Source organism: Cryptomeria japonica, chromosome 10, assembly GCF_030272615.1.
Source record: "Cryptomeria japonica chromosome 10, Sugi_1.0, whole genome shotgun sequence".
NCBI lineage: Eukaryota > Viridiplantae > Streptophyta > Pinopsida > Cupressales > Cupressaceae > Cryptomeria > Cryptomeria japonica.
The window spans coordinates 349757065-349829153 of record NC_081414.1 but is presented as its reverse complement, the minus strand read 5'-3'; the positions used below and the strand labels follow the sequence as shown (position 1 = coordinate 349829153).

At 35.1% G+C, this 72089-nt stretch overlaps 2 protein-coding genes across 2 annotated transcripts; both read right to left on the bottom strand.

Moving 5' to 3' along the window:
- Positions 1-62381: 62381 nt before the first annotated feature.
- Positions 62382-63518, bottom strand: LOC131049738 (receptor-like protein kinase 5). The gene is made up of 2 exons (XM_057983801.2): positions 63156-63518; positions 62382-63046 (listed from the first exon to the last, which is right to left on the bottom strand). Exons 1-2 carry the CDS (start codon positions 63445-63447, stop codon positions 62628-62630), a joined length of 711 nt encoding a protein of 236 aa, XP_057839784.2. The 5' UTR covers positions 63448-63518; the 3' UTR covers positions 62382-62627.
- A 24-nt stretch (positions 63519-63542) lies between these two features.
- On the bottom strand, positions 63543-69081 carry LOC131858976 (receptor-like protein kinase HSL1). The gene is made up of 3 exons (XM_059212479.1): positions 68919-69081; positions 64768-65575; positions 63543-64719 (listed from the first exon to the last, which is right to left on the bottom strand). The coding sequence occupies exons 1-3, from the start codon at positions 69079-69081 to the stop codon at positions 63543-63545; spliced, it is 2148 nt and encodes a 715-aa protein (XP_059068462.1).
- Between the last annotated feature and the right edge of the window lie 3008 nt (positions 69082-72089).

The window sequence follows — 72089 nt, the reverse complement described above, 5'->3', positions numbered from 1 at the left end:
TGTCTTTTGTGTTTGTGAGGTGATAGATATATGCTCTCACTTTCAATAAGTGATCAAAAAGCCAAAACCATCTCTTTTATGCTTTATTTCAGTTTCATGCATTAACACCTTTAGAAGGCCTACCCTCCCGAGTTTCCCTTAGGGTGCCATTAAGGCTAGTGAGAGGGGAATGACCTAAGTGGGAAATGACTTTATCACCAAGTGTTCCAACCCACTATAATCAAATGTGGAGGCTTATTAAAATCCCCTCCAATGGTTTTGCTCAGTAATTAGTCTTCCCCTAATATCTTTAAGATACATAAAGCATTTGTTCTAAAGGTTGGGAAGCCTCCCGAGGGAGTTTATCACTGAAGACCGAATGGAAGCCTGATTAAAAACTATAGAAGTAGAAGCTTTGAGCCAAGTCAATTACCAAACATTGGCAATATCATAGTGGAAGGGTGGGGAAGAATCCACCCCCAAGATCACTCACCATATATCTCCCAAGATAACTACCCAACTGTGAAGCAATTCACTTTGAGTTAATTTCTAGCAAAAGGCAAAAAAATAGGCACCCCCTAGGGGGTGACAAGGTTGTTTGAGCTAACGAAGTATCGAGACTAGTGGGCTATGATATTGTCAATGACCCTTGAATAAAGAGTCTGCCCAATCTATCTTTTTGCAATCCAAACTAGTGAAAACATCGGGGATTTGAAAACATCTTCAAAAGAATATACACTATTTGTTTAGCATAGACAATGTTGTTATCACTTCTATCTGCTGTGTTTTCAAGTCATTTTTCAAAAAATCATCCATCAAGTCATAAAATTCATTTCTCAACATCTCAGTGAAAACATAAAAACAAATTTGTCAAGACAGTTAGCACGTAGGAACAACATCCTAGCGCATCTCAACCATCCAATAGTGCACTCTAACCAATAGTTAGAACTTTCATCACTCACATTAGCACATGATCAGTATCATACTAGTAAAAACACAGATAGTGCTTGTCAACATCACTATAGCGCATAGGAGCATTAGCCTAGTGCATCTGAAGTATATTATAGCGCATTTATACCAGACATTAGCACCTTAGAAGGACATATTAGCACATAACTGATTCAACAATTGTGTTATCAAACAATATAAAATAGCACATTTGAGAGGCAGCATAGCGCATTGGAACCATTTTGTAGTGCTTTGAGAGGATCCTTTAGTGCATTAGGTCTCTATTCTAGCGCATGGTCAAAATTATATACTTTATAACCCTTGTAGGAAGAGAAGGCTAGAAACATTCTAATTGCTTCTAGTCTAGCTACCGGTGTAAATGTTTCTTCAAAGTGAATCCTCTCTACCTGAGAGTATCCTTTGCACACTAGTCTAGCTTTATGCCTAACAATTTTACCTTCTTCATTCATCTTATTCCGGTAGACACATTTTGTGTCAATGATGTTCTTGTCTTCTTGTCTAGGGACTTATTCCCAAGTATTGTTCTTTTCAAAAAAATTTATGTTCTTCAATAATTTTGGAGTAAATATTTTAATTGTGCATTTATCTTTTAGATATTTTAACTAATAAAATATTTAATAATCATAAAAATGCTTAGGTGCATACTTGAATAACTATAATAGTATGATATGATAAATAAAATTAGTGGGTTAAATAATAGTTAACATAAATTTGCTCTAGCAACAAATTAAGATAATGAAGAACAAACTAAGTAAGCAAAATTAATTTGAATTCCATACCTTAGGTGGTTTAACATATGGAAAAATAGGATGTGAAATCTTTTGTAACAACCATCCACGGTGAATAATTTCATCAACATCAGGGCCACATCCTTCCATTTTTTGGGGAGGTCTTCCCTATGGTTGATATAGGTCCCATTTGTCGGGTAGCTCTTCCAAGTTTAAATATAGGTGGGTGAACCCACAATAGTGGGTTACACTTTTTCAGACAAAATAAATTGACTCTTTTGTCCAAAAATCAATTTTAGCTTTTTTCTATCGAAACCTCTTTTCAATCGAATGTAAAAATCACATTTGATTGAAACCTACTTTTGATCGAACCCAAAAAAATATAAAATACAAAATTTTCATTACGGGGTTTAATAGAAGGGGGTTTCAATCAAACCCCCTTTGATAGGACATATGCTCTATCGAAAGTGCTTGGTTTTGGAGTCCCCCCAAATGTGTCATGGTTTTTGTGGATTTTCAACCTTTGAAGCTCAAATTGGGGGCTCAAATAGATGAATTTTAACAAACCCAAATGCTCGATAGTATTACTGATTTAATTCATACTGACTTATGTGGTTTGGCAAGAACAAGAAGTCTACAAGGAGATAGATATTTTATGCTAATCATTGATGATTATTCTAGAATGTGTTGGGTTACCTTTCTCAAGGAGAAATCAAAAGATTTTGAGAAATTCAAATTATTCAAGGAACTTGTAGAGAATGAAACCGACAAGAAAATCAAATGTTTAAGATCAGATCAACGAGGTGAATTTACATCTAAGGAGTTCAATACATTTTGTGAAGTTAATGGAATTAGAAGACAACTATCAGCACTCTAGACACCTCAACAAAATGGAGTTGTGGAAAGGAAGAATATAACTATTCTGGATGCAGCTAGAAGCATGATATCAGAAGCAAATCTACCTCATGTATATTGGAGAGAAGCAGTGAATACAATGGTTTACACTTTTAAGAGAGTTCACATCAAAGGTGAAATTGTTAAGACACCCTATTAATTATGGTTTGGTGATATTCCTACTCTTAAGTACTTTAGAATATTTGGAAGCAAATGTTACATTAGGAGAGATGAGTATATTGGCAAATTTGATCCTAGAAATGATGAAGGAATATTTCTTGGGTATTCATCTAAAAGTAAAGCATATAGATGTTTTAATAAGAGATTGTAAAACATCATTGAGAGTGTAAATGTGAAGATTTATGAACAATTTAGAAGAGATTCAAGGTCTATGGAATCTGAACCGGTAGTTGAGATAATCACAAATGAGCCTATATAGAATGCACCGGTATAGAATGTTGATCCAATCACACCGGCATCATCAGAGAATTCCACAGTGACTAAAGAATAGCAGCAAGTGAACACACCCAAGTATGTTAGATTGAATCGCTCTGAAAGTCAACTAATTGGGAATAAGTATCAAGGAGTTATGACTAGAGGAAGACTGGCAAATGAAGAGGTATGTTTAATTTATCAAATTAAACTAGCATCAGTTAATAAGGCATGTGAAGGTAAACATTGGATTAAGGCTATGGAAGATTAATTAAAATAAATTGAAAAGAACAATACATGGAAACTGGTTCCCCGGCCTAAAAATAAAAATATAATTGGAACTAAATGGGTATTCATAATAAGCTTAATGAAGATGGTAAGGTAATTAGAAATAAAGCAAGATTAGTGTGTAAGGGATATTCACAGAAAGAAGGAATTGATTACAATGAAAGCTTTGCACCAGTAGTTAAAATTGAGGTAGTCACATTATTTCTTGCATTTATAGCACACAAGAACTATAAAGTTTGTCAAATGGATGTTAAATGTGCATTTCTAAATGGTGATCTTGAATTGGAAGTTTACATTGAACAACCTAGTGGATTTTTATTGACAAATGATAAGGATATGGTTTGCAGGTTAAGGAAAGCTTTATATGGATTGAAGCAAGCTCCTAGATCTTGGTATGCTAGATTGGACAAATATCTTTTGAAGCTTGGTTACACTAAAGGTAATGTTGACAACAACTTATATTTCAAGGTGACTAATGAAGACATTCTAGTTATTGAAGTTTTTGTTGATGATATAATTTTTGGAGGAGAAGATGGATTGTGTAAAGACTTTTCTAACAAAATGCAGGAAGAATTTGAAATGTCTATGATTGGGGAGATAAAATTATTTTTAGGATTGCAGATTTCACAAATTGATAAAGGTATATTATTATGTCAATCAAAGTACTTGAAGGAATTACTGAAGAAATTTGGTATGGAAAACTCTAAACGGGTAAGTACTCCTATGACAACAACTGATAAACTATCATTGAAGGATGATTCAGCCCTTGTTAATCCAACAAGATATAAATCTATGATTGGAGGTTTACTATATTTGACACAAACAAGACCTGATATTATGAATGTAGTATGTATTGTTTCAAGATTTCAGAGTAATCCTAGAGAAAATCATGAATCGGCAATGAAAAAGATTTTCTGGTTTTACAAGGCACAACAAATCTTGGTTTATGGTATCCTAAAGATGAAAATTTTGATTTATGTGCATACATCGATGCTAACTGGGCAGGAGATGTAGATGATAGAAAGAGCACCACCAGTGGGGCATTCTTTCTTGGTAGCAGATTGATTTCATGGTTGAGCAAAAAATAGAGTTCTACATCACTATCAACAACAAAATCAGAATATGTTACATCAACAACTAATTGTACTCAAGTATTATGGATTAAGAAAATGTTGAAGGGCATAAAGGTAAAATGCAAAGAACCTATAATCATCTATTGTGATAATTCAACAGCAATTGATATATCTAAGAATCTGGTATTTCACTCTAAAACTAAACATGTTTCTATTAAATACAATTTTCTGAAAGAGAATGTTGAAGCAAAAGAAGTGAAATTGGTTTATTTGAATATTAAAGAGTAGATTGCAGACATTTTTACTAAGCCTTTGCCTAAGGAAACCTTTGAATATCTCAGAGAATAGCTTGGGGTTATACCCTCATTGGTAGAGACTTAGATAGTTGATTCTTGGCATCAAACCAACATAATTTACAGAGAAACCTTTTTTTTGGCTTTGATGGAGGAGAGCTACTTCTCAGGGGGAGTAGTTGAATAAGTTGGTTCTATGAACTGGTTGTATCTGGTATTTACATTACTTTGGCATTTGATGTCAAAGGAGGAGAGATATCTATGGAAAAACACATTATCCTTTGGGGAGAGATCATTCATTGGGGGAGAGATTTTTTACTCTCTGCATTTGTATTTTAATTTCTGGTATTGATCTACTCTGGAGATTGTTGGTTTTTGGTTTATTGGCATTTCTTCTTTGGCACTTATATGATTTTTCCATCTTGTGTTGCCATCAATGCAAGAGGGGGATATTATTGGTATTATGGATATGTTGCTTGGTTTTGTCATTGATGTCAACACTTATCCTTCTAGAGATCTTTGATTATGTTCACCAGCAAGTTCGGTGACCTATGCATAGTCACTGGTATTTGGTTCACCGATAGGTTATATTGTTCATTGATACTAAGGATAACTTGTTATCATCTGGAGATCACTTGGTTATGTCGAAGACATGGTTTGGACACTTGGTTTTGGAGATTTGACTATTGGTCTAATCGGGTTGACATATTTGTTGTTACCAAAAAATTGGTCTAGGTTATGGACCAGCATGCATTATCTATTTCAGATCAACATGATACATTATGGAGATGGTTTAATCAATTAATATTATTGTTGAGCTGACATGATGCATCGCATCTTGACTTGTTGTAATTGATTTTTATTGTAATATTCTTGGTGAGTTGACCTACACATTTGGTCTTAGGTTTTGGTATATATGTAAGATCTCAATTGTGAGATTAACATGGTATGGGTATGGTATGTAAGAAGGTATTGTAAGGTTATATGCAAATATAAGTAGAGCTACTCACACAGACATCATTTGAAGATTCAAGGAAGGTTTTAAGAAGACAATTAGAGCTTAATTGGTACTGAATCCAACATAGAAGATGCCACTTTGAGCAGTGCATTATCATTGGATTTAATCATCCATTTTGTAGTCAGTGTGACTCCCATTATGTGATTGAGCAGTGAGCTCTAGGCAGCTAGCCTTTCTGCATGTGTAGACTCCATTTGTAAACACATACTATCTATAGTAGTATCATCTGATTGTGGGTAAGGTTTCCCACTATGGTTTTTCCCCTTACAAGGTTTCCATGTATAAATCTTTGTGTTATGTGTTTTGGATATTGTTTCTCTTTATGTTTCATACATTAAGTTTCACTAGTATTAATATTAACTATTAATCTGCTTACCGACATCAAGTTTGGTTTATCGATATTAAGTATCAAGTTTCGTTAAGTTGTATTTGGGATGAAATTATTAGACAACTGATTCAACCCCCGCCCCCCTCTCAATTGCCTCCGGGTCCTAACAGAATCATTTTGAGTCATCCACGGAGAGAATATGTTTTTGGAGAGGACTCATACAATAACCAGGGAAGCTATTAGGGTTGTAACAGGTTATTTCTCAACTGGTGAAATTCCTATGCTAGAAAGAATTTCAAAGGATGATGTCTTCAAATTAACCGGTTCTACATCTGATAAGTGTGCTTTTTCTATCAACAATATTAGAGATGCTACAGTGAAACTAGAAACAATGGTGATAGGCTACTGGGTATTTTACTCTAGTAGACTTAACAGTGTTCCATCTACAACAACTCACAAAAGTTCAAATAAGAAGGACAACACACAAAAGTTCAAATATGGTCAGCTATTAGTCAGGTTATTTTTGTATTTTCAAAACTTCCTACCGGGTATTGGAGATATTGAATGGTCCAAAGACCTACCGGTCAATGCACAAATCAAGAACAACATTAAAGCTATGAAGAATACTTTTTAAGTTGTCGTGAATAAGTATTTTAATGAATTTCTTAAAAAGATATTTAAATCTCTTTGTTCAATACTCTTTTAGATAAATGGGAAGAAGCTATTCAATTTGAAAAGAATATTATTGATGAAATATTTGTACAATATTTTCCCAATTTATCATTGGATGGAATTAGTGCTTTGGTTGAGCAATACAAACTATATTTTGATTTTAAAATGAGAAGATTGAATCTTCTTAATGCAAAAAGGTCAGATATTGAGTCTAAAACACATCAACTAGCCTATGTAATCAAAAAGAGGGAAGAAGTTGTCCACTCTAGCAATAAGGATGATACTACAGATGATGTTCCTCGACCAGAAATGGATGAAGAGGAGATTGTTCAAGCTGACATTGTCTAGATCCAATCAAGAAGAAGGATGATTCCATTATTCTTTTTGATGAAGATGATCAAAATATAGTAGACCTATCTGGAGACATCATTGCACCAGATATGGAGCCTCCTACAATCATTGAAGTATAGGTTATATTATTTGAACATCTGGAGAAACCCCAATCTCCATCGGTCATTGAAAACACTCAAAAGGAGTCTACTGAGAAAGTTGTCACTCAATTACCTAGAGAAATAATAGAGATGAACATAGAGAGAGCTATCATTAAAAGTGTACCCCCTGAACAAGTGAAGTAGAAACTACTTGAAGATGATGATGATGATTCTTTAAATATTTTTGGACCCATTGACATGACCACCTTGAGTGCATAAGAAATGATGAAGATTGCTAATGTTATGCAATCTCAAGCACACAAGAAGAGACTGAAAGAGAAAAGGATTGAAACAAAGACAATCCAAAATGCAGTAGAAAGTTTGTCTAGTTTACTACCGGAAATAGTTGTTGCACATCTTCCTACACCCATTAGAAGACTTGGTTAGTTAGTTACAGATGCATCTGATAAAATCAAGTCACTTGAAGATGCTACTCAAATGACCATTGATAATAGCCACAAGAATAAATATGGAGATAAACTGGCAAAGAACATTGGAAGTGTGAAAATGGCTTTATCTAATAATGGAAGTTTGTTGAAGAAAGCTATTGAATTTGGAGGAAAGTGTCTTGCCTCTACCTCCGGTGTTTCTTTCTTTTACTATGACATTTCTAAGAGTCAAATTGAAACCAAGCAAGAAATGGAAAGGATATGCAAGGCATATGTTCCACTCCAGAACTCCATTCATGTGTTTAACCGGTCTGTAGATGATTTGCATGACAGACTGAACAAGAATGATAATGAGAAGGCTAAGAGACTCCGATCTCTAAAAGAGATCAAGAGTCATCTCACCTCACAAATCAACACTCTTTAGAGAGCCTACTCCAATGTAGAAGCTATTCTTGCTACTCCTAAAACTTGCATGCTAGACTCAATGGAAGAATTCCATTCCCAGTTGATGTCTACATTTGAGTATACTGCTAACATACTAGAATCATGGGAAAATGCTTTATCCCAGATGAAGCAGAGTTTCATTGATATTTTTATGAGACTAGCTAATGCATGAAATTTTTAAAAAAAATTATAATATATGTTGAACACTTTGATACAAATTTTCTATATATATGTATATATTTTACTTTATCATTTTGGCATTGTTGTCAAAGGGGGAGTAATAATACGTATGTGTGTTTTTGAAAATTTTGTATTTATGCATGCATTGAGGAGTATTGCATTAAAGGGGAGTATGAGTACATGCATAAATATGTTGTGTATGCACACTTAGCGGCATTGTATTACTCTAAAAAAATTCTACGTATTGCCATCAATGCCAAAGGGGGAGATTGTTGGATTGATGATTATTGTATTGTATTAATCACTTCTTGTCATTGATGAAACACTCTCACACACACATATGACTACATTGAATATCGGTATAGCTTCAATTGGTTTACACTGTCAACCGGTATGTTTAAAGGTTTATCTCTAACCGGTACTCTGTGTCAACCGATATGTGCTTAAGAGATAACCTGTGGCTACAATAAGTCAACATCAAAATAAAGATGAAGATGAAGATGGAGATGGAGCGGAAGATTCGAGGACAATGGATCACATGTTTTGTTCCAACTGGTATTGACTATTCTAACCGGTATCTATTTTTGTGATGAGTTACTAGCACCATTTTCTTGGCGGTCATTTTTGTGATGAGTTATGATTACTTGTCTAGATACACTGCACCTAGGAAATTGTGTTTTGATTTCCTTAGGCTGACATAAGATTTGAATGTCTATATTAAGACATCTTAGTGAATCATTTAAAACTTATAGTGATAGAGAGGAAATTATGCGAATACTGATATGCAAAAAGAGTGAAAGATTTTATTGAAGAGGGATAAGTGTTAAGATGAAGAGTAGTGTTGAATGTAATTAGAATGATCTATCAAGAAAATATTGTGCTACTCTGAAGAGATCAAACCATTCTTGTTTTTTTCTAATCATTGCAACAAAATCAAATCCCCTAACTAGGTAAGCTCTAACAAGCTTCATTGTATAAATCCTCTAACGAGGTGATCCATTAGTTTGGATTCTCAAATCCTCTAGCGAGGTTACTCCTAACAGGGTAGTACTCTTAATAGGGTATAAGCTTCTAATCAAGTTTGGGATCTCTAACAAGACTCACTCCTAGAAGAGCACTTTGTAAGGCCTTAACCGGTCAATTATCTATTACTACAGATAGTTAACTTGTGAGTTCCATCTCACCGTTGTTTTTACCTATTTGAGTTTTCCATGTATAAACACTTGTGTTATGGTGGGTGTTTTACTTATTGTGGATGTTGTTATATCATTTTGGATAGCATGTATTTTTTTTAAATGCTTGATTAATTTCATCTACCAGTTAGTGTTTTATGTTTTATTTGGTGTCACTGATTCACCCCCCCCTCTTAGTGCTTTTCAATTCCATCACTAACAACTCCACATAGCTTGGATCCCAAGACTTCTATCTCATTCCAATATTTCTCAATTAGTCCCATGACCCTATCCTCTTTCAACCACATCAATTCAAACTTAACAAGACACCTTCTAGGTCTCGATTCCTCTGAAATAGATAACTGAATGGGATAATGGTCAGAGCCTGAGATAGGGAGGATTTCTGCAGATAGGGAATGAGGGAAGACAGTCAGGCTACCTCTAAGAAAAAACCTATCTATTTTTTATGCTATGAAACTAAAGCCTAACCTTCTATTATTTCAAGTGTAAGCATCCCCCATCATCTTAATCTCCATAAGGTTGGTTCTATGGACCCATTCACAAAAAACAATTTCTGATTGTGAGACTATTCTATTCCCACCCATTTGTCCTTTGGGTTCAAAATAACATTGAAATCACCCTCAATGATACAAATCTGGTTGGGGATTGCCTTCAGAAATAGCTCAAGTTCATTCTAGATCCTTCTTTTATCCTTATTTTGTATTAGGCCATAAATGTTTATAAGAAGGAAACAGAGGTTGTTTTTTATACCTATTACCCAACCACTCATCCAATGTGTCTAGCTACTAACTACTTCAAAGGAAACCACTCTAGGATCCCATATTACGGCTAACCCCCCTGAAGCTTTATTGGCCAGGTGGTCAACCATCCCCCTGAAACCAAGTTTTTTCTTCAAGATCTCAATATCAACTGAATTAAGTTTAGTTTCGTGAATCATTATTATTTGAAAGTTAGTAGTTGTAATGCCACATTTTATGATCCGTTTCTTGTTAGGGGCATTCATGCCCCTAACATTCCATGAAAGGAGCTTAATGGCTCCTTAGGAAGGTACTTCCCCTTCCCTGCATCAAACATAGAGGTTAATTTTACCTAGCCTTCTGCAAACCCATCCAAATTTCTCAATTTTGATAGAGATCTCTTGCCCCTTCTTTCATTTTTCTTAGCATAGTCTAGGGTATCCTTACCACATTCATTCTGATCAATCCCAATAATTTCCTCCTTGAGCTCTCTATCCTCCTCTTCTTTGTTGCTCGACCCCACCAATAGCTCATCATCCTTGCTCATCTCCTCTCCCTCATCCCCTAGCTCCATGATCCCTGCAATTAGGACCTATTTCTGAAGGATTAGTTCATCTTCATCAAAAATTTCCTCTATAAACCTATCCATGAGATGGTTTATGACATAATTGCAAGCTTGGTTAAGTAATGACTCCTTCTTATCCTCTTTTGTATTGCATCTTTCTAATGGAGGCATCCTATAATTTTTGTCTAGCAACTTAGGATGGATAATTGTCAGTTGTACTGCACAAGCCTCCTCTCTAGTATTATTGTTCTTCCCAACAACCTTCAAGTGATTCAAAGGGGAGGGCTCATGAGTCTCACTTACCTTCCCTATGGTCTCTAACCCTGTACCGAAACCAATCAGATTCTCATCCTTGTTTCCACACAGCATATGAATATTTCCACCCTTTGAGACTATATGAGATGAAGGTGGAAACATATTATCATGAGGGAGATTCATCAGATGAGGTGATACAATCCCTAGCTTAGAAATATTACCATCAGAAGTTTTGACCATGTTGTTACTTGATAAGTTCTTAAATTCTGGAGGGGAAGTAAGGGGAGGAGATATGGAAGGTTGTTTATCCAACACAAATTTTCCCTCTTCAATCTTAGGCGGGGGGTTCTAGATGATGAAATTCTTAGTGAGCATAGATGGATCCCTAGCATCCCCAGAGCCACTCAGTACATTGTTCACATTGGCTATATTCAAGTGCTCTCTGATACAGGATTTAGGGGTAGTATTTTTCATTTTCAAAAGTGAGGAGGGTGATTATCTTAAGGCAATGTGTTCCGACATCGAGCCGTCATAAAGTTCAGGTTCTAGATGATATTTATATTTGGCTATTGTGAAGACAATTGGTTTAAGCATGGATGTTTTGGGATCTAGATTGATAAGCATTTTAAGATCTAAGGATTGAAAACATTCCCTTTCAAGGCCCACAAAACCTCCAATGTAGTCACCAATTTTAAACAGAATTTAGCTATGCATAAGTTCTACCGAGATGTATTTAAATCTAACCCATTTCAAGTTTTTTTGAAACTTGTGCATGCTAGGGTAGAAATTAGCTTGCCAATCTATGAAATTAAAATGAAATCTTTGATAAAATACATATTCCCTAGTTAACAATTCCAATTTTAATGATTCTCTTCTACAATCAATATAAACAAAGTCATTAGGGAGAATTGTGATAGTTACCTCACCCTCCTAGGACTTTTCCATCCATTGAGAAATGGAATCAATAGGTTTCCCTTTCCCACGCCATTTGGCAAACAAATCATACCTTTTGCAGTGGTCCCTCCAACCTTTGGAAAAAATTTCTTTAGAGACTTGCAAAAAATCATCCCCCAGTCTAGGGTTTACAGTCTTAGATCTATTTGGTCGCTCTCATGATATGGGCATGGAAAATTTTGATGATTTCTTTGTCGGGTTAGGAATTGTGTTTAGGATCCCATGATTTCTAAAGATATTACTTGATCTGAATTGGGCATTTCTTCTAGAAAGAACAGGTTTACCCTGTGGAGTGGAAAAACCTCGCCCTCTAGTAGTACCAACCTTTGATCGAATTTGAGGCAGACGACGATGGGAAGAGGAGGCACCAGAGGTATTGTTTCGACTATCCCCCATGAAGGGGCACAAATTGGCACTTGAAGCAAATCGTGGTTTGAATGAGGATTTGGGGGAAATACAAACCATGTCTCCAATATTTTCATGGATGAAATTATGAGGGATATTTCCATGACCCCCCTTGGTTCAAGCATGTTCGGCCCTATGGGATTTCCTTCTTAAAACATATTGTTGTTCCTTAGAATTTTGCCCAATGTTTTCATATTCTGGATGTAGAATCCGAAGTCGTCATTCCATCCCAGGACAAACCAAAGTAGGGTGGGATATGTGGTCTTCACTTATGGTAGAGGGAGGATGATGGGCCAGAATCTCAAATCTATTCTTAGGAAACCCATGGGCATGAAAACATGAGAGAGGGATCTCCACTCTACTTTTCTTTACTGCATGATTTGACATCTTGCAAGCCATCTTTTTTTTTTTTGCCTTTATATTTTCCAAGTTAAGTGGAAAATTGTATACATGACTCTTTGAAAATTTAAAGTATTAATTTGATTTTTCAATAAATTAATATTTCTCTTACCTGCAGTGCCATAAAATTGTGATCCCTACACTTTTAACCACATTTGGGGTCCTCACCTTGGTGACAACATCTCCTTCCTTAACTGGGACCTACTTCTGCATTTGTAACCCTTCTCCCTTCCTCCTTTATGTCTTATGGCTGCTATGTATCCTATCTGGGGTCCAAAATAGGGTAGGACAAGGGAATGGTACCCCTGCTCCTCTAGGACAGTGGTGTGGCACCCTTGTCCCCACCTCTTAGGGTGGTCCTATTTGCAGGTTGCTTGATCTCTTATGCACTTCTTGTCTTTGGGTTTTGTTATTCAACTTTGTAGGCCTTCGGTGGTTGAAAGTTAATCCTTGAGGCATGTAAAGGGAACTCAATACCCTCATTTAGGGAAGACAGAAGAGAATGGATGGATAGCGCATAGACGGATAGAGAGCATAAGGAGAAGATACAAGATTTCAAGGTCATCATCAAGCATTCAAGTCTTCTTCATTCATCCATTGGAGCAACATTACAACATTCATTTACAAGTGTGTGTGTGTGTGTTAGGTTTTTGTCATGTTACATGTCATTTCATACAACATTTGTAATTACAGTCAAGAAGCAAAGAAATCATCATCAACAAGTTGCAGATCTACAAGGTATACATCTCCATTGTTTACATTCAAGCATTTATAATTACTTTCTTTCTAAGTTAATTCCTCAACCAGGGTTTGACTGAGGCAAACCCCTATCTACAACCCCTCTTTCTTTTCTTTTTTGTGTGTAGGTTGCAGGTGCGCAATTGTAATTGCAAGTTTGGGCTTCGTTTGCATAGACGAAAGAACCCTTTTCATTTCACGGATTTTGAGGTGGACCTTGTACATTCCTGCCACAGTCCCAACGACTTTTCTCCAAATTCGCAGGGCAAATTTGCATCAGTTTAATTAGCTCATATCAAAAGTTACAACGCGATCCTAAACTAGTAGCCTCATTTCACTCTTTTCTTCTCTCTTTTCCACATAGTCAACAAGTTAACTTTCTCATTTACAAAAGAGGGCAAATTCAACCACTTGCAATCCACTTAGTATTCAGATCCTTGTCTCTCTTGGATTTGGATCAAGTGGATTCAACCCCTCTTTTGAATGTAAAGTTCCTCTCCAACTGAAAATCATCTTGGCTTCCTTTCTCTCTCCTAGGTGGGTAGTCACTAGGATACAGTTTTCCACTTTACAATACCATATCAAGCTTATCCTTGACTACTCAAGAAAACCATCAAACACTAGTTTACCACAAGGCATAATTTTAGCAACATTTTAAAAATTGAAACAATTGATTAGGTTTTTAAATAAGATAATATTTCTCTTACCTACCCTTCTTAAATATTGGATGGCTTTAAAAACCATACAAAAATTACACTCACCTTCTTGAGATACATTGAATTGTTAATTTAACATAGGGCATAAGTTTATTAGAAAAATATAGAAACAACTCTTTGAAAATTGAAACAATTGATTTACTTTTAAAATAAAATAATATTTCTCCTACCTACCATTCTTAATCATTGGACGGAAAAATTAATTAGAAACCATTGATTCGGTTTTTAAACAAAATAATATTTCTCTTACCTACCCTTCTTAACCATTGGATGGCTTAAAAAAAGGCCACACCAAAATTAATCTTACCTACCTAAGATACCATTGAATCATTAATTTAGCTGTTTAGTGGAAATTTATAGAAATGACTCTTTGAAAATTGAAACTATTAATTTACTTTTAAAATAAAATAATATTCCTCTTACCTACCCTTCTTAATCATGGGATGGCTTATTCCAAAAAAATCATGCCAAAATTCTACTAAAAGAGGTAAAAATTTATTCAAACTAGAAGAAATACAAAGCAAGGGCTTTACACAACCCTATCAAGCTCCACTATGTGGTCCAACTTTTGAGAAAAATCTAGAATTAATTTACCCCTATCCACAATGTTCCATTTTTTCACATGATCAAAGGCCCAATTGTCAAAACAATCTGCAAATTCATTCCATTCTCTAGGAATATGAGTGAAAGTAATAGAATCCAAAGAAGCACCCAGATTAAGAATATGTTTAACAACCAAATCTAAATGCCAACTAGCATCTTATAAAGTCTTCCTATTAAATAAATTCACCACCATCTGGGAATCAAACTCACAAATAATCCTTCTCCACCCAAGCTGATAGTCGCACTCCACAACATAGAAAATGGCAAGAGCCTCCATCAAATTGTTAGTATGAAAACTTTATAAACAAAATAAAAATAAACTGAACAGTGCCAGAACAATCCTAACCATCTCCACCAGTACTAGCATGACCAAGGTTCCCTCGAGAAGAACAGTCCATGTTGAGTATCAAAACTCCCTAAGGAGGGGGAGACCCCCTATTTATCTTCTGAAGAGGATGCTGACATATATTTATCATAACTTGGTCTTGTTGAGGGGGAAGATGAAGATGATTGCAACAATCAACATCACAAGGATCCATTGTTTCTGTCAAATCACATTTTGTCGAAATAGTTTCTCCGAAAGAATGAAGAATTTTCCACCACAATCGAGGATCCACCAACATCACATCTTGAAAAATCTGACGGTTTCTCTCCAACCAAATAGTTTAGATAATAAAGGAGTAGACAAGATCCCAAGAAACTTGAAGAAATGAGGTTGAAACAAGCGCCTTGCCCCAACAATCAAAGAACTCACCCAAAGAAGAGACATATGATCAAATCATCCTTAGTAAACCAATCAAAATGGAGGGAACAACGCAAGCAGAGGGGGGAAATTTGAAAACTAGAAATGGAGAGAATAGCGAGGCTGGATCCTCTTGTTCTAATGCCACTGTACCTCAAGGACAAGCAATGGATGATGAGGATGGGAGACCAGATGGGAACCCATGGCAACAGGACCCTCCTCTTGACTGCAAAAAGATGATAGATTCCCCAAAATCGGGTCCCGAGGCTGTGAAAGTTGAATCAGAAAAAGATCAAGGAGGTGCAAGCCCTCAAACATTGGAGTAGTCTTTTTTGAAAGAAATCAACTGGAAAACTGACTGGTAAATCATCATTTCCCTTTATGAAAGACATATCTGATAAAAAAATGGGTAAACTTGCTATTGTGGTTCCAAATTTGTTTATCGATCATAGCATTTCTTTAATGGCTTTCTCTCTGGTGGGGAAGTTTGTTGGACCATGACCCAATATTGAGGATGTTAGGCCTTTTGTTAAGAGAAAATGGAGGATGAAAGGTCAGGTTGATGTTTCTTCCCTATCCAGAGGTTTTTTTGTTTTCTCCTTCTCTTGTGAGGAAGATATGGAAGCAACATTAAGCGGTGGCCCTTGGATGTTTGGTAAATCCTCCTTATCTATGAGAAAATAGTCTCCTAACATGGAACTCAATGAACCCTTCTTTGAATCTGCTCTAGTCTAGGTAAGGCTATCAGGCTTGCCGATGGAATTTTGGGTTGAGGATGTATTCTCAAGAATTGCAAACTCCTTTGGGGAGCTTGTTGCGATAGATCCAATGACTGCAGCTCAAAAAAGACTCGTTATGCGTGCATCTATGTCAATATTTTGTAGAATATGGATCTTCCTAGTTCTATTGATATAAGTTCCAAACTTGGATTATGGGAACAAACAATAGAGTTTGAGTCACTTCTCTTTGTGTTCTTTTCTTGTTAAAAAGATGGTCATTGGGCTAAGGCCTGCCATAGTAACCCTAAAAAACTTGTGACGGTTAACACCCACAAATAGGTTTGGAAAGAAAAGAATAATAATAAGGAAGGTAATAAAGTGGAAGGAAGAAGTGAAAGTCCTGGTAACATACTAGACCTATCAGAAGGAGATAGAAATGACCCTCTTAAGAATCCCCCTTTGAAGGAAGATAAAAAGAATGAAATCAGGGAGTTTTAGATCAAAATAATCAATACTTTTGAGGCTCTACAGACTCAGGAGGAGAAGAATGCTATCAGTGAAGAGAAACTTGAAGATGGTGAGATTGAGAATGTCACTAAATCTCATCATGAGGCCCCTCAAGTTTCAATAATAAAAAGAGATGAACAGTGCCTAAATGAATTTGAAGGACATGAAATTAAACTTGGAAGGAATAACAAGTTTGGATTGCCTAAGGTTAATCTAAATGCATTATTCTAGAATATTGGAGTTGATACACCCACTTCATCCTATAAAAGAGGAGAACTATGGAGTAATATGCAAGACTAGCCTAGACAGGAGCATGAGGAAGAAATAACAGGGAGTGGAAAAAAGAAAAACAAGAAGGCGGGACGCCTTAATGGGGTGAAAACTAGGACCAGGTCCAAGGCTGATATTGGTGAATCCAAATCTCTACCAGGATGTAAAACTATGAAATGGCACAGGGACCAGGAGAGCAAACAAAACATAGTTGATGGAAGGAAGCAAACTATATAGGAGTCCTGCCCCCAGGTTTCCAAATGAAGGTAATATCATGGAACATCAGAGGCCTAAATGGTCTTAATAAACAAGATATATTACGGAATCTCATTCGAGACCAAAAACTGGATATTATCCTTGTTCAGGAAACCAAAATGAGTAAGGAGAAAGTGGAGAATTTAAACTTCTTTAAAAATGGAGGGGTCTGTGGTAGCAGCTAAAATGGGGCATCTGGTGGGGTGGCTATTTTTTGGAACAAGAAAACTATTTTAGGAGAAATGATTGATGAAGATGGTAACATTATATCCATGACAGTTAAAAGCATCTATGAAGGAAAGGAATGTGTGGTTACAAATATCTATGCCCCTAATTCCAAATCTGCTAGGAGCAAATTTGGGGATGAAATCCAGCAAAAAAGAAGATCTTTTCCTAAGAAAGGTTGGGTTGTGATGTGATATTTCAATACTCCTCTACAAGGTATTGATAAATCTGGAGGAACTCAAGCTCAACCAGACAACAGATCTGATTTCATGGACATTATCAATGTCAATGCTCTTATTGATATGGATCTTAATGGAGCTTCCTACACCTAGTCTAACCACAGGGATGGTGAAGACCTCATTCAGGTAAGACTTGATAGATTCCTTGTTACTAATGATTGGATTCTTTCTCATAGATGCTCCTTGTCTGTCATCAATAGAATTGGTTTGGATCATTATCCCATTACCTTTGTTGCTGAGACCTTTAAGAGTAATCAGAGTTTCCCCTTCTGGTTTGAGAAAATATGGATCTCTCACCCCTCTCTTGAAAAATATATTGCCAACTGGTGGAATATTGATGTGAATGGAACTACCATGTATAAAGTTGCTAAAAAACTTAGAAACATCAAAGTCAACATTAAGATATGGAACAAGAAGGTCTTTGGTGATATTTTTGACTTAAAGAAAAAGCTGAAGGAGGAATTAGAATAGATCCAAAACTCTATACAGAAAGATGGCTATAAAAAGTATCCCAAAGTTATGGACGATGATGTTTTAGTCAAACTTCATAACATCATTTCTAGGGAGGAAATCTATTGGAGGCAGAGATCTAGGGCGATTTGGTTGGAGGCTAGGGATAGAAACACTAAATTTTTCCACATGACTTCTTTGAAACATAAAGTTATGAATAGAATTTCCAGATTAATTGCTGAGGACAAAATTAGTCTTAATGAGGATGAAATTAGGGATGAAGATGTTAGTTTCTTCTCTTAGCTCCTCACCAGGAACAAGGATATTGATTATACCCAACAACAAGATTTGGTTGATATCATCCCCAATATCATTAATCCTAATCAGAATAAGGCCCTTTTTGCTATCCCCTCTGCTGGGGAAATTAAAAAAGTTGTCATGTCTTTTCAAGGCGATAAAGCTCCAGGTCCTGATGGCTTCTCTATCCTTTTCTTTCAGGAATTGTGGCATATTGTGAGAGAAGACACGATCAATGCGGTAAAATAATTTTTTGGTTCTAGAAGAATCCTTAAGGAATTCAACTCCACTTTTATTGCCTTAAGTCCTAAGATGGCTGGGGCGGATTCAATGGGAAAATTTAGGCCTATAAGTCTATGTAACTCTTTCTATAAGATCATATCTAAAGTTTTGACTACTAGAATTTTGGTTGTCCTCCCCTTCATCATCTCTAAGGAGCAGAAAGGTTTTGTTCCTGGCAGGTAGATTTTGGACTCTATCATTCTTGTGCATGAGAATATTCACTCCCTCAATGCTGCTAATAAAGAAGGATTTTTGATAAAGTTGGATCTGGTGAAAGCTTATGATAGAGTGGATTGGCAAGTTCTTTTCAGAATCATGGAGGCTTTTGATTTGCTGAGAAGATAATCAAAATTATTAGAGAGTTGATCACCACTCCTATGTTTTCAATTCTCATTAACAGATCTCCTACTAAATTCTTTAAATCGTCAAGGGGGCTCAGACAAGGAGATCCCATATCTCCTATTCTTTTCACCATCTTGGTGGAGAGCATGAGAAGACTGATCCAAAAATTGAAAGTGAATAAAATCATCAAAGGCCTTTAACCTTCCTCTACTAATGTCTTTTGTTCTCACCAACAGTTTGTTGATGATACTATCCTAGTGGGATATTCATCTGTTGGGGAGGTTGCTCCCTTTAAAAGTGCTCTTAATTCTTATTCTTTGTCTACTAGCTAGCAAGTCAATTGGGACAAATTGGCTATATACTTCATGAACACTCTGGTCATAAGACAATAGAGAATTGCTAAAATTATTGGTTGCAAGGTGGAAATGCTCCCATCCACCTACCTGGGTCTCCCCTTGGGTTTAGTTCCCCCAAACTCCTAGAATATGCTTATTGACAAACTCAACAAAATACTTGCTGGATGGAAAGGATCCATTTTATCTTAGGCTGGGAAGTTGCAACTTGTTCAAGCTACTCTCCAAAATCTCCCTGTTTATGCTCTCAGTCTATTTGGTATCCTGACTAAATTTACTAAAGCATTAGAAAGAATCCAGAAGATATTTCTATGGTTAGGGGTTGAAGAAAAAAAGAGAATATCCTTGGTTGCTTGGGACAAAGTGTGTAAACCAAAGAGAAAAGGAGGGCTTGGGATTAAAGCTCTAAAAACTTTTAATAAATCTCTCCTTGCTAAATAAACATGGAGAGCTTATGACATTAAGAAAGATTGGAACTAGATTTGGTTTGATAGATATATTTAGAATCAGCCTCTCCAGGATTTCCTCAACTCTAAAGACATCCCTATTGGGTCCTTCATTTGGAATAGTATTATCAAATCCATAAAAGTGGCCAAAGCTCAAGCTTGATGGGTCCTTGGAAAAGGTGACAAAATAAGGTTGTGGGAGGATCCTTGGATGAACAATGAACCTCTCTTTGATCAAGGCATCAGTCAATTTATTGAGGAATGTAAAAGGAGGTTTGGACCTATGGTGTGTGACTATTGGAAGGAGAACAAATGAGCTAGGCTTGATGTTATATATGCTAGATTTTCCTTGCTCCAACAGGAGCAGCTATCTTTTTCTATTAACGAAGACTATGATGATGTTTTTCTCTAGAAGAATAATCCTAGAGGTGACTTTACGGTTGCTTCTGCCTACAAAAATACTTTCACTTAGACCAGTAACCCCATTTGGGGTAAAGTTTGGAACATAATTCTTATCCCTAAAGTCAATATGTTCCTTTGGCTTGCTACTCACAATAGGATCCTAACTATCGACAATTGGGTCATGCACAAGAGTCTCAAGGAAATTATCTGGCAATGGACATTCCCCACCAATTGTCCTCTTATCAAGAACCTTGGGTCTCTGATCCTCCCCATGACTTGCTAGGGAATTTGGAAAGAGAGAAATAACAAAATATTTAGGGAAGCTAAGTGCACCTCTCAGGTGTTCTTTGAAAAAATTTGCAAGGCTATAAAAGAAAACATAAATACTCCTCACAGTAATAATAAACAATGGCTTTTTAATGATATGAATGAAATTGAAAAAGGCATCCTTACTGAATGGAACTTAATACACAAAAATTGTAGATCTGACAATAAGAATAGGAGAGATAATATTGTTTGGTGATTTCCTAATCATGAATGGATAAAGGTGAATTTCGATGGGGCAGCTAAAGGCAACCCTGGGAAGTTTGGTGGTGGAGTCATCAAAAATGCTCAAGGTGTCTGTATTGCTGCTATTGCTTCTCCTTTTGGGGTCCAAAATAATCACATGGTTGAAGCTCTGACCATGCTAAAAAGCCGCCAGCTTGCTCAGGGATTCAAATTTAAAAAAAGTTGGCTGGAAGGGGACTCCCTAAATATCATCCAAACCCTTAAAGGTACTAGTTTTGTTTCTTGGAATATTACTAACTTAGTTGAAAGTGCTAAAAAATTATTAAATGACTATGTTAGTATTATCATAACTCACACTCTAAGAGAAGGCAATAAGGTTGCAGACCTTTTAGCTAAAGAAGGTGTCAATTTAGAGGTGGAGGTTAAATATATCAGAGAGACCCATTGTAAAAGGGATGTTAGAGAGCAATTATTATTTGATTGCATCAATAGGTCAAGTTAAAATCATGATTATCTTCTGGGGTCCGGATATCAAAGATAGAGTTTGGGGGTAGATGAACTGTCAGTTAATGATTGCTTTTAGGCATCGGTTTTATGATCAAATGTGTGATGGGGATTATAATAATAAATGCTAGTTTTGTGTGGCCATTCACATTAGCTTTAAAACTACAGAAGGGACTCTATTATGTTATTCCAGAATTTTACACAGGAACTTGTGGTTAAACCTACAGATTGTGAGATACACCTTTGGGTACTTCTACTTGCTGTTCAAAATGGGAGGTAACTTAAATAGGAATGAGTCCCCTAGCTACAAAAATTGGAAGAGTGAACAGAAAGTATGGAGGAGGCTTCATAGATATGGTTTCATTGACTATATGGAAAAGCTGCACGGAAGCAGAAATTTGGTGTCACATGGCTTTTCTATGGGCTAGAATAACAACAAAGTCACATTGTTTGGGGAGACATGGAAAATTGATAAGGATCTGGTTGCAGAGGTCACGGGTCTTCAGAAGGAGGGCACTAAATTCTATAGAGACTGAAAGTATGCTGTTGAAGCATTTAAAAACTTCCCAAAGTCAGAGGATGAGAAGGCCAAGCTTGTCAAGAATGACAACATCTCCTACTACCTTCCCCAATAGGTAAAGTCTTTTTGATAGAAAGTTTTAAGGGTTTTGATGGATTTTCTCACTGTTGATGGTAGATTCACTAAAATCTATAACTATCATTTTGCAATTCTTAATCACTTCCTCCATGGGGTTAAGATCTCCCTACCCTTTTACTTAGCTTCTTCTCTGAATGAGAGTTTTGCTGATCAGGCTAAAAACCCTGATTCTTACCCCATAGCCCATCAGGGGCTTATCTTGCTCATTTATGAATACCTGAAGGAAAAAGCTAGGGCTAGCAAGGATGATCACCTAGTTACTAATGCACATATTTTTAAGAGATGTAAAGATTCTGAGTCGGATGAGGATCAACTTAATGCCCCTACCCATAAAAAATGGATAGCTGATATAGATAATGTGGAAATGAAGGTGCATTGTGATTTGGAGGAGGAAAAGGGGAAGGATATTGAGACAAAAATGGAGAGTGAGAAGGATGAGAACGTTGGAGAAGAGGAAGAAGGGAAAAAAGATGTTAATTCTGAAAACCCTTATTCTAACCCTATGGGCTCGAATAGCAGGAATGTGGCTCTGTACTCTATGGAGGAAGACAACCCTAATTTTGTGGGCACTAAGCAGGGTAGGGGTTCAACGAATACTATTTTGAATACTAACCATAATTGCACTTTGCAATCCTTCAACTTCCAGAAATGGGTTATTGACAACATTACTAGCATTAAGAGCAAACAGAGGGACCTGGAAAATAAGATACACAATTTGATTAAGGAAACAAATTTGGGGGAAAAGAATGAGGAGATGGAAACTAGTGAAGATGAGGAGGAAAATGGAGGACTAGTTGGAAAAAGACCTGATAAAAGGGGATTTGAAACATCTGGAGGATGTTATCGAAATTGTAAAAGAATAGGCCAAGGAGGATAAAGATAACATCATCACTCGGGTTGCTTGAACTGAGAAGGCTTTGAAAAGATTCATGAACCACAATCTTGAGGTCTTAAGAGTTTCATCACATAATATGAATGCCTTGGTGGATCACTTAGAGAGGAAAAAATAGGATAAGAACTTGGTAATCATTGAAGATGTATCGACCTCTAGCTCCACTCATCAAATCTCTAGGCGAAGGACTAGGCAGATCACCACTGAGATGGAGACCAAAATGAAAGACATCCAGCTGACATAGGAGAGAAATGATCTGAGAGAAGCTACTAAAGCTATGATGCTTTTGGTTTAGAATGCTGAGGAGTCTATAAAAGTTTTCATTTGATATGTAATGCTAGGTTTTGGATGCCAATTTCTTATTGCCTCCTTATTGTCTTTTTGTCCTAGCTATTGGTTTTTGTGCTAGTCTTTTGCATTTGTTTTGTCTTGTTTCTTTCTTGTTCATCTTTCATATTGTAAGCAGGTTTCGGGTCCCTTAAAACCTATTTTTTCTTAATCAAAAATAGGCCTTGTTCCACACCTCCCACAAAAAATGTCAAATCTCCCTAGAGAAAGAACAATGAAAAAAGAGATGAGAAACACTCTCCTCACTATTACGACACAACACACACATGGAGGGACCCTGAAAACTTGAGTGTCACCAAATATCTACCTACCAAGTTTCCCATATACTGCAAAAACAAAGTACTTTACAAGCAAATCATTGTTAGGCCAAGCCAAAATATCATGATCCACCAAAGCATTACAGGAATGAGTAGCAAGAATCTAAGCGAACTCTTGCCTATCCACCTCAACCCTCCTAGAGGCCATTCAAAAGAGTGCTTCCATCTAAAACTAATAGCCAACCCACAATTCTCAGTAACCTTATAATGCTCAACTATGTCCCAACCTGTAGTAGTGAAAATATCACAAAGGGACTGAAGGTGAGGATATGAAGAAAGAATAGAAGGGTGACCATCCCAAGAACCAAATCATAAAAGAGCTTTTGAAACTAAATGACAGATCCAAAAAAGATAGCTCTTAACCAACTGAGCCCTCCCTTTCAGAGTTTGATAGACCATAGAACCCCTCCCCTCCAATGGAAAGAAAGGAACATCAAAAGAAATAACACGTGGAAGGTACTTGTGGGTGAGAATACTAACCCACAACTGATGTTGATTGGTACATGAACACTAATATAGCTTAGCTACAAGAAATTTCTCATTCAAAATAGCCAAGTTTAATCTAAGACCACCCTCTTTCTTTGTTCTACACACAGTATCTGAATTAACAAGGCTTCACTTAGCATACGACAAGTTCCCACTCCAAAGAAATTGTCATGCGAGAGCATCAAATTCCTTAAAAAACTACAAAGGGGGAGCCTGAACAAAATACATGTAAATAGGAAGAGCCTAAATAATAGATTGAAGGGGAGTCACTCTAATAGTAGAAGATAACTACCAATGAGTCCAATGAGTCACCTTCTTACCCAACTTATCAAGAAAAATCTGTCAGGAAGACCTGGGTTGTCTACCAACAACAAGAGGAACACCCAGGTAAATAAAGGGAAGAGACCCAATCTGAAACCTCAAAATAGTAGAAATATACCTTTGGATAGATGGAGGAGTATTAAAAAAGAAAATAGAAGACTTTTTCTCATTGACCTTCTAACTTGAAGCAATGAGATAGGTATCCAAAGCTTTCCTAGAAGATTCAACTTCCTAAATATGAGCCATTCCCATAAAAGCCATGTCATCCACTAACTGAAGATGAGAAAGCTTTGGAAAATCATTTCCCCAGTGCCAACCATGAAGAAAGCCCTCAAAAACCCAAAACTTAAGAAAATGGCCCAACCCCTCAGCCATAATAATAAGCAGATAGGGAGATAGTGGGTCCCCTTGTTGGAGTCCCCTAGTGGTGCCAAAAGGCTCTAAAGCTTCTCCATTCATAATAATAAAAAAAGATAAAGAATTAACATAACTCATAGTCCAACTCACCCAATGTGGACAAAAACCAAATGCTAAAAGAACCTTCTCAAGAAACCGCCACTTAACTCTGTCATAAGCTTCGGCCATGTCCAACTTAATGAACATAGATGTTTCCTTGGATGTCGTCATAGAATGAATGACTTTAGAGGCCACCACTACCGCATCCAGAATCTGTCTGCCAACTACAAAACCCCCTTGCTCCTAAAAAATGATAACAGGAAGACAATTTTTGAGCCTCTGTGCAATCAATTTAGTAATAATCTTCTACACCACATTACAAAGAGCAATAGGTCAAAAAAATTCAAGCTTATAAACACCTTCCTTTTTAGGAATGAGAACCAAAAAATAGTATTAAAGGCTTGCAACATCTATTTACTATAAAGAGATTCTTGAACAATCGAGCCAACAAATCCAAATTAATAATATCCCAAAATACCTAAACAAATTCAACTGAAAAACCATCAGGACCTAGAGCTTTACCCTTGTTCATCTTGAACACAACCTCTTCCAATTCAAGCAAAGAGACTGGTCGAATGAGAGAATAATTCATCACATTGGTGATCAACAAGGGAATGCAAGCTAGGATCAAATTCTCATCATCATCAATCGGAGGTGAATCTTCATAAAAAAGAAGAGAGTAAAACTAAGAGTAAAAAAGGGGTTTTAAGAATATGCATGAAAAGCTTCCCCTAAGGCGAAAATGCCTTAGTTAACAAATGAGGTTCCAACACCAAAATTGGGTGTGGAGCCCTTCTGAACATTTGAATCTTCCTTCTTAACCCACATATTCTTATGCTACTCTCTGACCTCTTTAACCTTCACTTTTCCCTTTTCATCTGATCTATTCTTGTCTACCCGAGCATTCTTGCTCAAATTTTTATTTTTGCAATATTTTGCTACATATGTGAATGGATTTGTTACATGCATGACAAACAAAATTTCTTTGAATAGGCCTGAAGTTCATCTTATTTGGTTCCATTCTACATTGATTAGAAATGTGTCCATAAATTCTACAAGCATAACACCTCTTATTTTGGAAATTATTCATCACTGTTTAGCACATGTTTGATTTATGACCAAAGTTGTTACATATAAAACATTGGCTTACAAAGGTAGGACCATTATCCATCATCCTATTTATACATTGATTTTCCATATGAGAAAGTTTACCACAAATAAAACTTTTACCATTGAATTTATAGGAATTAGGTTGTCTTACCAGAAGTTTCTTGTTCTTCTGATGATTGATTTATCCATTATCATAGGATTCTCCTTTCTTGTATCCAAGTCCTTGCATGTCTTTCCCATGTCTCTGACTTTCTAGCATCTCATCTAGCCTGGCTGCACTAGCTTTGAATTTTCTTTGTACTCATTAGCGATAGAAAGTTCATCTCTCAGAATTATGATCTTCCTTTCAAATTCTTGTCCATCATTCTTGCATTGCACCAATTCAATTTTCAACTGATCATTCTCATAGTTCAATCTGCAACATTCATTAGATTTATCCTTCAATAACTGAGTCATATTTTCTTCATTCTTCTTTTGGTTTTCAATCTCCTTTGTTAGCTTCATTACAATAGATTCCATCTCATTCTTTAGGGTTTTATTATCTCTAGAAAGATTCTCACATTCATCTATCTTGTCTTGTAGGGCTTGATTGCCAATTCTTTGCTCTTCTTTCTCCTTGACTTTATCCATTAGTTCTTTTCTCTTCTCTCTAGATGTACTCACTTGTTATTTCAAAGATTCAATAAAATCCTCAGCAAAATCCAGACTTCTCCTCTGACTACTCTTCTCTTTCATCACTAGATCAAGATCTTCAAGTTCCACAGTAAGTTTCTTCTGCAAACCAGAGACCATCGATTCAATCTTCTAGATCTTCCTCAAGCTATTTGGCTTCTTCTAAGGAACTAAGCTTTGATACCAATTATTGAAATCAATGAACACTAAGAGGGGGTTGAATTAGTGTTCTGCAATTTATGAAGTTATTTAACTTATTCTTAAACCACTAGATGCATAAGAATGAAAGTAAAGTGCAGAAACATAAACCAATCAACCACAATACCATAACACTAGAATTTTTACATGGAAACTTTAAAAGGGAAAAACCACAGTAGGATTTGAACCCAAAATATTATTATACTTTGATCAGGAGTATGATAATATTACATGAAGGGGAATGTACTTGTATTCAGGCACACTACCTAGAGCTCACTACTGAATTATAAAAGGGCTACAACCCGAAGGAATTATCAATACCTTAAAAATGATTAAAATTAAATACAATAATGAATGAACTAAAGAATAGCATCTACAAATGCCAAATAGCAGTTCCAATTAGGCTTAGTTTGGCTTTGCAACTGTTTTGACTCTCTACTCTATTTTCCTACACTATCATGCATCAGATCACTAAAACCTTCAATCACATTCACCAAACTTCACACATTTTCTCATACTCATATCACTTACCAAAATACTTAGCCAAATTGATCTTATATATCTGCATCAACAAAATAAATCAATTCTCATGTCGGCTCAATCCGTCCACAAAACCACATGCAGATCTAAACAAGATTATAATAGGCTTCCCACAAGTTGGCCCAATCTCCTCAAACATGAAACCAATCACCAAAATCATCCCAAATATTTTGCATCGCACATTACACAAAAATAGATCTATTCTACCTGAATTACCAGATACCTAACCTTTAATCTCGCTCATGAATCAACATCATATATCAGGATTATGAAATAATCTCCCTCGAACCTCGAATAATCTACCTCTATCACTGTAACTAAAATTATACAACAAAAATCAAGATATAAACATTGTACTCATACTCTTTTGGTTACTGTGTTCCATCTTCCAAACTTATACCCCTTGAATAATGCAACTTTTGGTAAATCAAATCTATATGCACCAAATATGATTTTTGGACTGAGTTGCCACCAATGACAACCCCTAAGTATTTCTCATGCACCAATTCTCACTAAAGCAATCTCTCTTGCTAATAGAAAGACCCACAAAATTAACCAAAGAAGAAATATAACTCTTATTACAATGATCCTACACATAATGGTGGAAGAAAGTGGTATTCCTATCTCCTTCCTGAAGCTAGTCAATCTAAGCCTTTTGTTTCCAAAAATTTCCTCACGAATCTCCCACTCCTCCATATTTCTCATAGCGTTGGATTCAGCTTTTCCAAGAGCCTCTAAAAAACCAAAATCCTAAATTTGGTGAGTAATCACATCAAGGCATGCCTGAGATTCCCTTTTATTGGCCTGAAGGTTGTCGAAACACAAATTGTTCCATCACTTAAGTTCATAATTAACATATTGATGCTTCTTAACAAATGAGTACATAGTTGTACCATAAGAAATGCCTTCATCACTCCACCATTGGGCCATAATGTCATGCAAGGAAGGCTTCCGAAGCCACATAAGCTAGAATTTAAAAGAAGGATTCTTGGGAATTGTAAAAGAGGAAGCTAAAAACTTAATTGGCTAATGATCAAAGCCCCTCCAATCTAGAATTTTAGACCAAGTAACCAAGATGCCCCCCACCCAAAAACTAGAGACAAGAAATCTATACAACCTTTGAGAGATCACATCCTGCCCACTTTATCTATTATTTCAAGTGAAAATCCCATTAGAAGGCCTAACATCAACTAAAGCAAGAGAATCCACATTAACCTAAAATAGATCAGAAGTAGGACCCAACCTAAGTAGCCCCCCTCTTTTCTCCTCCAAACTCAACACAGAATTGAAATCACCAGCTAAGACCCAAGGAAGATATGGAGCACATGAGCTAGCATACCTTAAATGAGCCCAAAGCTGAATTTTACCACAAATATCAATTGGACATAAACATTAGTGACCAAAATAGGCTCACTAGTTTCTAAAGCATTTGCAACCATAGAGATAGAAGAATGACTAGAGATCCACCAAAGAGGAAAAATATTACATGGATCCCAAAAAGGAGCCAAACCTCTAGACTTTCCCTGAGGACCAATACACTAACTTGATCATTAAACCAAATACAAGAAGCATACTAACATATAAAATCAATGGAAATCTTAGTCTCCTGAATACCAAAACTATCTGGAAAATGAAGACCAACCAAATCATGAATATCCTTTTAATGAGAGGTGCTATTCAACCCCCTTACATTCTAGGAAAAAATAATAATGGAGGAGGTTGGGAGAAATGAACATCAATGGGCTTAACAACCCTAGATTCCACCAACAAATCTCCAGTAACTTTAATCTTTTCTAGATCCTTCTTCCAACCAATTTTAGAGGAATTGTCAAAGGGGCCTTTCTTAAGGAAGCATCAATGCACACCTAGAGCCTGAGAAGACCACCTTTCTTTAGCTGAAGTTAATACCTCAGTCAAATCCACCAAAATAGTATCATCCTACAAACCTATAGACTTGCCATAATTTCCAACGTCTCCCTGTACATGCACCATAGGCATATCTTTATCAACAATCACCTACTCTGACACTTTACCAATTCCCATAGTAGTGGCCCTAGAGGAAACCTTTATAGGAATCCCCTCCTCCAAATTCAGATTATCTAGGACCTCAAAATGGTTGAAACCCTCTTCACTCTACCTATCTTTATAAGGCTACTTCTTACCTCTCCCTTTATCCCTTGTCTTAATAGGTATAAAACCATCCTTATTAGGCCCATCATCTATCATAGAAACCTTACTACTATCCCCCTTATCCTCCATCAAAACCAAGGAAAGAGGAGAAGAAGCCCTAGTAGATTTTTTTACCCTAGGACATTGTCATTGAACGTGTTCATACTCTTGGAATTTTTGACATTGAAAAGGAAGGGAATCATAATCTAACTATTGAAACTAAGATGCAAAGCCAAGATAAATTTCCAAAGAATCTGGCAATGGGTTATTTAGATCAATCTCAATGCAAATCCGAGCATAAGAAAAAACCTTTTTATCAAGGGTATGCTGAGCAATAGTATTAGACTTCCTCAACAAAGCAATAATCCATTTAAAAATATCCTCCATCCAAAACTCCAAAGGAATTTGTGGCAAATGGACCCAAACAGGAACCCTTGATGACAATTCTTCAATAGAATTAAAACCCACATGCGAGGTCTTGATGAACAAACCAACATGATTGTAAAAGTAGGGCCCTCCCCAAAAAACTCTATTTCAATCCAAGATGTAAGAAAAATCAACCATGAAATAACCATTCGTAGCCTGCATACTTTGCATATCATCGTCAACCTGTCAGGACCAGAAAATCCAAGATTCCAAAGTTGATAGAGAAACATGAATTCCAAGGAGCTTTCAAATCAAAACATGTTGACTCTAATAAGATATATCCTCCATTACTGATTCGATAAAAATAACTATAACCAAATGATCTACACTTTGCGGCAAACACCCATTCAACTTCTTGAGTTTAGAACTTTTACCCATAAAAGAAAAAACTGACATCTAAGCTTGCATTCCTAAAGGAATGCCATGAGGTGGTTTTACCCTAGCAACCACCAAACTATTGGAAACCTCTGCCATTCCTATACAATCTCCAAATGTAGACCCAAGAACCAACACCCTACTACAACAACATAGATGATCACAACACTTGCAAAAACAACAACACCTTGCAAACAGATAAACACCCCCCACCCGAATGGTGTGAAGAGACCCCTTCCCCGAGTGTACATAAATTGAAAAATGTGAAGCTAGGGCACAAAAACCCTAGCCTGCATGAACTCCTCCAGCAAACCTCTGCATTTGATAATCTATCAAATCATACCAAAATTATTAAATTATTTAATCATCAATTATCTATACCTACCCACAATCTACTTTGAGTAATTTCCATTTAATCATTCACCTATTTATTGTGCTTCATCTATCCATTTTATCCAATGCATCCTCCTCTATCTTGTCATATTTTCTAAATTATCCTATTGATATGGGCATTTTTTTATTCAAGTTCCAAATGGCCTACAATATTCCATTCTTCTAATTGGCTTTGTGTATTCCAACCAAACAAATCACGTGACAAAAAATCAAAGGCTTGTTTAAGCTCCTCATGAAGGAATGGGCTCGAAAGCTGCTCCCTAAGAAGAGCCAAGGGAAAAAGAAATAACTGTCTAGATGTGGTGGAGTTTTTTGTCTATGTTGTGTAGTTGTGGGTCGGATAAGCCTAGTTTAGGCTTATGTTTATATTTTGTTGGTTATAGCCCTATGTGGCATATGAATTATACTCTGACTGGTAGTTTTTTATTGTTGATAAACTCTTGTAGTATGGTTTTTGTTTTTGATAGAGGTAAATGCCTACTACTTTGTTGATTGTGTGCAAACAATGGTCCTACCACTGCTCTATTAATTGTACCTATGGGTCATTCCCCTCATTTTTAGTTGCTTTTATTATAAAAAACAAATCATGTGACAAAAAAATCATTAGAGGTAAGTATTTTTTTTTCGTTGTTTGTAATAAATTTAATAGTTTGTATTCAAAACTCATTAGGTGAAAAATCTCACATATGCTAACTCATGCTCATGTAAATGCAAGAAGAAGAAGAACAAAGCAATGGGTTTTGCAAGATTATTTCAATAGATATTTTTGAGTTGAGGCTAGAAATATTTCCTGTCCATTTTGATACATGAGGTTTATTAACTCATAAATTTCTCAATTCATATTTATTACTTATAATAATTTCAGCTAGAGAATTGTTGAGTGAAAATATCTCAAGGGATTGAGGGAAGTTTTCAAGTCAATAAATAACTCTTCAATTTTTGTGTTCTTTTCCCTCTTTTTTGGTTTTACAATCAATCTTTGATTTTCCCGTATTTTGGCTTTACAATGGTAGGCTCTCATTCCCCCTCTAGTTTGTCTTATTATATGGCATTAAGTTTTCTTGGTTTTGTATGTAAATATAAAATCTAATATATAAATAAGTTGGGTGTTAAATCTTGACTATTTGATGAGGAATCATTGAGAAAGATCTGATATATTGAATGAAATGCATATATAATAGAATTCAAAAGATATTTAATCAATTCATAAATTGAATAAAACTATTCACTATTAAGATTCTTGTAGTCATAATAAGCCAAGGCAACAAATTTTAAATCTAAATTTAATATTTTATACCAGATGAAAACTTCTCCTTTGTTCTACTCATGGTGTTTAGAGATCATTCATCCAATCATTTGACAAGGTTTAGCAATAGCAAAAAAATGGAGAAGAATGAAGAAGTAACAAGCATCCGAAAAATTGTTGATTTTGAGAACATAATTGGAGAGGGAAAGAAAACATTGGGTGTGTTTATCATGAGAATGAAAATGAGAAATGAGGAAAGATGAAGTACTTTGAATCTATAATGTTTGGAATTAGTTAGAGACCTCTTTGCATAAGAGGTCCTTGCAGTAAAAAATTATTTATTATTTTCTTTTATTTTATTTTTATGTTTTAAATATTTGATGATTTATTTTTTTATAAATTTATCTTTTATTATTTCCCTATCTTTAATATAATATGAAATTTTATATGTTTTTATCATATGAACTTGTGTGATTTGTATTATATTGAATCCATTTCATCTATTTTGAATCCCGTCCATTTATTTCTATATTTTTTTTATTCTATAATTATTACAAATTTTATACTATACTTTATAATTTTTTCATCGATTGATTAATATTCAATCCCATCAAGGAAAGTAACTTGTAATGAAAAATTGAAAATGAAAAGGATGAAAGAAGATCACGGTTTTGTATACTACTGATTTGGGCTTAAAAGCCGATAAAACTAATTGGATGATGCATTGTACCATATTGGTACTGAGGAGGATGAAAATCATGGAGGGTTTGTCGTGTCGGAGTATTTTATCAACCAGAAACTAAGCATGACGAGAAAAAGGTGACCGACAAGTAAATCAAGGGCGATCTGATAACACCCAATGTAAATAGCCCACCCCTTCAACCAAGTTCAACAATCACACATGCTTGCATGGATGTCGTCAAAGAAGAGAAAACACCTTAAGCAGTTTCACCTTAGGCAAAAAATTTGTTAGAAACAATAAGAGAGTGAGTCTTCTTTGATTTCATTCGAGGTCATCTTTTAGGTTATCCACATTTCGTAGTGCTTGATTTATTGTAATTTTTTTTATGTTCTTGAATTGTTTTGGAGGTAGGTTGTGTATCTTGATAATTACTCATCAAGATTAAAAGAGGAAGGAGATATAGTACCTCTTATCACCTATATGGATAGATGCATGACCCATCTGGTAAGATGCCTATCCCGACTGGATGGATTCCTATCCCGTTTGGATAGAAATACTTGAGTATGTGATTGAAGCAAACACAAGTAAGAATAAATAAATAAGGAAGAAAAAAATTAGTGCAAATTTTGGGTTAAGATAAGTGGGCCATTACATGGATAGTTATTTTTTTGTCTTTGGTAGTAAGTGTGTCTATCAAACTAGTCCAAAAAGTATTCAGTGGCCTTTAGATGTGTTGTAGATTATGTTGTGGTTTGGTGGATATTTAGTTGTGTTATGATTCGATGTGTTTGACTGATTTATATTGATTGGATCATATTCTTTTGGTCTAGATATGTATTGGAGGATATATTAATATAAAGTTGTTATGGATCTCAATATGGTGTGTGGAGATCCGTGTGAGGTATTTCACACCAAAAGATGTTATTTAATTGATTGATTTCTATGTCTAAATGTTACATTTGATAACAACTTTGGATAATGTATTAGCATGTGTATATTGTTGGATTCATCTTGGAAGGGTGTATTGTGATGTGTTTTGGTTCCCTGTTTCTCCTGAAGTGGATCGCTTTGAGTTTTTTTGGTTCGATTGGCTTATTTTGTGTAATAATGTTTATTCCTATTCTTAACCGGCCCTAAATTAAGTTTTCAATGATCTATCTCATATTTAAGGAGTTTGGCTAGAGAAGTTGTATGATGGATTGTGTGTGAATTGATGAGAAGTGTATGCAGATGATGTGCAAGAAGATTTTAGATTGCATATGTGCAAAAGTCAAAGCTTTGAAGGTGATATATTCAGTGAGACAATGTGTTGTGAGAATGGTGATTATCGAAGATGTTTGCCATGATGTTTGTCACTTGATCTAGTAGTTCAAGGACAATTTCATGTTCAAGAGATCCTTCTCAATTTTATTTCTACTATTTCCTTTGTTTTTAATGAGCAGTGAGTCCTCCACTAGAAAATTGTATCTTACCATAAAGCAATGAGCCTTGATTGTGCAAGTACTTATATCTTTCCCTATGATAGTGTGCTTTAGACTTGCAAGTCCATTAGGTGATGTTGCTCCTTGGAAATGAGCCTAAAATGTTGTAATCATTCATATCCATATTGCGAGTTAGATTCTTGTTGTGATTTTCCCCTTTTTGGGTTTTCCACATAAAATCTAGTCTTCATATGTTGATGATTGTTATGTTTCTCTTATGTTATTTGATGTTGTTTTTGAATAAGGGAAAACAGGTTTTGATAGGCCCCCAAAACCCATTACAAATAAAAGATTAAAAGGTATCCATTAAAGCACTACAGAAAGCAAAAGATAGAAAACAAGAAAAGGATAGCTGACCAACAAAAAAAGGCTAGCAATAGAGAGACAATAAATAACAAATAGGACTGATAGAGAAAGAGCCTAGGCTAGGTAAATTTTTGGAGTAGCTCGGCAGCTTCTAGCTCTAGTTGCTCCATATTATCAGCCTTTTGCTTGATATTATTAATTTCCCTACTTTGGCTTTGGTTTTTTCTGGTGCTTGCATGGGTTCTTCTGCCATGGCCAGTCTCCATATCTTCAAGGGTGTCTTCCTTCACTTCATTGATGTCCACAAAGGCCTTATCCCCATGGTCATTAGCAAGCTTGCTGATAAGAAACTTCATACTAACTGAGGCGGCCTTTAAGATCTTATGACTTTTCTCCCCAATATTCTTAAGCATATTCTCAGCCCCTTCCAACCTTTTTTCAGTAGCCCTAGCTCTGTTCTCTAGAATTTGGAAGCTATTACGTTGAGCATTAATAATCTCCTCAGCATTACTAATTGCTTTGGTAAGTTCACTTAAACAATGAGGGAGGGAGTTGAATTTACCAGTTCCAATAGTTTCTTAAGTCTCAATTTTGCTGGCTTCCTGGGCTTGCTTAGCTTTTATGCCTGTAATTTCCTTTTGAACCCAGAGGAAAACCTTGTTGAAGCTATTCGAGCTATTTTTGATGCAAAGGTCAATATCCAGATGATAGTGTTCCTAGGCCTTGTCTCCTGTAGGATCCAAATTCACCTCAAGACCCACCTCCTTGACATCAGAATTCTAAGCTTCTTTCATGGTAGTTTCCTCCCCAGTCAGACCCTTATCCTTAGAATTTGTCATGAAAGGAGACCAGTTCTTGGCTCCCACTTCCTCATTTTTCAGAGTTTTCCTTTTCTATTTCTGGACCAAGTGGATTTGGACCTCCTCACTATCAGTCTCTATGTCATCATTAGTCTCATATTCCTCTTCATACCAGCTATCATCATCCTCCCCCTTCTGCTTCCTTTTGGTCGACCCTTTTCTCTATATCTCATTCCCTATTTTTCTTCTTCTCTTTCTCAACCCAACAATTTGGGGGTCATCCTCTACCTTAGGTTCTGTGTCATAGCCTTCACCATCATCATCATCTGAGTTGTGCAATTCATCTTCTGACTTAGAAACCTCTACAATGTTCAGATGGATGATGGTATTCTTGATGTGATTATACAAAATCACCATTAGACCCTCATGCATAGCAGAATTGGTTTTGGGGTTGGAAATAACATCCTTTATTCCACCATTTAGAGAACAGAACAAATAATATGGAATATAAATTTTATCTTTATACCAAAAATGGTTAAGAATAACAAAATGATAGGCTGTAAACCCTAGTAAATCTCCCATCTAAAGTGATAAATTCTATAATAGCAAGAAAAAATTGTTGCCAAATCAACTTAATTACCTTCAGTGAGTAGTAAGTATGGCTTCCCTTCATCAACCTGGCTTTCTCCTCCTCATCCTTAGGAAATTTCTTCACTACAACATTTGAAAGATTCCTATCCCTATAGAACTTGATGTCGTCCATCAAAAGACCCGTAGCCTCAACGATCATGGTTTCATTCACCTTGACCTTCTTGTTGCCAATGGTCAATGTGCCTTTATTCCAACCCTTTTTAAAAATTATTATAATTTCCAGTTGTTTCTCTTGCATTCTCTCCATAAATTTATTCATCTTGGCGGCTTGCAGCACAACCCAGACCTGATGACGGTTCCTCCATTTATCAATATTGGTTGCCTCCATTCTCTTGCGATTACCTCCCAATTTTTTATCAATATCTGTCAATTGAGAATTCCTACAAATACCTCTCTTCCCTATGGACTTTCTAATTAACAGGGGAGAAACCACTAGAAGCCAATAGAAATTTCTAATTCTTTCGCTCGATAAGGAAAAAAGAACCCATAAAGAATGTGAGGTGATCCAACAATTATTAATGTACATCCTTCTCAGCTGCATACAAAACTGACTCCTGCTGCCATGACCTCCCTTATCATCTTAGGAAATGATATCAAATTCAACCTTGATTACCATAATATCTTTCATAAATTAAGATGTCACGTGCCACACAAGGGAGCACCCCTTGCTATTCCAGATCTTGATTTTCTCACTCTGTACTACCTCATTGGCGGCCTAGTCAACACACATGTTGGCCTCTTTGTAATCATGAGAAATGTAGCACTTATCAAATTCATCAAGCAACTCACTGCTAGAATCAATGATATTTTTAACTGTCCATGAGGGTTGGTGTTTACTAAGGAGGCAAATGATAATAGTTTTAGAATCCCCCTCCAGCCATAACACTTTGACACCCAGATTATATGCTAATTTGATAGTTTGGAGGGTTCTCATAGCTTCAGCTAGATGATTAGTCTGAATCCCCAAGGGAAAGACCACCACCCCAATACAAAAGCCAACACCATTTTGAATAACTCCACCACAACCAACTGGCCCTGGGTTACCTTTAGCAACCCCATCGAAGTTAGCCTTAAACCAAGTATTAGGGGGAAAAGACCACCTGCACGTACTTATTTTGATTTGGTTTGTGTTGGTGTCCATGTAGGCTAGGATGTTCTAGCTATTGAGAACATCAAAGTCCTCCTTACTATTTCAGTAATGCTCTCCCCTAGCCATCACATTCTCAACACAATTATATTTTATCTTGGCCCACACCACCTCAGAGGGGTTAATATCATTCCTCTAGATTTTGTTATTCCTCTCTTTCCATATACCCGAGAGGATATGTGGAAAGGAAAAATTCTATAAATTTATTATGGTCGGATTATTAGTACTGTAGTGCCAAAACCTGAAACAGTCTTGAATCTCCTTTGGGAAAACCCAATTCAAACCCCAATGTTGGGAAAACATAGCCCAGATAGGTTGAACATAAGGATAATGTATAAAAATGTGGTTCACAGATTCCTCATCATTGAGACAAAGATAACATCTATTCAAGATGCAGAAACCCCTCTTTCTCAAGTTGTCAATGGTAAGTATCTTATTTTGCAAAAGAATCCATAAAAAGATATTAATTTTAGGAGTCAAACCTAGATGTCAGGCCTTAGCCTAGTAGGGGCTAGGGTCTTGAGACTAAACCAAGATAAGGACAACAAATGACACAGAATAAATCAATAAAAAGGTACCGCTCCACACCATGTGGTCTTCACTCTGGTTTTTAAAATTGCATGGTTGATCATTAAGTTTACCTTCTTTAGGTTGGGATAAATAGAGCTGAGGTCCACCCACCTTTCATCTCTCCAGTAATCAGCAAATTTAACACCAAAATTCTCCTTACAAGTCTGGATGGTCATCTGAGAGGCACAATTATTGAGAGGGGATCCTCCAATCTGGGCATCATCCCAAAAATCCACCTTCCTACCATTACTTATGGCCCAGACATTGCCTAAAATAGCAATACCTTTAGCATAGAAAACAATATTCCAAATAGAAGAACCACTCAGTATCTAATTAGAGGCAATTAAATCTTCCATGGTAGGAACCAAACGTAAGTACTTAACCTTCCAGATATCATTCCACTCTCCATTTCCCTCATAGATTCTCCATATATGTTTGGCTAGAAGAGTCTTGCTCAAGGTTCTAATATTTCTTAAACTGAGACCCCCCACCTTTTTGGGTTTATAGACATTATCCCTGTAATACTCTAAAATTGGTCATCTAAACCATGTGCCCCTAATCTCGACAACATCACCAAGGTCCTAACCAAAGGCAATTAAATTTAATCTTGAGCACACAATTAATTTCTTAAATCATTAGTGTCACATGGAAAATTAATCACTCTGAATTAATTAAATATTTATTTAATTAATTAATCATTCCAAGAAAATTATTTTTAAACAATTATCCTATTTATTTTATTGAATGTCTTAGCATATTTAATTAAATAAATCAATTTTCCATTAAATCATCAAAAAAAGGAAAGAGAAAAGAAATCAAATGGAGATAATCTTGAAAATCAAATTAAAAATTGAAGAAAAATCTCAAAGAAAGCAATTAAAACAATCAAATATCAAAATGGAATGAAATAGAGAATAAATCAATTTTTTCTGATTTTATCTTAATTTTAGTTCAATTTCCTTTAAAATTGAGAAAAGCAGCCAATCACATCAATTCACCTGGATTGTGATTCCTCTTGCAAAATCTTGACCACTCATCATCATTTGATCTCAGCTATTGGTTTCTTTCTAAATTTTCTATAATTTCAGGCTCTCATCTCTCATTCAAGGATCCTGGGGAATATATTGTTATTATGTTGTTTTTTCTCTAGGTTCACTAAGATTTTGCATTGAGATATTTACATATTAATTATTGCATCCTTATTAGATCACCTAGCTTAATATTGCTTAAATCATGTTAGATTAATCTAGCATATCTAGCTTAAATTTTGCATTCATTTTGCTCAATTCATTCTCATATAGATTAAATCTTTCTTTTAGGTGTTGTCTAGTCACTAGTATTACATATAAAAATATGAGAGCAAGACTAAACTTGCATCTACTAGAAGGCAATAGGTTGCTTTGTTATGTTTTATTGTTCATTATTGACTATTGATTTAATAACCATGCATCTAATGACTTAATTGAAGTGTTGTGTATTCAGATACAGATACATGTCCACTTTTCACACACACATTTTTTACGCCCACCGTGGGACTCAAAATTCAATTCTTCGACCTTAAAATCACTTTTTTTTATCGTTCAGGTCTCGTTCGTACAACCTCTACTAAATATCATAGGAGTATAGGTCCTTCATTGTATGACATTCTGTCAAGACCTTTCTTTTATCATGCGGTTCTATTGGAATACTTGTACAAGTTTCTACTCTGATTATTTGACTCTATGTTTTGTCATTTGAGTCTGTGAGAATACTTGTATTAGAATGTATACTCTGTCATACAAATTTTTGTGTTATCATTTCAAAAATAGTGTACTTGAAAGGGTTTTTCGTGAATTGAATTTGGATTTTACTAACATTGACACTAACCCTGGTTTGTCTTTTGTTTGCTTGAGATTTTTATAGCCTAACTGATTTTCTTCAGAATGCTTGCCAAAGAATCTATCAATTGAACATATGCCTATCAAAGAATCAAAAGCAAAATGATTACTAATGCATTGGTTTTGCAGGTTGCTTGAGGAGAATCAATTAAACATCGTGTATTCTTTAAAGTTCAATTTTTAAGGAACTTAAATTTCTATCTAGTTAAAGAACAAATATGTCTTTTATGTTTTCAGAAAAATCTGAGAGGTATGAGAGTATGCTCTTGTCTTTTACAGACAATAATAAATCTACACCCTCGAAGCCTTTTTCTAAGTTTTGAGATTTGTGTACCTTTAGCGGGCCTGTCACTGTGGGAAAAAGTAATCACCCTGTGAGATCGACCCAAGTGAGTACAACTAGACCTGAGCATTCCAAATCACTATAATAAATAGACCTCTGGTGATTAAATTCTCAGAGGATAGGATTATTTGAGTTTTCTCTTTGAGATCTCTCATATCGAGCATTTTGTAGGGCCTCATGGTCTCAATCACGTTTACGTGACTATAGCTTGTTTCGGTACCTTGTCAGGCTATAGGCCTTAATCATGCTTGCATGAATTCGGGGTAATTTTGAATGGAATTCCTGACTAAGAACTATAAGATAGAAGCTACTTAGTTCACCTCCAAAAGGAAGATAATCTTTGTGCAAGAGAGATAGTAACTCTCCCAAGACACTTGTCATATCGTGTCCCCATTAGCATTTGGAGTCAGCTAATATGGTGTTAAGAATCCATTCCGTGAGACTCAGTGGTCATATTCTAATTAGCTATTGGGTGTGTACCTAAGTCAGTAAGCAAAGGTTTTCTTCTCTAAGACAACTTTCATAGGGTTATCATGTTGTGATTGAAGTCATTATACATCTTGCGTGTTTACTATGTTTTCATCCCTAAAACCGAAACTAAAATACTCAAACTAGAAAAATAAAAAAATATCAAAAACTCAGTGATCAAAACTCTATCCGTGTCGAAACTAGTCTCTATTAGTTATCGAAACATTTGTCCTTATCAAAACCTAGTCTTTGTTAGTCATTGAAACTCTGTCTGTTAGAATATCATCTTTGTCCAATCCTCTGACATACAAGTCTACTAAATTGTCATTCTGCTACACACCTATTGTCATATGAGTCTTCATAGCTCTTAATAGTTTGTCATCTAGCTATGTAAAACCTGTCATATGAGATCTGAACAACTATCGTATGTCTTTTAAAAGTTTGTCATATGAATATACATCACATTTAGTAAACTGTCTTCTGGAGTCTTCCCAACTGTCGTACAAAATTAGGTAGCAACTCATACAAAAAACTATATTTATCATCTAAAATCAACTAAGCTGTCATCTGGGTCTGAGAAATTTGTCATACAAATTCCTGATCTTGTCAGTCAAAATAGTCAAAATTGCCCAAATTAGTCTACAATAAGCATAAAAGTGTTCATCATAATTTTGAGCATAAACAATCTTGATAGTGTACCCTTGCCATTGTGTTGCACGATTTTGTCGATCATCTCTCAGCTAGTTCAATCGACTACTTAATCAAACTTAAGTTACTTAGATTGCATCTTATATAGGATAAATCATTCCTGAAACCATTGAGTCTTAGTCACTTCTCTCAAATCAAACTAAGTTTCTTAGATCACGTCTTATACAGGATAGATCATTCTTGAAACCAGACTGAGTCTTAGTCACTTCTCTCAAATCACTACATTAAACGAATAACTAGAGCTTCAATTTGATCTTGACTTCTACATCACATCTATCTCTCGATACTATCGGTCCTTAGCTCAACAAATTCAGGATCTCAAGAGAGAAATATATGGCATTCAAGCTCAATGGAAAGATTTAATGACCCCTCTTGAGATAAAAATTCATGATATTAAGAACACTAGACTTCAAGAAATGTTAAAACAATTACATAAGGTGGAATAGAAAGTATTTGAAAATTAAAAGCTAAATCTCATACAAGATGACGAGACATCTTCCCCAAGATAAAAAGACATCTATCCCCTAGATAGCAGTTTACACCTTTAGGGCAATCTATTAAGTCGGCTTTGGAAGAGCTTCTTAAGCACAATCATATCATATTTCCTAAAAAGACCACATGGGGATGTGAAATTTTGAGTAATTACTATGTATATCATAGGCATAACAAACATAAGACTTCAATGTGTATGAAATTAAAATATAAAATTCAAGACCTCCTTGATGATGGTGTTATTGAAATTGAAGATCATAAAAATTCACCTAAGGAGAAACTAGATGTCATTACCAAGCATGATCAAAATTATAAACCTGTGTCTAGCAATGGCCCACATGTAGCCTCCATCTCTTCCATGATGCCTCCATCTCCTAAGGATTCTCAACAACAATCCATATCATATCCATCAAAGGATGAACCTAATGATGAAAATTTTCATGTTGACACTCAAGGGCTATCTCAAGGGCCATCCCATCCAATGGTTGAAAAAGATCCTATCTCCCTAGAATCCCATGAGGATCCCATTATACCTTTCCATTTCTTCCAAGATGATCCCCTTCCATCTCAAGAGAAAATAATACTTCCTAAGAAAGATCATGATGCCTCTTCGATCTTTTCAAATGATCCTATTGAAAATGAAGAGTCGAACACCCATCATGCTCTATCCAATGGTCCTCTTCCACGTCAAGATAAAATAATTCCTTCATCTCCTTTTCATAATCCTTCATTTTCACCTCAAGGATCCGTCATGCCTACAAATCCCTCTCATGATCCTACAAGTCAAAATATTTTTAAACACAAAGGGGTAGACCTTCAGAAGCAAGAACCCCTCCATGTTAAAGAAAATATTAAGGGTCATGGCCTCAGTGACATTCCTCAAGATGGTGGTATCCCTATTAAACCAAAATCCAAATACACTCCTTTCCCTTCATCTCTTCCATCCATTTTAGGACCCTATAATCCTCTATCTCTTGGTGTAGGATCAATAAACGCGTACATCTTCGCATACCTTCCATCCATCTAAAAGGATACAAAGGTTCACTGAGAAAAAGTAAACAAAATCAAAATCTATATGGGTTCCTAAGGAACTTGTCGAAGCAATGTGTTCCAAGAAACTGCAAAAGCATGAAAAATAAAAAACCATGTGGATCCCTAAGCGATTCCTTGAAGCACAACAGTTTAAAGAAAAATCCAAATGAACATCCAAGATTGTTGTTCCTCCATCACACCTTCCAAATCTATTCCTCCATCACCCCCTTCATCCATTTTGGATCCTTATGTCCCAAAATCCCTAGTTGTTCCTCCATCCAAATCTCAAAATCTATGATCCACTTTTCTTCCATCAATCCATAATCCCTCAAGATGTGTGCCAATGGTGATCCCACAAATGTTTCCATTCACTCATGCACCAAAATTTCAATATATGATCCATTATCCAACACCACTTTTTCATCCTTCTATCCCCCTTATCCAATCCTTTGCATAAGACTTTACCCTAGTTTCATCGCAAAATCCAAAAACTAAGGAAATCAACATTGGAGATGCTAGACATGTACACTTAGTTGAGTCATTCTTGGAAAGACATCTTTATGCTGGACCAATGAACTACCTACACAAAACTCCCTAACCCTATGAATAACATTCACCTTAAATGATACTATATCTAAGGGCTGGGTTAGTTTAGCATTTGCTTTCAGTACTGCATATCATTTTATTCAAAGCACTACATCACATATAGTTTCTTTTTGAAATGCATCGCATTCACAAAAAAATTGTGTTTGCATATAGCAACATTAATAAAACAAGGCAATTGTCCAAGTTTATCATGTGTTTGCATTCAAGACAAACAAGGGTCATCTCCTTTCTTAGATATTCAGAAATGAAGCCTTCAAGTTCCTAAGGTCATTCATTTTCAACATTACCCTGTGATGACACTTTACTTATGCCTGGGTAGTGATTTCACTATTTGAGACTTGTTAACCCAAAATCTATCAATTGCTATATCTCAAACACATTAATAAAATCTCTAATTTGTTCTAGACACCTAGTTGAACATATGACTAGTAAAAAATCTAAAATTCTACTTTAGCGCCGATGTAATTGTCACACCCAAGTAGGTTTCATTACTTACAAGTCAAGGTAAGAAAAAGAAAAAATAAAAAGTGTTATGCCAAATATTCATCTCAAGGAAAAAGAGCAATGATATATAACTGCAATATCATGCATACAAGTGAGACACAAATCTTGACTATGGGAACATGCGAGTAACTCCATCAAGGCTATGAATGCCTGCTGGAAATGGAGCAATATTTGAGAGATTATAGTTTATAACCTCGTCGGAGCTCTAAAAGCTTGCTGGTAGTGAGGCTCTATTCAAGATGCTTTTGAAGTTAGAATAATCGATGTAGCTAGTCATATAGGATGCTAAGGATCTTTAGTGAATATAAGAGCAAGAATTAACTCATTTGCACTCACATGGGTAAAAGAAGATCAAAGTATCAAGAATTAATGAGGAAGTTTTTTGCGTCTCCATTTGTAAATCCTAGTCACTAAGTGTGTTAATTTGGATGTTCAAAGGGACCTTAATGATCGATTGACCGCTTATCTATGAAATGTTTTGTACCTTAAATTTAATTGGTGTATTATGAAGTGATAAACAAACATAATCATCCTTGTTCGAATAGGAAATGCATCTTCATCATGCATATTGCATTAACAAAGGTCATAATTAAAATTCATCATCTCCACATGCATTCTGCAGATCATCATGTCATATAGGGCTGCATACTGGGAGCATAGTTGAGAAAATCAGAAAGAAAATCATAAAATGTCCTGAACAAAATCTTAAAAATAAAAAAACTCAAAATAAAAAAGATGAAAAATCAAAGAAAGAAAGCATAGACTATCCTTCAAACCAAATCAACCACAGAAAAACTCTCAAAGTCTGCAATCACACTTCTCGCATGTCTTGTTGACCAATCTATCAAACATCAACATGTCTTATACAAGGAAGGGTACACTCAAAACCAAACCGATCGGTCTTATACAGGGCACTTAGTCTTTGAAACCAGACATTCCTATCAATGATCACACAAATAAAAAACAATGACATTGATCAATATGGTTGCTGAATTTTATCCAAGTTTGTCTTATCTCCTGTACTAAAGTGTTGCATCTTCTCTTTTGCTTGTAAATATCTTTTAGTCACTTTTATGACATTCTGGTTCTTTTAGAACACTCATGTCTTGAAACCGATCAATGTCCTAGTCTTAGGGTAATTGACTGATCAATTTAAATGTCCTAAGCAGTATAAACCAAGTCATCTTTTTGTCGGTAGTACCAGGTCATCCACTCTGAGTCATTCATTTGTCTCCTAACTATTGAAGAGTTTTATCACTGAGTACACAAGAAAAACAAGACAACTGAAAACAATCACTACACTATTTTAGATATGCATGAAATTTTCTTTGTATGTTGTCTTTTGCATTGGTTTTCGATTATTATTCCCTCTGAGTAACTTGAGGAAGTCTATCTTGACTAAGAGGAGAAAGGATTGGGGGCATAATACTTTGCTTTTTTTTCTTCTTGTAAGAATGAATCCGATGATCTGGAAACATCTAATTAGCTGGGTGTCTGTGATAAGTCTCTTCACATCAAGGTGAAATCGCCACACATACCTTGACTCCACTTATTTGTATGATACAGGAAGGTTGGAGTCATTTCTTTGTCTGTTTGAGGGTATTTCTTTAATGTGCAATCTGGAAGCATGCGTAATCTGTCCAAGGATATGAATGGATAAAGGGTCATTGTGGACAAGATAATTAATATTGCATATGAAAAGAAAGGAACTCTATTTTTCCTACTATGTTTGTAAAACACTCATTGATGAAAATTAAGCATTCCAAATCCAATGACTAGGTTTAGGTTGCATTCATTATAAACTTTATGCATTTTGAGTGATTTTGGCATGATAACAATGATCTCTTTATCTTTTGAATGAGAGTTTGAAGCATCATCATTTCTCAACTAAGTGGTCTCTTTTTCATCATCATTTCTCTGATCGAGTACTTGTGTATTGAGATGTTAGTTGCATATATAAGCATCTTATATAGATCCAATCATTTCATTATATACTTATTTGCATTCATATTATTGCATGAAGAAAAATTTAAAAACATTTGCATTACTAGTTACTCATTTTCATCATCCATTTGCATATGAAAAAGGAATAAACAAATGAACATCCATATTACATACATTACATACATCCATACTGAAAAGATATGCATACATATAGAATAAAGCATATAGAAAGACATCTCATAATCAATCAACACAAGTATGATGAAATCAAATCAAGATCTAGTATATATCATCATACTCTCAGTATCTCAGAGTAGAAGTGATATCTACTATCATATATAATGTCTCATTGGAGAAAGAATCCTATAGGCTACAAAAATGGGGTATATAAAAAAATCTAGGAGCTATAAAAAAATCTACCTCTCTGCCTCTCCCTCATTGCCAGGTGGAGGAGGTGGTGTCTATTGATCGACGTCCTATTTGGGTGCCCTAGCTCCCTCAAATCGAGCACAATACTATGAATACAGGACAAACTGTTGCGCTACTGGGACTGCTACACTATGAGCTACAACATAATACATTTCCTAACTCGTATGATGTAACACCTCTTGTTGAAGTGCATCCCGCTCTGCTTTGACCTCAACAATTTGTCGATCACACTCTTCTTTAACCTCAGTAAGTTTTTGATCATACTCTAATCTGACCTCTGCAAGTTATCGATCTCACTCTGCCAGCTGCATCTACGCCATTGTCAACTATGACTGCAAGCCTTCCACCCTCGATCTCAATAAACATGTTGCATCTAGTACCCTCTGCTCTCCGCCTCCCTCTCCACCTCCCTCTCTATCTTCCTGCTCATCCCTCTGCTACCTCACCTACCTAGGAGCTTCTCTCTCCTCCTCACCTCCACCCTGTACTACCCTGGCACCACTAGCCTTAACCCCAACAACTCCTAGAGATCCACCCTCCCCTATCTTTCATTGTCTCACTCCAGCTGGTATCCTACTACTACTAGCCCCAAGATCACCTCCTACCTTCCTAGGTGCATCTGCCCTCGATCCCTGCACCTATCCTCGTCCCTATACCTATGTTGGTGCCTCATCCTCGACCTCCTTTATGAGAGGCACGTGATCTTTAGGATTTGTGAATCTAGGAAATGGATGTCTTTAGAACCAATCCCTATACTAGGGCAATACCCCTGCATCTGCAACATCCTTGAAATAATCCCATCTCAGTCACTATAAATTGACTAACTCTTGCATGCTTAGTGCATAAGATAACCACAGAGCCCATCCTCGTCTCTCCTCCTCTCCCTACTGGGCATAAGCTATAAACTACTGATATATACCCTGTGGTCTTTCATGCTGCCTCATCACCATGGATACCACAAACTGCTTAATAATAGACACTGATTGACCAATGAGAGGTCTAGTCATGAACACATCCTTTCTCTATGCTCTCCAATCATCCCATAGCTCCAGACCCCTATACGGTGTCTATACTACCGTGATCAAATCATCCAGTTGTCTCCTCTAGTACTCTATCTTGCCCAGATGGGGCTGAGTCACATAACATGAATAGAAATAAACAATGGGCTAGTGCGGCTCGCTAGAATCATCTACTATCGACCTGCATTCTAGGATATGCTCCCATGCCCATATCTACAAAACTAAAACCCTTACTACCATATTCTTACCCTCTCGATACACAACCTCATGCATCTCATGATAGATTTGGGCTAGTAAACAAGATCCCCACCCTAATCTCTTAGGATGAGTCAACAACCTCTCAAGCATCCTCACCCAGCCACATAGAAAACCCTATTGTCCTCTATCTGGCATAACAAAATAACCAAGGATACCCACTAACATGCATGCCAATGAAAACTGGTCACTATACCTGCTCATCAGAACCTCCCAAGTGATAGCCCACTCAAGGATAGTCTCATCGTAGAATATCCATCTCAGTGCTAAGATACTTAGTCATTGAGAAAAATCATAATCGACCTTGTCGCTAGCAAATGGAATCCTGAGAATCTGATATACATCCTCAGGTGTGATCATCATCTCTCCTATAGGAAAATGAAAGGTATTATTCTCTAAATGAAATTTCTCTACTAATGCAATCAACATCTTGTGATTCACGTAGATATTCGACATCTAAAGGTGTCCAAAACCACATAAATCAATATGTGCCCTATCTGCATCTAATAAACAACGAACTAACACCATCATCGATGAATAAACACATCTAAACAAGATATCCGACAATCGAATCTAAAAAATCAAACATAAATATTGTCAGCACATGATCCAAATTGTGCTAAAAATATGCTAAACATTCTTACAAATCCAAATATACAAAATGCAAAATCAAAATTTGATGTTTTGACCCTTGAACATGCTTGTTGTTTTTCATACGAGTTTTCACAAACAGGCAAAATCTTGTATGAATTAAGATTACACCTAGCACGAAAAACTATCCCCATACGATAAAACATGATACATCGCATGATAAAGTGGGCACTCAAGCACACTTTCGTATGAAACATGGGCCCACATTGAATGACAAACCCTATACACCCATACAATAAACCACCACAAAGACATTTTATCATATGAGAAATGGTCTTAGCCCACACAATAAACTAAGGCAAATGACTTTTAACGACTCTAAAATGAAAAAAAATTAACGAAAATTTAAAATTTAAGAAATCAAATAGGCTTAAGATCAATCACTTACCGTTGGGTCATAGTTTTGCGGTCAATTATGATGTCTCTGGCACTTAAAATGATGCTCCTAGATCAGAATGGCTATTTTTCTTCGTAGATGGCTTTTAAATTTTCAAACTTGGAGAGGTTAAAATGCATTGAAAATGACACATGGACCCTTTATATAGCCAAAACCCTAATTTTTCAACTTGCTCCGATGGACGTGAAAACTGTACCCTATGCTAATTTTCCCATCTTGATTCCATTTTTGGGATCAAAATCGAAATATGAGATCATCTTCCTAGTCAATTTTACACATCTGAGACCACTTAGTGCTTTCATCAAATGCTCATTCTTTTCTTCAATTTTCGCTCAACTCTGAATCTCAATTTTAATTCTCAAACCAACTCTAATTTTAATCTTCAACATTAATATTTGTGCTCAAATAACTTATCATCACTCAAAAAATTTCTTGAAATCACTACGCAACCCTCGCTATCTTTCGATTTCTCTCCCAAGGGGGCATACTCATGACATCATCATTAGTGATCATCATCCTCAAAGTTGAGAATTTCTTTCAAAATCTTCGTTACAAGTTGAGAAAACATCCTTTCCACGAAAGAAAATTAACAAGAGCTTATCGCTAGGGGCATCTCAGCTTCATCGCTTCATATCAAGTTGAGATTTCTTGATCATTTGAATAAAATCAATCTCTAGGGGCATATCAGTTTTGTCGCATCAAATCAAGCTGATATTGTCTTCATCTAAAATAGTCTCTTAACGTTAATTAGTTTCATCGCTTTTCAAGATGATTATTCATTTAAACTCAATCAAGGGTTTAAAGAGTATCTTTGATCACATGCTCAATCTAAGTAGGTGTTCAGTTTCATTGCATCAAATCAAGTTGAACAGTTTATCTTCGCTCATCGTGTCTTGATCCATCAAGTTCAAGATTGGTTTTATCTTTGCTCACTCTATCTAGTTCAATCAAGTTCTAGATCAGTAAGATCTGCTTCTTGATCCATCAAGTTCAAGTTCAGTATCTTTGCTCTTCATCAATCCTAGTTCAATCAAGTTTAGGATCGGTATTTCTCTAATCAGTCTATTTAGTTTCATCGCTTCAAAACAAAATGAATACCTCACTCTTCATCTAGTTCATGATCAATCAAGTTTAGAACTGATATCTATTTGACATCAAATATTCATTGAACCAATGCGTTGCTTGCACATTAATTCAAAGAGGGGCAAATGTAATACCCTAAAAATGGTCATCTAAACCATGGGCCCCTAATCTCGACAACATCACCAAGGTCCTAACCAAAGCCAATTAAATTTAATCTTGAGCACACAATTAATTTCTTAAATCGTTAATGTCACATGGTAAATTAATCACTCTGAATTAATTAAATATTTATTTAATTAATTGATCATTCCAAGAAAATCATTTTTAAACAATTATCCTATTTATTTTATTGAATATCCTAGCATATTTAATTAAATAAGTCAATTTCTCATTAAATAATCAAAAAAAGGAAGGAGAAAAGAAATCAAATGGAGATAATCTTGAAAATCATATTAAAAATTGAAGAAAAATCTCAAAGAAAACAATTAAAATAATTAAATATCAAAATTGAATGAAATAGAGAATAAATCAGTTTTTCTAATTTTATCTTAATTTTAGTTCAATTTCCTTTAAAAGCAGCCAATCACATCAATTCACCTGGATTGTGCTTCCTCTTGGAAAATCTTGACCGCTCATCATCATTTGCTCTCAGCCATTGGTTTCTTTCTGAATTTTCTATAAATTTAGGCTCTCATCTCTCATTCAAGGATCCTAGAGAATATATTGTTATTATGTTGTTTTTGCTCTAGGTTCACTAAGATTTTGCATTGAGATATTTACATATTAGTTATTGCATCCTTATTAAATCATCTAGCTTAATATTTCTTAAATCATGTTGGATTAATCTTACATATCTAGCTTAAATCTTGCATTCATTTTGCTCAATTCATGCTCATATAGATTAAATCCTTCATTTAGGTGTTGTCTAGTCACTGGTATTGCATATAAAAATTTGATAGCAAGACTAAACTCGCATCTACTAGAAGGCAATAGGTCACTTTGTAATGGTTTATTGTTCATTATTGATTATTGATTTACTAACCATGCATCTAATGACTTAATTGAAGTGTTGTGTATTCAGATACAGATATAGATACAGGTCCACTTTTCACACACACAATCCCACACAATGAGTGTAACTCTCTTCTTTTCCTTGACCCCAGACCAAATCAAGGCTTTCTGAATTTTCTCAATAGCATCTGTAAATTTTCCTGGAATTTTGAAGAGGCTTAAAGCATAAACTGGAAGATTCTGGAGAGAAGATTTTAAAAGATGGATTTTTCTAGCTTGACTAAGAAGGGTACCTTTACAACCAGCCAGCTTCCTATTGAATCTATCAACAAGACTATTCCAGAACAACTCTAAAGGTTTCATGCCCAAAGGAAGACCCAGGTAAATAGAAGGGGGCTTTCCAATTTGGTACCCAAGGATCCGGGCCATCCTAATTTGTCTGTCCTTCGAGGTGTCGAAGAAGAAAACATAACTTATTTGATGTTGTTTATAACTAATTTATTTTGATTTTTTAGACTAATTCACCCCCCTTCTTAATCATGTTGTGTGTTCAAAAATTGGTATCAAAGAATAGGTTCGTCTTTGGGAAGCTTAACCGCTTGAGGTAGATCTGGAATAGTGCATGAAATTTATCTTAAAGCATTGATGTTTGATACAAATTTTCCTTATTGGAAGGATAAAATAGAATCTTACTTGGAGGCTTTACATAATGCAATCTGGGATATTATCCAAACTAGTTATACACCTCCTCTGAATAGACCTACAACTCTAGATGAACTTAAGGATCAAGAGACAAATGTAAAATCTATAATTGTACTTATTAGTTGTTTGAGTGATGCAGTATTTGGTAAATTTAAAGGGCCAAAAGAAGCTAAGGAGATATTGAACAAGTTGGGTTATGCACATGAAGGTGATCTTAAGACAAAGCAAGCTAGGTTGATGGATCTAAAATAGAAATATGAATGTTTAAGAATGACTGATGATGAAAGAATTGAGAACTACATACATAGAGTGAATGATACTAGTGAGACTATTCGAGTTGTCAATGGAACTCTAGAAGAAGGTGATGTCATAAGAAATATCTTGTTTACACTAACTAAACCCTACAAACCGAAGAAGTGTGCGATTGAATAATGTCATGATCTGAATAACAACTTGATTGATCAACTCATCAAAATATTATTTGTTTTTGAAATTGGAGAGATGAATGATACTAAAGCCTATAGGAAAGAAGTTGCATTAAACATTTCAAAAATATTAGAAGATGAATCGAAAACAAGTGAAAACCTAGATGAGATTGAAGAAAACTTTGTAAGAAGATTCAAGAGAGGATCTGTAAAGTATAAAGGTAATTTACCCTTGAAATAATTTAATTGTGGTATAATTGGCCATTATGCCTCTAAATGTATGTATAAGAAAGATTATAAAAAATCTAATGATGATGAAAAGAAAAGTAGATATATAAGACATGACTCTAAGAAAAGGACTGATGATATACACAAAGAGAAAAGGAGTTTATGTTATATGGAGACATATTCATCTGAGGATAAAGATGGTGAAGACTGGAATGAAGAATATTATTCTTGGCTATAGAAGAGAATAACAAGGATAGGTTTGGAAGACGGGAATGAAGATAATAGAAAGATAGCGAGAGAAAATATTGCACTGCATGCTAAGTTTGAACTGGGAGTGTGGATTATTGTTTCTGAATGTTCAAACCACATGACTAGAGATAAAGATAAGTTCATTAATATCAAGAAGTATTATGGTGGATCGGTGAAATTTGTAGGAGAGGAAGCTACACCTATTTGTGCAATACCTGAAGTTTCTCAATCGATAGTAAACATAAAACTAATGATGTTTCTTGTGTTGAAGTTTTGAGAAATAGTTTGTTGAGTGTTAGTTAGATGTGCAATTAGGTTATGGAGTTTTATTCAGTAAGACCAGTTGTGTGATTGAAAAAGAAAAAAATGGAAGAATAATAGAAGAAGGTATTAGAACAAATGGAAATGTTTATTTCAGAAAGGACAATAGTGGAAGTAGATGTTTCTTGACATAGAGTAGTGAATCCTAGTTATGGAATAAAAGTATCGGTTATATTAACTTTGACAACATGATAAAGATTAGTAATATTAAATCACTGAGAGATTTACCAAATATTATCATGTCTACTGATACTATGTGTAGGGAATGTCAATTAGGAAAGTAGACAAAGAGGAGTTTCAAGAACAAGGAGTGTTCCACTTCAAGACCCTTGGAGATGATTCATACCTATATTTGTGGCTCTACAAGGACAAAAGGACTTAATGTAGAAAGGTATTTTATGTTACTTATTGATTATTTTTCTAGGATGACATGGGTTACATTTTTTAAAGAAAAATCTAAAGCTTTTTAAAGATTTAAAGTGTTCAAATCAATGGTAGAAAATCAAGTTGATGCTAAAATCAAGTATTTAAGATCTAATAGAGGTAGAGAGTTTACTTCAAAAGAATTTAACAATTTTTGTGATAAATATGGTATTATAAGACACTTTTATGCTTCAAAACTTCCTCAATAGAATGGTGTAGTAGAAAGAAAGAATAAGATTGTTATTGATATGGCTAGAACTGTGATGAAGGATGCTAACCTAGCTAATGTATATTGGAAAAAATTTGTGCACACTATTATTTACATTCTTAATAGGGTATAGATAAGAGTAAATAATACTAAGACACTTTATGAGCGATAAAATGGGAAACATCCTACTGTAAAGTATTTAAGAATCTTTGGGAGTAAGTGCTATATTAGAATAGATAAAGATGATCTTGGAAAGTTTGATACTAGAGTAGATGAAGGAATATTCTTGGGATATGCTACAAATAGCAAAGACTATTAGTGTTGCAATAAGAGACTTGACAATATAGTGGAGAGACAAATGTGAAAGTATGTGAAGCATGGGATCAAACTGCCGCTAAACCCATAAAAGAAACTGAATTTAAGATTATTATTATTGTCCATGCAGAAGAAAAGATGAATCAAGAAGATGAAAATGAGAAAGAGACAAATGAAATTGAAGATGAAGAAGAAGAACCTGAGCAAGTGATTAAGACCCTAACAAAATATGTACAAAATAATCATTCAAAAGATCAAATAATTGAAGACAAAAACAAAGGAGTTCAAAAAAGAAGAAATGTTACAAAGGAAAATGAGTAAGAAAACTACATTTTTCTTTCACTAGTGAAACCTAAATCATATGAAGAAGCAAGAAAAGAAGAAATTTGGGTCAAAGCAATGGAAGAAAAATTGAATCAGATACAAAAGAATTAGACTTGAGCATTAATACCTAGACCAGTGGACAAAAATGTGATAGGAACTAAGAGGGTATTCCAGAACAAACTAAATGAACAAGGACAATTTACAAGGAACAAAGTGAGATTGTTATGTAAAGGCAATTGACAAGTTAAAGGTATAAATTTTAAGAAAACCATTTCTCCCATAGCGAGGATGGAATCTATAAGAATGTATTTCTTTTTCTACTTATAATAATTTGAAGGTATATCAAATGGATGTTAACTCAACATTTCTAAATGGAGAACTAGAAGAAGAGGTATACATTGAGCAACCAAATCAATTTAGATTGTTAGAGGATCCAAATATGGTTTGCATGTTAAAGAAGACATTGTATGGATTCAAACAAGAACCTAGAGCTTGGTATGCTAGATTAGATAGATATTTGTTACAAGAAAACTTTAAGAAATGTACTACAGAGAACAATCTCTATTTCAATGTTGAAGGTAAGAAGTTGTTGATTGTTGTTATCTATGTTGATGATATTATATTTGGAGGAAGTGATGGTTTGTGTAAAGAGTTTGTAGAAGAGATGCAAAAGGAATTCTAAATATCAATGATTGGTGAGATGTCATTCTTTCTTGGTCTACAAGTTACTTAGTTGGAAGATGGAATCTTTATTTCTCAAGCTAAATATGTCAAAGAGATTTTAAACAAGTTTTATATGGAGAATTGTAAATCGCTTACTACCCCTTTAACGATTGGTTGCAAATTAAGCAAAGAGGATTCATCTTCAAATGCTGATAAGAAGAAGCACATATCTATGATTGGATGAATGTTATATCTAACTACCTCTAGACCAAATATTATGTAGGTTGTATGTTTAGTTTCAAGATTTAATTCTAATCCAAAGAAATCACACGAACACGTAGTGAACAGGATTTGTAGGTACTTTAAAGGGACTCGGGATTTTGGTCTTTTGTAAAAGAATCATTGAGATTTCATGTTGAAAGAATATATAGATGTTGATTGAACCAAAAGCATTTATGATAGGAAAAGTACTAGTGGTGGTGCATTATTATTGGGAGACAGATTGGTTTCATGGCTAAGTAAGAAGAAAGACTCAATATCTTTATCTACTGCAAAAGCAGAATACATTGTGTGGCAACATCTTGTTGTACTCAAGTTATGTGGACGAAATAGACTCTTAAATATATTAGAGTGTTATATGATCAAGCTATTCCTATTATGTGTGATAATACTAATGCTATAAATATTTCAAAGAATTTGGTAATGCATTCAAGAACTAAACCTATCTCAAACCATTATCATTCCTTAAGAGAGAAGGTTGCACAAAAGGAAGTATGATTAGAATAAATTTCTACAAAAGACTAAGTAACAAACATTTTCACTTAATCATTGGCGAAGAATACTTGTGAGTATTTAAGGAAAAAATAGGGGTTATTGACCCTCCTTTCTCTAACTAGATGCATTTATAGTGGTGTATCAATTTAGGTGGAGATTCAATGATTACCCTTAATCTCCTAGATTGATGTTTTTACTTCCCTTAGGGGAATCCATGGTGTGTGTTAGTCAGTATGCCATGCAATGCCATGTGTCTTTGATGTCAAAGTGGGAGAAAGTTGTGAGATTTGTGGAGAGATTTGTTGTAATATTTATTGAGAGGGTTGTTGTGATATTTGTTTGAATATGCAACTAATGTTCAAGTGTTACCATCAATGACATAGGGGGAGATTGTTGGAAGAATGAGCTTACAATATGGTTTTCATTGATGTCAAACTTGGTTATTTTGATGGATTTTCTTCTGGATATTCTTTTGGTTGTTGTGGTTGTGATTTGTGTTGTATATTGAGTTTGGCATTTTTGGTGTTGGTTGTGGTATTTTGATTTAGATAGTTATTTTTGTTCTCTAGCAGTTTGTTTGCCATATTGGTCCACAAAGTCTTTAGTGGCCTCCAAATATGTTGCAGATTATGTTGGGGTTTCATGGACATGATTTTATGGCTCATGTAGTATTCTCAGTTTGCTTCTCTGGTGGATTCTTTGTTCTACAAGAGAGCTTTGTTAATTTATGTCCAAAATATTTAGTTTTGTTATGATCTAATGTGTCTGATTGAGTTATCTTGATTGGATCATTTTCCTTTGGTTTGGATATGCATTGGAGGTTGTATTAAGAATTTTTTATGGGTCTCATCATGGTGTGTGGAGATTCGTATGAGGTATTTTGCATCAGAAGATGCTCATTGGCTGACTTTTTGCTATGTCTACACATTACATTTGGTAACAAATTTGGAGAATGTATTAGCATGTGCATATTTTTGGGTTCATCTTTGAGGGGTGTATTATGATGTGTTTTGGCTCCTTCTTTCTCTTGGAGTGAATCGCTTTGAGTATTTTTAGTTCGGTGGCTTATTTTGTGTAATAATATTTGTTATGTTCTTGGCTGACCCTAAATTAAGTTTCAAATGATCTATCTCTTATTTATGGAGTGTGGTTCAAGGAGAAGTTGTATGATGGATTGTGTGTGAATTGATGAGTAGAGTATCCGAATGATGTGCAAGTAGATTTGAGATTGTAGAAGTGTAAAAGTTAGAGTTTTGAAGGTGATATATTCATTGAGGCGGTGTGTTTTCGTAGTGATGATTATTAGAGATGTTTGTCATGATGTTGGTTGCTTGATCTAGTAGTTCAAGGATAATTTCATGTTCAGGAGATCCTTCTCAATTTTAGTTCTACTATTTCCTTTGTTGCTAATTGACAATGAGTCCTTTGACAAGAAATTATATCTTTCCATGAAGCAGTTAGACTCGATTCTACAAGTTTTTGTATCTTTCCCCAAGGTAGTGTTCCTTAGCCTTGTAAGTCCATCAGCTATTGTTTCTCCTTGGCAGTGTGCCTAAAACTTTGTAATCATTCATATTCTAATTGTGAGTTAGATTGTGACCATGGTTTTTCCATGTTTAGGTTTTCCACATAAATTTGGTGTTTGTGTATTGATGGTTGATGTTCATATGTTGATGATTGATATGTTGTTGCTTTGTTATTTGATGTTATTTTTAACTAATCTATTTTGAATTTTTAGACTAACTCACCCCCCCTCTCAATCTCATCGTGTGTTCAACATGTTTTTTGGAGTAAATTCAAGTGGTGTTCTATTGTGATGGACTTCCCTAGTAGGTCATCTACATATTCTTCCTTGATGTTGTGAATAGGTCATAAATTTTAGAATACACAAGGAATAGAAGAAGAGAATATTATTCCTTAATAAGACACTTAGATATTGTGAAGCTCAATATCCCAAACAACTCTTTATTCTCCTTATAGATCTAAAACTACCCAAGGATCAAGTAGCACCAAATCTATCCTAGACTACCAATAAATTACAAGCTAAAAGAGGATTATTACGTCAACTAGCTGAAATTTTATTTCCTTTATTTTTAAAAAAAATTATTTTATTCATGATCTTGTCATATGGGTTCATCTCATAATGTATATAATACACTAATTATATATATTAACCACATTGTGTTGTGCTACAAAATGGGGTTGTCTTATCCATATTCCTATCATGCATTCTCTATCTACCAATATCTAGTACAAGCTTGATCATTGATGTATTTATAGGATTTTTTTGATTGTGTAATATATATATATATATATATATATATATATATATATATATATATATATATATATATATATATATATATATATATATATATATATATATATGGCATAGAGTATGAAAGGTATGATAAAGAAAAGACCTACTTCAGTTCTTATATCATGACTAATAAAATTTGAGATCAACTTGTTATGAATGTTACAATTTGTAATTCTAATTTTGCAATGTTTGAGTTCACTAGAATTTTTTATATTATTTGAGTTGCTAATTAATTTGTTAAATAAAGACCATATAGTAAATGTGAATCTATGTTATATTAATACTAACTAACTTATACCCAACTAACTTAGACCAAATAATTTAAACTAAAAAATAAAAGTAGATTAAAATAATAAAATAATAAATCTTGATCTTTCACTAGATGTCATTAGCCAAGAGAGATTGGAAAACAAAAGTTTGAATAAACTTTACGTTTAGAATAATGATAGTTTTGTCACTAATATAAATGGCCAAATTGTCTTGACACCTTAGACATTGTGAAGGCCTATTGGAAGGTGTTTTGAATGGTTAAAAAGATTGAACAAAAAAATTCCTAACAATAAAATGAGCTATGAAATTCAAAATAAACATATGGAGTTTCCTAGACAATGTGTAAGCAATGTATTACACCAAGGATAGACAAAGATGCCTTAATTCAAGGATTTATATGGATACTGTTAAAATAAAAATTTCAATTTATTTATCTTTTTTGTGTCTAAAGATACTATCTCTCCACTTTTTTTATGACAAAGAGAAGGTGAAGGTAAAAGGATTACAAAGAGGAAAATGTTGTTATGGATAAGTACATGAAAATAAGTGACAAAAAGGGGAAACAGGCCACTATTTTTCTTTCTAAAATTAGCTAATTATAAATTTGTTTGAGCTTGCACTAAACATTTGAAGACGCAATAACAATAATTCTAGAGTATTTGTGTTGGAGATCAAAGAAAATCTCCAATCTACAAACAAATAATCATTCATAAAAAATGATAAAATTATTATATTGCAATGGCTTATAAATTCTTTCAACCATCTAAATTTTACCCATAATAACGTAACAACTAACAACTAACTAGCAACTAATCCTATAATAAGTACCACTTTCTAACACTTGCTTTAGTGTTAACATAAAAAAATTCATAATTACCCCACTTCAATTAAAAAAATCACATTTGATATCAATTTTCACTATAACCCACATCCTTTTTACATAATTGCTCAATTGCAAAGAAATTAGCATTCCTTTATATCTTGTATGAATGAACTCAATCATTCAATATCTTCTTGACACAAATCTCCTCTAGCCTAAAATCAATTTATAGAAGGAAAAGAGAGGCAATACAAGCAGGAAATGTGTTATTTGCAATAAGAACTATTTTTTTATAACCATTGTTGGCACTTCTACAAGGGTTTTAGTCCCACAACCATATCGAAATTAATTGAATAGCAGATTATTTTTGGATCTGTTTCATGCATATTCTTATTGAATTGTTATCAAACCATATCAACAACTAGATCGATACTACCATGCTTGTGATCCACAAACTTGGCCCTTCCAAGCCAATCCCCAAGACAGATTTCTGGTTTTGTTGGTGAGCTCGAGTGGAAGTGCTTTTGAAATGAAGAACGATGCTATATGCTTGTGACATTAGGTTTACAACATTTTTGCCTTAACTACCTTAACTTATGCCATTAGAGGGATAAAGTTGAAATCTCTTTGGTTGCTCTATCTTTGGATCAATGATATCTACTAGATGGAGCAATATCAATGGTTGGCTTGTCTTTCTAGATGTCTGAATGAACAAAAGTTATCCTTGTCCAAACTTCCTTTGTTTGGAGATTCCATTGCACTATAGACAGAGATAAACTTCCTTTGTTTGGAGATTCCATTGCACTATTGTCTCTTTCAAATTGCAAAATAGTCACGACCTCAACACAATCAAAGTGCCTTCTCATCTTTTGAAAGAATCTAGAATTTGGCTTGCCCGTGTCATGAAGATTTTAGTAGGCAATGCTTGCGCAGTTGCTATTATGGCCTACAAGAAACCCAAACCCATAAAGGTTTCTGTAGATTACAATCTCTCATATTTGTTTTCAACCAAAAGCCATTATGAAATCTCATCAACTAACATTTTCGCCCACCTTCACATACATATAAGAATCTTCAAATCATTCATTGAGAAGATCCACATGGAAATTATTAACAAGAGCTTTTGATGGATAACAACCAGAAAACTAAGTTTAAGAATGAAACATATTTTGTGCAATGTTTGTGTAGTTTCTATTATGGACTACAAGGAACCCATCAGGGATTGTGTGGATTACAATCTCTCATATTTGTTTGCAACCAAAAGCCATTATGAAATCTCATCGGCCAACATTTTTGCCACCTTCACATATATAAAAATCTAAAAAATCCTTCGTCCACAAGATCCGCATGGAAATTATTCGTGATAGCTTTTGATGGATAGCAACCAGAAAACTAAATTTAAGCATGAAATTTAATGAACAAAATAGAGGGAAAAACTATGGAAGGAATGCGAAAATGGGGGAGAAAGATGATGTACATGAATGGTTGATGTCAATGATTTCTTTGCAAGGACCATGGGGTCCCAATGATAAAACATGCAAGAAGGGTGGACACTACAAACTCTAGTTTTTCGCACGAGGTGCATTAGATCTTGCTAGTCTTTTGTTTGTATTGCTTGACTTTACAAGTGAACACAAAAAAATATAATGGCATTGCAAAGGAGTGCAAGATCTGTAACACAAGGCATGAGTGGAGTGAAAATTATAGAGGCCTCTTTCAAAACCTACTCTGATACCAAATGTTGGATAATTGAAAAAATCTCAAATCTACAAACAAATATTCATATCAAAAATGATAAAACCATTACATTATAATGGTTTATGAAGCCTTTCAAAAATCTAACTACCCATAATCACCTAACAACTAACAACTAACTAACAACTAATTCTTTGTTAAGCACTATTTTCTAACCGCTTCAAACTTAGTTTACAAACTACTAAATAAATATAAAAATATTAGTAAAGGAAAATAAGAGTAAATATGCTTCAAATAGAAAAAATATATTCTTAGCAAGTTGAGAAAGTGTGAAATAATTTGGTAGTAATTTTATTAAATATTATTATACAATGAATAAATTCAAAGATATTAAGGTTGAAAATGCTAATGAAGATTGAAAAGAGACATTAAATGGGGTAAATTATAAGTCTAATCTTTTAAACTTATTATGCAAAAATATTGAAAAGAAATGAACAAGGGTAATTTTTGTGAGAAAAATACATAATCATATTTTAAGGAACATGAAATGGCTTGCATTTAATGTTCCTCAAAACATAATCAATCTTGAAAAACATGAAATGTGATTGCATTTTATGTTCCTCAAAATGTGATTGTGTTTTTAAAGTCAGAGAACATGATTGCAATACATCTTCGTATTTTCCAAGTCATAATCTAATCATGTTATTCAACTTTTTAATAATGTGAGCATATGATGGCCAAATCACTCATTTAGCTAGTTTTTTTTGTACCACATTCTGGTTCATATACCCATATGTTACTTTGATTCACGGTTTTTTTTTGCTTAAATGAACTCACTAGTTTTAGCAAATAGACAATTGTAAAACCATCATAATTGTGGTTAAGTGTCATGATGATTCTAAGACATTGTCACAAATAATTTCATCATTGCACAAATAATGCAATCATTTCTATGGAGGATCACTAATTTTTCCATTGGGAAAATTGAAGTTTGGTGAGGTATAATGACTACCAAAAGGTATATAGGATAAAGGGGATCGAGAAAGACATGAACTAACAAGGAAACATGACTAAAAGGACTTTGTGGGTATTGTAACTGACCATTATTTTATGGCTAAATGTTGTTTTAAGTCTCACAAATTATAATTGGACTCAAAATATTTGAGCCATGCAATATTGTGAAAGAATGTATACTATAGGAATGGAACTCACTATTTAAGAAATTGTAAAGTCTGTATTGGCACCACACCTCCAAATTAGAACTCAAAATCAAATAATCTTTAATTTAAATCTACATCAAAAATAAAAAATAAAAAATCTTATGAATTTATGCCCACACCAATGTTCACCTTTTAAGTATCTTATACTATAAGACATGAGGGTATACACATAGGTACTATATTGTGATATATTAGTACTTATAACCAAATACTTATTATATTTTGATCCAAAGCAAAAGATCAAACTTGGTCTTCAATAAAGAACTCACTTCTAAAGAAATTTACAACATACTAACCGGTTGGCTTAAATCACACACACTAAGCTTTAACTTCTAAGCTTAAAAATATTAAACATTCAAAATTAGCTGACATTCTCTAATCTTAATATGTTGCTTAGTGTGTGTGGTTTAGGGCTGGCCCATATTAGCAAAAATAAGTCATTTAATGGAGTAATGAATGTAAGATGTATATTTAGAAATTAAACTATGAAATTAGAAAGCAACTACATTGTTCTAAATCTGAGTCTATTTCAAAAAATTAAACATAGGTTTTTAATAAATAACTCTTTTGTAATAAAATTTTTTTACACATTTTAAAATACTTTCCCAAACACTTAAACTACTCAAATACTTATAATACAATTTTAAACTATTATTGAACATCAAATAATTTAATAATCAAAAATATTATTTTAAAAGTTAAAACAATTATTTATCATTTTTTAACATAAATAAACTACAAAATCATAATAAGTTATTTAACTATTAAATATTTAAATGGAATGTAATTATACAATTTAAATAAGACACAAACTGCTGTAGATTTTCTATTCTTTTAGTTTACTCTTGTCTAAATTTGACAATTCAATAAAGATAAGATATGGATAATTGTCAAAGATCGTTTGATTTAATGACAAAATCTATATTATAAAAACGTGAATGATACTAGATCAATTCTCTTACACTATATATATATATACAATTCTCACTAGAAATGTTTTTTCTATTTTTTATTGTCCCTTACACACAGAAGAAAACCCCTTCATTATATACAATTCTCACTAGAAATGTTTTTTCTATTTTTTATTGTCCCTTACACACAGAAGAAAACCCCTTCATTCTCACTCTCGGAGCCTTTTCTTGAAATTCTTTGCGGATATCGAGATATTATTTTATCCGTTGTCCCCACCGCACGCCTCTAACATCTCCACCACTTGTCTCCTACAAGGCCCCTGGTATGACTCTCTCCTCGTGCAAACGTCTGGACAACTTTTCTTTATATACATCGCCAACGTCTGGACTACTGTTGGCTTTTGAGTCCGTTAATGTGAAAAGTAAATCACTTCGTTCTCACTCTCGGAGTGTTTACTTGAAACCCTTTCCAGATGTTGAAATACTATTTTACCCCTTCTCTCCTTACAATTGTCCCCACCGCATTTCTCCAACATTTCCACCACTATTCTCATACAAGGCCGCTGCTCTGGCTCTCTGTTCGTGCAAACCAAACCCACACGTAAGACGCGTAGCATTTGTTCTATGCAATTGTCTTCAATTATTCGCTCATCCAACACTTCTCTCTCTTCTCCCATCCAAATTCTGTTACGTATCCAACCCACGATGTCCACGCCTTCCCCATACTCCGCCTCACCCGTCGCTTTCCTCCCGCTCACCAGCTCTAGCACAACCACTCCGAAGCTGTACACGTCACTTTTCTCGTCCACCCTTAACCTGTCAACATATTCTACACACCAAAATTTGCGCCACAGGAAAAAATTAAAAAATGAGATAATCTCTCCAGGAAAGCTAAAAATACTAGAAGTTGAAGGAAAGAAAAGTGTTTGAACACGTACCTGGGGCTATATATCCATGCGACCCGACATAGCCAGACACCGTATACTCATGGCCCAACCTATCAATCACTCTGGATACGCCAAAATCTGCAATTTTAGCTCCAAAATCTCCGTCCAGCAAGATGTTGCTGGATTTCAAATCCCTGTGCAATATTGGAGGGAAGCAATCATGATGCATATAACTCAGCCCGCGAGCCGCGTCAAGAGCGATCTGATAACGTTTCGGCCATTGCAGCGGCGTTTGCTGTCCTGGGCCACCGTGCAGAGGATCGAACGGACTACCGTTGGGCATGAACTCGTATACCAATAGCTTGAAATAGGAAACTTCACTTGAAATGCAGCAGATAAGCTTTACAATGTTGTTGTGCCGGATGAGTCCCAATGTATTCACCTCCACTTCCCCATTTTTATTCTTTCTTGCTGCTCACCTTTTCTCCTAAAACTTCCTGTGAATCTGCTCACGTTCCGGATCTTCTTAACGGCTACCGATTGCCCGTTGTGGAGAGTGACCTTGTAAACTTTTCCAGCACCTCCGGATCCAATCACGTTACTCTCCTTCAAATTGTGGAGGATGTATAGCTCTTTCACATCTGTCGAGTGGAATGGAGTTAATTTCCACGATGGCGTGCTTCTTGGCTTCCTGGAAATCGAGCAACAACGGCAAATGGAGCACAAGGTCACGGCCACTAGTAAAAGCAAAGGCGGTAACAGGATAGAAGCTAAACTCTGAGGTGATAGCGTATGAGGAGAAGGACACGGAGGTAGCATCAAATTCTGACCCCCGCATAGCTTCGCATTTCCCAGAAAACCCTCCTTGTAAGCCGGAATGTCGAGAGACTCAGGAATGCGTCCAGACAAGTCATTGTTGGATACATTGAAAACACTCAGTTTCAGGCGTCCTGATTCGCGCGGAATACCACCAGAAAGCAAATTGTTTGACAGATCAAGACTGTTCATGATGTCGTTCAAAGCTGCAGCGATTTCGCCTATAAGTAGATTGTGACCCAAATTGAGCTGACTGAGCTTCCTTAGCAACGTTATTTCCATGGGAATTTTTCCTGACAGAAAATTATGGTCCAGCTGCAGAGTACTGACCAAACTTAAGGCCCCAATCTCATGAGGAATGGGCCCTGACAACTGGTTGTTACTGGCTTCAAATACTTGAAGTTTTGTCAGCTTTCCGAATTGTATAGGTATTCTTCCTTCGAACCGGTTGTTGCTTATGTTCAACCAACTCAGATTCTTCTCTTTGCCAATTGCAGCTGAAATCTGGCCTTCAAGCGTATTGTTGCTGAGAAGCAATTCCTTGAGATTGGAAGAATCCCACAGTCCAGGAGGAATCTCGCCGCTCAGATGATTGTTCTCGATGTACAGATACCCTAGAGAATTGCAGTCTTGAAAAGACGAATGCAGACTACCACTGCAATTGTTTGAAGAGGCAGTAAAGGTATAGAGCGCTCCTCCCCGACACAGATTATTTGGCAGAGGGACTTCCAATTCGTTTCCCAACACATCAACAGCAATGAGATTGGAGAATGTACCCAAACTCTGAGGCAACCATCCGCTGAGCTTGTTGCCGAACAGCTTCAAGAAACTCAAGTACCGTAGCTACCCGAGCTCAGCAGGTATCTCTCCTGTAAGCCGATTGCTGGACAGTTGTAGATAATTCAGATATGTGAGATTGGCGACTCCATCGGGTATTGCACCGCAAAGTTTATTGTCGGTAAAATCCAAGATGGACAGGCTCCTCAGTTGACCAATGTTAGCCCGAATTTGCCCAGACAAATTGTTGTCATAGAGAAGCAATAATGTCAAATTCTCAAGAGCCAATAAACTGGTAGGAATAGCACCAGAGAGATGATTCCACGACAAATCCAACTCCTCCAGCCGTGTTAAATTGCCCAAGAAATTGGGGATTCGGCCCACAAGACTACAGTTTTGTAGAAATAACTGCTGCAGTTGCTTTAAATTGCCAAGCTCTGTGGCTAGCACACCAGGACGCAGAGGATTATTGTCAAACGTGAGGTTCTTCAGAGACTTTAATTCCCCGACAAAATTAGGAAATTCGCCACTCAAACTATTTTCGTGGAAGAAGAGAGCTTCGAGCTTTGGCAGCATTCCGAAGGCTGGAGGAATGGAGCCACTGAAACTATTATTTGCCAAGTTCAAGATTCTCAACTCGCTCAACTCGGAGATACGAGTGGGCAGCGTTCCGGCAAAGTGGTTGCTCGACAAATCGAGCTTGTGCAAACGCTTGCAATGAAAGAGGCCAATGGGGAAAGGACCAGTGAAAGCATTGCGTTGGAGAGTCAAGGCGGTGAGATTAGAGAGGGCACATATAGCGGAAGTGAGGTTGCCAGAAATGGAGGCCCCACTGAGATCAACAACGGTAACGGTGTTGAAAGTATCACAGGAGATTCCTGTCCAAGCACATGGATTTTGGTGAGACTCATTTCAGTCGCTCAAAGCATTTCGCTTGTCCCTCCAATTTCCCTTTTTTATTTTAAGGAGAATGAAGCCGTCTTGGGAGAGTGAAGTGCAGTAGAGAAGCAACTGTAAGAAGGTGAGAATGCAGCAAAAGAAAGTGAGAGCGCGAATGTGCATCATTGGTGCCATAATATGTTTTAGCAAAAGAAAACGCTCTACTTGCAGAAATGTCGGAAAAGCTCTTTCAGATTTATATGCCTCGTCAATACATTTTCTTTCTCACTTCCAACGAATATTGGAAAGGAGGGAGAAAATTTTGTACCACCTTCACGGAAATATTCCCTAAACGACTCCCACTGATTAGTGCGCTCTTTAAGCCAGGGATTTGATGGTGTGTGGAGCGATTTTAGACTGTATATAATATCAAAATTTATTAGATTGGATATTCTGGATGCAGCTAATCTGGTTTCAAAACAGTTGACTAATTTTGTGTTACACATAGTTGAAAAATAAAAGATGCAGCTAGTTCTGTTGAGCACAACCGATATCTCTAATTTTCAACTTACCTTCGTGTGTTATGAGGAAATCGTGACGTTGTTGGAGCCAGATATTTTAACTTGTCAACTCTTATATAATTAATAACTTAACTATCTTGTCTTCAGACATGCAGTGCCATGGTCAGAATACTTTGTTTGTAAACTTGCCACCAAGGTTCAAATCCCTGTTTGTGGTCTCACTTGTTCATAGCTCTAAGTCAAAAACATTTTTCATGGAGCTAGAGGTTGTGTCATGCCAGCGTCATTATTTTGAAACTTTTTTTATTTGTGTAAAATTTGAAAACATTTAATGTTATTATTGTTTAATAATTTTTTAAATTTATTTTTATACATATACATTTTAATACTAGTGTGAATTTACAATTAAAGAGATAAGAAAAGTTGTTACCATTACACGAAGATAAATAAATTTAATATTGAACTATAATTTGTAAGTAATATCCCAATTCATCACATTACTAGATCGTGATCTTAATTCTCTTTGATTTAAAAATAATATTGTTTGAAAGTATAAAAATATATTGAAATGTTTTACTATAAATTAAGCTTTTATATTTGAATGTGTAATTCTAGAAGAAATTAAAATTTGTAGTTTTCTATCCTCGATTACTAGATTCAATAGAATTGTATAAATGTGAGATGGTCAATAGTACTATTTTTTATTTCAAATCTCTCATCAATCTAAGAAACCTGTTTCTCCAAAAGTTCCACTATAGTCTATAATCTATATCCATCTAGTTTCAAAAATAACAATTATAGTATAGATCCATTTTCCTTTTTTCTTTCAAGTAGTTTCAAAATTGTATTGTAGGCTCTTTGACATATGCTCAAGCTAAAGACTCTAAAATTTTAAAAGTGAAGGGCATTGTAAGATCTTTGATAGATGTTGTTTGAAAAAATTATTATGTTCTTAAACATCAAGTGAACAACATTTAGGTGATCAAACCATCAATAAAAAATTCATCTGATATGTAGGGGTGACCATCAATTTATAGGTCTATTGTGTAGAGAGAGAAAGAAAAAAAATGAAATATGTTACTAATCACTAAAAGTGAGAGTGTGAATGAATTGCTACAAGCAATGTTAGATCTTTGTATTCTAAATGTCAAAATCACTTTTTATCCACTATTTTTTTTAAATATGCCAAATGAGTCTACTTATATTGCTCACAATGTATCTTGAAAATATTTCAAACTTATATATTGTTATGGACTCACCTTGTACATTTCATTCTCACATATATGGATGCAACCATAAAAAAACAATACATTCAAACATAAGAAAAAAAAATCTATGACAATAGAATGCTCTAAGAATTTGACAATATCAAAAAAACAATGTCTTGTAACAAACATAAATAGTAAGTATAGTAGTATCTTATTATAGAGCTTTTAAACACTTATTATTATTTATTTATACTAATTATTCCTTATTGCAAGTGTAATGTTAACTATTATGTGCATTGAAGTGCTAACTCCACATTCATCCAATTAATATTTTATTTAAATAAGAATTATATAATTGTTATTATTTTTTTGATGTGAGATATGATAAACATGCAAACTAAAGGAAAAAAAAAAAAAGAGTTAAGATGGTAAAAATTTCTTTTAATTATTGTTGATATGTGTGTTCTCATTATTGTTTAGTGGTATCTAAGGTAGTAAAATTATCGAGAGTGAAAATGAATAGGATGTTTAATTATGAACAAAGTTAATGTGAAACAAGGTGGACAATTAGGTATAGTTAATGTAGGAAAACTTATTTAAAATAGTCATTGTTGTGTTTATTAAACAAAAGAGGAAAATATGAAATAGACACTTTTCATCTCTAAAGTAAAATTTATGTTTTATGGTTTTTCTTTTATTTTTGTTAATTCATAGGTAAAGTAGATATTTTATATTTCATTTCAAATAAATTTTTTATTTTTATTTTTTGTATTCAATTAGTTATATGTGCAAGGATTTTGTTTATATAATTGGTATGCAACACTTTAACTTTAAAAATAATCTATTAACATTAATAAATTATTAGGAGCTTTATATGCTGTTGGTATTAATAACTTTTTCAAGTTTTTAATTTTTTTAATATTAAAAAATATATAGTTCATATTTTTTTAAGTTTAATAGCATGTTATTGTAAATTACATCAAATCACCATTTTGAAATACACATTTTTAATCTTTTTATAAATTTTATGGGTGAAGAAATATAATTTGGTTGTTAAAATGTTTCATTAATATCTCTCTTGGTAAATAATAGTTTTTAACATTATGGTAACATTTTATCTATATTTAGCTGAACAATATCACTAGAGATGAAGTTTTAGCATTTAAAAGGATGATTTGTAAATATTTATGTACCTAGAATATTTGAGTATAGTATATGGGCTAAATACATTTAGAAATATGTGTTGTACATCTTTCATCATAAAATAATATTTAATTATGGTGCATCTTTCAAATGCATATACCACATGGGAGGCAATTTCGAGATCACTTGTAAGTTTTGATTAGTGTAAAATAGGCTTTATAGGGACCCAAAACCGATAGAAAAAGAAACAAACTTTAAAGAAAACAAGGTCTCAAAACCCAGAGATTAAACAATTTCTTTCAACATTTGAACAGTCTTAACATTTTTCTCAATAAAATCTCAATTGATATCAGCTAGCTACTCCATATCACTGGCTTTCACATTCTTACCTTTATCCCTGCTTTGAGTGCGAGTTGAAGATCCTTGATTAGTCTAGGGCTCGTCATCCTGGATGGGCTCCTTCACCTTACCTTTTTCATGAACTAAAATTGAGGGGGGGGCATGAGTGGACGAAGGGGAAATATTAAGAGATTGAGCCTTTTCATTTGGCCTTTGAAGGCCCTTTGTGCTATTGTTTTTGGCAATTCTGTTAACTATAATGATAGCTCTCAGCTTCTCATTGACCTTATCCATAGCCACCTCTAGGTTCATTATTTTTTCTTCATGATCATTCTTCGTGGGTTTAACCTCTTTCACTAGTTTCTAACTTAGCTCAAGTAGGTTGTTCGAGGAGGGGGAGTTCAAGGTATTCTATCCTATTATAAGGTAATTGATCCTACTTTTCAAAGGTCAAAGATCTTTATGACCACCCAATTGAAAAAACTTGGTTTTCCTTCCATAGCCACCTTCACCAAGACTTCGCTAGCTTCAGGATACATCATAGAGGAGATCATCTCTTTACCCATAGGGGTATTCTTGTCTAGCTCGACTAGAATTTCAATATGAAAGTCCAGATTTCCTTGGTCCCCAACAATCCCAGTCGAGTTACCAGCCACTTTGTTCTCAGGGATTTTTAATTCCTCGAGACTTCTCTAGGGGAGGGGTTTTTCTTTTCACACTAGAGGTAGAGACAAGCTCAAAAATCTTATTATTTCCATCTGAATACGAAGGCTTTGGGGCTTTCCTCTTTTTAGTAGAGCCAAAGCTATAGGAAATGAGAAAAAACTCATTTGAAGGAGAAGAGTGGGAATCCTCCAAATTTGAATACATCCTTTTTAGGAAAAAAATCATTATCCTTAGAAGAGGATTGTTTTTATAGGCTCCCTAGTGGAAGGCATATTCATCAGAGGTTTGAGACTCTGATGACGCATTAGTGTAGTGCCAATGAACATTTTGGGCATAGTGAATATTTTTCTTTCTAGAGGTTGAGGGTTGGGGTTTAATATCAAGGGATTTGGTATGTTCGACGATCAAGAGAATCAAACCCTAGTAGAGAACAAGGGAAATCTGATTCTTAAGGTGAGAATTAACACAATTACACAAAGGTGATAGCAAATAAAATGGAATCAAGATGCACCAATCATGCCTAAAATAGTTGAGAATAGTGAAATGATAGGTAAAAATACTTTGGTAGCAACCATCAAGATTAATGTACCTCATAATAACTACGGGGATTTTAGGTTCTTCTAATTGTAACCACCATTAGTTGTGCGATGGACCATCACCCTCTTGTTCTTCTAGAAAAAATATCTAGGGCTTCCTCCAAATTTTTTAGACTTATCTCTATAAAATTTATTTCCTTCCATAAAAATCCCTGTAACCTTAGCAATGAGGCTCTCATCCACCATTCACCCCCAAACATATGAAGGTTACCATTATAATAGCATTTGATGAAGAGTTGAGTAGCCCTAGGGTCATGGCCATGGAGTTTCTAAATATAGGGCGTAATTCCTCCTCCCGACATTTCATCCCAAACCTCAACCTTGTTTCTCCATTTTTCATATGATGTGGGCTCCACTCTATTTCTATTTTCACCCATTGTGGCCCTACAATTTTATTTGAAACTTCCCTACTGCAAGCCACTGGACCTCACGAAATAGCACATAACAACCATAAATATTCTAGACTTGACTAGAAAACAAAATCTACCTTTTCTAAGAATATAATGAAAAAGACACCCAAACCCAATTCTCCACATAAGCGAGAATTACATCATAATAATCCAGACAACACCCCCCAAATCAACATGTTCTATAATCATCATAAATGAGATTTTTTATATCCATGGGGATTATATCCTGGGTCCCCCACTATTTAAAACTATTAATCTTAACTCCAATATTGGCCTGGGTATCAACGACTTTGTTTGCTTCTCAAAACACATGAGTGATGGTGAAATTATTCATAGACCTTATCAAAATGAGGGTATCAGCAACTTTGTTTCCCTTTAAAGCGAGCTTTAGTCTAATGTAGGCTACCATAGCCTTAGCATAGTGGTTTGTCTAGGTTGCCAAATGGATTTCCATCACTGAGACAAACTTACCATTGCAATCACGATCCACTCCCCCATAACCAGAAGGCCCAAGGTTTCCCTTAGCCCCCCCATCAATACTAATTTTGATCCATCCAAGGGAAGGGGGGACCATACCACCCCCTCCCTACTTTATTTGATCCCTTGAAGAGGGATAAAAATATCCCTATGAAGACTCTAGTTTTGAGCCACCTACAAATCTAAAGGGGAGACAAAGATTTTGGAACCAAAACATTTATTCAAATAGGTCACCAAGAAATTTTCCTTAATAGCATTTTGGATTCTAATAGCCAAGAAATGGGTCGGGCATTCCAAGTTCCTAAAGTCTATTATTTCTCTCTTTCCAGACCCCCAAGCAATCTGGGGAAAAGTAAGTGACCACAAGAGAAGGAGAGAGAGAGGGACTAGAGAAATGGCAATCCATTGCAATAAATAATCCACTAGAGAAGCAAGTAAAACCCAATCTAAAGACCATACGTTAAGGAAATTGGACCAAATATCCTTCACATAAAAGTAATCCATCAAGAGATGAGAAGAAGACTCAACATCCTCTTTACAAAGAAAGCATCAATTGGGTATAGCCATTTCCCTCTTGCAAATTTTGTTAATGGTAAGAATCTTGTTATGCATGAGGAGCCAAAAGAAAATATTGACCTTTGGTATCAAATCAAAGTTCCAAACAATGGTCCAAAAAGTTTTGGGAGAAAGAACTTTCAATTGTAAATTAAAAGCATTGGAGGCAAAGAAGGCTCTAGTAGATGAACCATTCCACACCAAAGCATCCACCTTGGGGAAGACAAGGATGTGGATAGAAGAAAGCCAATATTTTAAAGGGAAAGCAATAGATCCAACTCCACAAGATTAATCCACCTATTATTTTGAATATAATCTACAACCCAACAACCAACTCGATTCAGACAAAACTTCTTAAGGTGAGAGGCCCAATAAAGTTGGGAAAGGGGAGCATAGACCCATCACCAATAATCCCAAAAAAGAATCTGGACTCCATTTCCAAAGGACCACTGAATACCTTTTTTAACAATATATTTGGTTTTGGAGATGTTATTCCAAAGCACAGAGGAAGCTATCAATTGTCTCCCATCATCTAGAAAGGTTTGAAAGTTCTCATACGCTTCAAGATATTTTTTGTTAACAATTTAAATCCATTAAT

What these genes read in the sequence shown, in the direction of transcription:
- LOC131049738 (XM_057983801.2), bottom strand. Translation starts at nt 63,447, where the DNA reads ATGCCCAACGGTAGTCCGTTCGATCCTCTGCACGGTGGCCCAGGACAG. An exon ending in GCATGGATATATAGCCCCAG is followed by an intron (nt 63,047 to 63,155) that starts GTACGTGTTCAA and finishes TTTGGTGTGTAG; the next exon opens with AATATGTTGACAGGTTAAGG.
- LOC131858976 (XM_059212479.1), bottom strand. Translation starts at nt 69,081, where the DNA reads ATGGATAAGGTCAATGAGAAGCTGAGAGCTATCATTATAGTTAACAGA. An exon ending in AATTTTAGTTCATGAAAAAG is followed by an intron (nt 65,576 to 68,918) that starts GTAAGGTGAAGG and finishes GTGCTTGGACAG; the next exon opens with GAATCTCCTGTGATACTTTC. An exon ending in GAGATACCTGCTGAGCTCGG is followed by an intron (nt 64,720 to 64,767) that starts GTAGCTACGGTA and finishes CAACAAGCTCAG; the next exon opens with CGGATGGTTGCCTCAGAGTT.